The sequence below is a fragment of the Mustela nivalis genome, assembly GCF_964662115.1.
Source record: "Mustela nivalis genome assembly, chromosome: 5".
In the NCBI taxonomy this organism is placed as follows: domain Eukaryota; kingdom Metazoa; phylum Chordata; class Mammalia; order Carnivora; family Mustelidae; genus Mustela; species Mustela nivalis.
Window position 1 is genome coordinate 44812626 of NC_139024.1, and position 72089 is coordinate 44884714.

Sequence of the window (72089 nt, forward strand, 5' to 3'; positions counted from 1 at the left end):
TATACATTTTTAGGAAGACTACCACTGAGAGGATGTGTCCTACTTATGTATCAGGTGACACATGATATCAACATGAGTTATCAAATTAACCATAATTACTCAGTGAAGGTGGTATCTGACAGGTTTCTCCATGATATAGCTAGGATTTTTTCCCTTTCTAGTCTGCGTTTAAAAGTTGGTTGCTAAATCCAGTGCACACTCAGGGGCAGAGGAAAAAAGCTCTATCTTGAATTTGTGGTCATATTTTAAAACCACTACATTTATTAGTAAATTTGGAGAGAGACCCTCTGAGACTGCACACATGTACTGTTTCTACTTAGGGTTTTGGCCACTAATTTTAGTTTCGTTGATGGACAAGTCTCCTATTTCTATGAAGTTTTTGTTCTAGCAGAGGATAACAGTTAATAAGGAACAAGTAAGTATTTATATATATTTATCCACACGTATCTGATTATTTCAGAAAACAAAAGAGCTCCAAATATGTACCTCAGACATACTCGTTTAAAATGTAGGGACTGTGGGGCACCTGGGTGGTTCAGTGGGTTAAAGCCTCTGCCTTCGGCTCGGGTCATGATCCCAGGGTCTGGGATCCAGCCCACGTCGGGCTCTCTGCTCAACGGGGAGCCTGCTTCCCCTCTTTCTCTGCCTGGCTCTCTGCCTACTTGTGATCTCTGTCTGTCATAAATAAATAATAAAAATCTTTAAAAAATATAAATAAAATAAAGTGCAGGGAGTGAATAAGAGAGAAAAATTTTTTTATTAATTTATAAAGTATTATTTGCTTCATGGATACTGGTCTGTGAACCGTCAGGCTTACACAACTCACAGCACTCACCATAGACCATAGCACATACCCTCCCCAATGTCCATAAGCCAACCACCCTATCCCTCCTCCCAATCCCACCCCCAGCAACCCTCAGTTTGTTTCCTGAGATTGAGAGTCTCTTATGCTTTGTCTCCCAACTTGGTCCCATCTTGTTTCAATTTTCCCTCCCTTCCCCCCTGAACCCCCTCTTTACCTTTCAAATTCATCATTTCAGAGAGATCATATGATAATTGTCTTTCTCTGATTGACTTATTTCACTCAGCATAATACCCTGTAGTTCCGTCCACGTCATTGCAAATAGCAGGATTTTACTTTTTGATAGCTGCATAGTATTCCATTACATATATACACCATATCTTCTTAATCCATTCATCTGTTGATGGACATCTAGGTTCTTTCCATAGTTTGGCTATTGTGGACATTGCTGCTATAAACACTTGGGTGAACATGCCCCTTCAGATCACTACATTTCTATCTTTAAGGTAAATACCCAGTTGTGCCATTGCTCAGTCATAGGGTAGCTCTATTTTTCAACTTTTTGAGGAGCCTCCTCAAACAGCCTCCTGCTGTTTTCCAGAGTGGCTGCATCAGCTTGCATTCCCACCAACAGTGTAGGAATGTTCCCCTTTCTCTGCATCCTTGCCAACATCTGTCGTTTCCTGATTTGTTAATTTTAGCCATTCTGACTGGTGTGAGGTAGTATCTCACTGTAGTTTTGATTTGTAGTTCCCTGATGCCAAGAGACGTTGAGCACTTTTTCATGTGTCTGTTGGCCATCTGGATGTCTTCTTTGCAGATATGTCTGTTCATGTCTTCTGCCATTTCTTGATTGGATTATTAGTTCTTTGGGTGTTGAGTTTGATAAGTTCTTTCTAGATTTGGGGTACTAGCCCTTTATCTGACATGTTGTTTGCAAGTATCTTCTCCCATTCTGTCAGTTGTCTTTTGGTTTTGTTGACTGTTTTATTTTCTGTGAAATAGCTGTTGATCGCCATGAAGTCCCAATAGTTCATTTTTGCCCTTTATTCCCTTGCCTTTGGCGATGTTTCTAGGAAGAAGTTGCTACAGTCGAAGAGGTTCCTGCCTGTGTTCTCCTCAAGGATTTTGATGGATTCCTTTCTCACATTGAGGCCCTTCACCCATTTTGAGTCTATGTTTGTATGTGGTATAAGGAAATAATCCAGTTTCATTCTTCTGCATGTGGCTATCCAATTTTCCCAACACCATTTGTTGAAGGGACTGCCTTTTTTCCATTGGACATTCTTTCCTCTTTGTCAAAGATTAGTAGGTCGTAGAGCTGAGGGTCCATTTCTGGGTCCTCTATTCTGTTCCATTGATCTATGTATCTGTTTCTGTGTCAGTACAATGTTGTCTTGATGATTACAGCTTTGTAATAGAGGTTGCATTTGTGGAATTGGAATTTTGGAATTGTGATGCTGTCACCTTTGGTTTTCTTTTTCAACATTCCTCTGGCTATTTGGAGTCTTTCCTGGTTCCATATAAATTTTAGGATTATTTGTTCCATTTCTTTGAAAAATTTTGATTGTATTTTAATAGGGATTGTGTTAAATGTGTAGATTTAATAGGTATTTTAATAGGTATTGTGTTTAATGTGTAGATTTGCTTTTGGAAGCATAGACATTTTCACAATATTTATTCTTCCAGTCGATGAGCATGGAACATTTTCTATTTCTTTATGTCTTCCTCAATTTCTTTCATGAGTACTTTATAGTTTTCTGAGTACAGATTCATTGCCTCTTGGTTAGATTTATTCCTAGGTATCTTATGGTTTTGGGTACAATTATAAACAGGATCGGCTCCTTAATTACTCTTTCTCCTGTCTTGCTCTTCGTGTGGAGAAATGCAACTGATTTCTGTGCATGGATCTTATATCCTGACAATTTACTGAATTCCTGTATGAGTTCTAGCAGTTCTGGAGTGGAGTCTTTTGCGTTTTCCACATAAAGTATCATGTTATCTGCAAGCAGTGAGTGATTGACTTCTTTGCTGTTTCAGATGCCTTTAATTTCTTTTTGCTGTCTGATTGCTGAGGCTAGGACTCTAGTATGATGTTGAATAGCAGTGGTGATAGGGGACATCTCTGCCACATTGCTGACCTTAGGAGAAAAGCTCTAAGTTTTTCCCCATTGAGAATGATATTTGCTGTGTGTTTTTCTTAGGTGGCTTTGACGATATTGAGGTATACCCTCTATCCCTACACTGTGAAGAGTTTTGATCAAGAAAGGATGCTGTACTTTGTCAAATGCTTTTTCAGCATCTATTGGGAGTATCATATGGTTCTTATTCTTTATTTTATTAATGTATTGTATCACATTGATTGATTGCTAATGTTGAACCCACCCAGCAGCCCAGGAATAAATCCTACTTGGTTGTGATGAATAATCCTTTTAATGTACTTTTGGATCCTATCGCTTAGTATTTTGGTGAGAATTTTTGCATCCATACTCATCAAGGATATTGGTCTGTAATTCTCCTTTTTGACAGGGTCTTTGTCCGGTTTTGGGATCAAGATAATTCTGGCCTCATAAAATGAGTTTGGAAGTTTTCCTTCCACTTCTATTTTTGGGAGCAGTTTCGGGAGACTAGGTATTAATTCTTCTTAAATGTTTGGTAGAATTTCCCTAGGAAGACATCTAGCCCTGGGCTCTTGTCTTTTGGGAGATTTTAATGACTGCTTCAATCTACTTACTGGTTATGGGTCTGTTCAGGTTTTCTATTCCTTCCTGGTTCAATTTTGGTAGTTTATATGTCTCTAGAAATGCATCAATTTCTTCCAGATTGTCAAATTTGCTGGTGTATAGTTGCTTATAATATGTTCTTATAATTGTTTGAAGTTCTTTGGTGTTGGTTGTGATGTCTCCTCTTTCATTCATGACTTTATTAATTTGGGTCCTTTCTCTTTTCTTTTGGATAAATCTGGCCAGGGCTTTATCAATCTTATTAATTCTATCAAAGAACCAGCTCCTAGTTTTGTTGATATGTTCTACTCTTCTTTTGGTTTCTATTTCATTGATTTCTGCTCTGATCTTTATGATTTTTCTTCTCCTGCTGGGTTTAGGTTTTCTTTGTTGTTCTTTCTCTAGCTCCTTTAGGTGTAGAGTTAGGTTGTGTACCTGAGACCTTTCTTATTTCTCGAGAAAGGCTTGTATTGTTATATACTTTCCTCCCAGGACCTCCTGTGCTGCATCTCAAAGATTTTGAACAGTTGTGTTTTCACTTTTATTTGTTTTCATGATTTTTTTCAATTCTTCTTTAATTTCCTGGTTGACCCATTCATTCTTTAGTAGGATACACCTTAGCCTCCATGTATTGGAGTTCTTTCCAACTTTCCTCTTGTGGTTGAGTTCTAGTTTCAAAGCACCATGGTCTAAAAATATGCAGGGAATGATCCCAGTCTTTTAGTACTGGTTGAGACCTGATTTATGACCCAGGATGTGATCTATTCTGGAGAATGTTCCATTTGCACTAGAGAAGAAATTGCATTCTGCTGCTTTGGGATGGAATGTTCTAAATATATCTGTGATGTTCGTCTGGTCCAGTGTGTCACTTAAGGCCTTTATTTCCTTGTTGATCTTTTGCTTGGATGATCTGTCCATTTCAGTGAGGAGGGTGTTAATTTCCCCTGCTATTATTGTATTATAGTTGATGTGTTTTTTTTTTTTTTATTTTGTTATTAACTAGCTTGTATAATTGGCTGCTCCCATGTTGATGGCATAGATATTTAAAAGTGTTAGGTCTTGTTGGACAGACTCTTTGAGTATGATATAGTGTCCTTCCTCATCTCTTATTATAGTCTTTGGCTTAAAATCTAATTGATCTGATATAAGGATTGCCACCCCAGTTTCTCTTCATGTCCATTAGCATGTCCATTAGCATGGTAAATTGTTTTCCACACCCTCACTTTAAATCTGGAGCTGTCTTCAAGTCTAAAATGAGTTTCTTGCAGACAACATATTGATGGGTTTGGGTTTTTTTTTTTTTAATCCATTCTGATACTCTGTGTCTTTTGATTGGGGCATTTGGTCCATTTACATTCAGAGTAACTATTGAAAGATATGAATTTAGTGCCATTGTATTGCCTGAAAGGTGACTGTTACTGTATATTGTCTCTGTTCCTTTTAGTCTGTTACTTTAAGCTCTCTCTTTGCTTAAAGGACCCCTTTCAATATTTCCTGTAGGGCTGGTTTTGTGTTTGCAAATTCTTTTAGTTTTTCTTTGTCCTGGAAGCTTCTTATCTCTCCTTCTATTTCAATGACAGCCTGGCTATAGTAGTTTGTCTGCATATTTTTCTTATTTAGTGCTCTGAATATATCATGATAGTCCTTTCTGGCCTGCCTGGTCTTTGTGGATAGATCTGCTCCAAATCTTATATTTCTACCATTGTATCTTACAGACTTCTTGTCTCAAGCTGCTTTCAGGATTTTCTCTTTGTCACTGAGACTTGAAAGTTTTATCATTAGATGATGGGGTGTGGGCTTTTTAAAATTGATTTTGAGGGGTGCCTCCTGGATTTTGATACTTATTCCCTTCACCAAATAAAGGAAATTCTCTGGTATAATTTGCTCCAATATACCATCTGCCTCTCTCTCTTTCTTCTTCTTCTGGGATCCCAACTATTCTAATATTGTTTTGTCTTATGTTTTATTTCCCAAATTCTCCCCTCATGGTCCAATATTTGGTTATCTCTCTTTTGCTCAGCTTCTTTATTCTTCATTATTTGTTCTTCCATATTACTAATTCTCTCTTCTGGCTCATTTATCCTAGCAGTAAGAGCCTCCATTTTTTATTGCACCTCATTAATAGCTTTTTTATTTCAACTTGGTTATTTTATTTCTCTAGAAAGGGACTTTATTTCTCCAGAAAGGGATTTTCTGGTATCCTCCATGTTTTTTTCAACCCCAGCTAGCACCTTGATAATTGTCATTCTGAACAGTAGTTCTGAGATATTACTAATGTCCATATTGATTAGGTCCTTAGCTGTAGGTACTGCCTCTTTTTTTTTTTGTTTTGTGGTGAGTTTTTCCACCTTGGCAGTTTATCCAGATAAGAATAGATGAATGAGAGAACAAAATACTAAAAGAGTAGCAACAACCCCAGAAAAATATGCACTAATCATATCAGAAGAGACCTGATACTAAGGGTAGAAGAAAGGAGGAAAAAAAAAAAAATATATATATATATATAAATATATATACACATTACATATATAATATATATTAGATATACTAGACTATTGAATAGAACAGAGTCACACACTTGATTTTGGGTGTATTTTGGTCTGTTAGAAGAAACTGCCTCCCAAAACTTTAAAGAAAGAAAAAAAATACACACACACACACACACACACAAATATGAATAAACATGATAAAGGGATAGAATATGACTGTAAAGATGAAAATTTAAAATGAATCTAAAAGAGGAATTGATAATATAGGAAGTCTGAGGAGTTTGAAGTGGCGGGGAGGTGGGAGGTTGAGGTGCCAGGTGGTGAGTATTATAGAGGGCACGGATTGCATGGAGCACTGGGTGTGGTGAAAAAATAATTAATACTGTTTTTCTGAAAATAAATAAATTGAAAAAAAATTTTTAAAAAAGATACCTAGGAATAAACCTAATCAAAGAGGCAAAGAATCTCTACTCAGAAAACTAAAAAGTACTCTTTAAAGAAACTGAGGAAGATGCAAAGAAATGTTCCATGCTCATGGATTGGAAGAACAAATATTCTGAAAATATCTATGCTACCTAGAATAATCTACACATTGAATGCAATCCCTATCAAAATACCGTCAACTTTTTGCAAAGAAATGGGAAAAAATAATCCTAAAATTTCTATGGAACCAGAAAAGACCATAATAGCCAAAGCAATGTTGAAAAAGAAAACCAAAGTTGGCAGCATCACAATTCCAGACTTCAAGCTCTTTGCAAAGCTGTAATCACCAAGACAGTAAGGTACTAGCACAAAAACAGACACATAGATCAATGGAACAGAATAGAGAGCCCAGAAATGGACCCTCAACTCTATGGTCAACTAATCTTTGACAAAGCAGAATTCCAATGGAAAAAAGACAGTGTCTTCAACAAATGGTGTTGGGAAAATTGGAAGCCACATGCAGAAGAATGAAACTGGACCTTTCCCTTACACCACACACAAAAATAGACTCAAAATGGATGAAAGACCTAAATGTGGGACAGGAATCCATCAAAATCCTTGAGGAGAACACAGGCAGCAATCTCCCTGACCTCAGCCACAGCAACTTCTTCCTAGAACCATTGCCAAAGGCAAGGGAGGCAAGGGCAAAAATAAACTATTGGGACTTCATCACAATAAAAAATTCTTGCACAGCAAAGGAAACAGCCAACAAAACTTAAAGAGAACTCACAGAATGGGAGAAGATATTTGTAAGTGACATATCAGACAAAGGGCTAGTATCCAAAGTCTATAAAGAACTTAATCAAACTCACCACCCATGGAATACATAACCCCATCAAGAAAATGGCAGAAAACCTGAACAGGCATTTCGGCAAAGAAGACATCCAAGTGGCCAATAGACACATGAAAAAGGGCTCCACACCACTCGGCATCAGGGAAATACAAATCAAAACCACAGTGAGATACCACCTCACACTAGTCTAAAATGGCTAAAATAACAAGTCAGGAAATGACAGATATTGGCAAGGATGTGGAGAAAGGGGAGCCATCCTACACTGTTGGTGGGAATGCAAAATGGTATAGCCACTCTGGAAGACAGTATGGGGGCTTCTCAAAAAGTTGAAAATAGAGCTTTCCTACAACCCAGCAATCATACTACTGGGTATTTACCCTAAAGATACAAATGTAATGATCCAAAGGGGTACATGCACCCCAAAATTTATAGCAGAAATATCAAACTCTGGAAAGAGCCATTATCCATAGTTCATCGATAATGAAGATGTGATACACACACACACATGCACTCGTGCACACCATGGAATATTATGGAGCCATCAAAAAATGAAATCTTGCCATTCACAGCAATGTGGATGGAACTAGAAGGTATTATGCTAAACAAAATAAGTCAATCAGAGAAAGACAATTATTATATGATCTCTCTGATATGAGGAATTTGAGAGGCAGGGTGGGGGATCATAAGGGGAAGGAAGTGAAAAAAATGAAAACTAGATGGGATAGGGAGAAAGCCAAACCATAAGAGACTCTTAATAACAGGAAATAAACTCAGGGTTGCTGGGGGGTGGGGGAGAGGGATGGGGTGGCTGGGTTATAAACACTGGGGAGGGTATGTGCTATGGTGAGTGCTATGAATTGTGTAAGACTGATAATTCACAGACCTGTATCCCTGAAGCAAATAATACATTATATGTTAATAAAATTTTTTAAAAAAGAAGAAAAAAAAGAGGAAAGGATGTGATCAGGCTGGAGACTAGAACAAAGCCATGTGCTAGATTTAGGGCATATTTTGATCCATTAGAAGAAACTGATCCCAAAATTTTAAAGGAAGAGAAACCTATATGTATACAAAAAAATAAGGTCAAATACAATGAAGGGATATAATATGACTATAACAATGAAAATTTTAAGTCTTTAAAAAGGTATTGATAAGATAAAATACTTAAAAATGTTAAAATAAGAAAGAGGAAAAATTTTAAAAATAGAATAAGAAAAAAATAAAATTAAAAAAATTTAACTTTGAAAGACTAAAGAATCATGGGGAAAAAGTCATGAATTCTATGTGCTGTATTCCCATAGCTCTGAAGTTCTGAAATTCTCATTGATTGGTGAACTTGGTTTTGGACGAATGTTCTTGTTGATCTCCTTGGGAAGGGGCCTGTTGCATTGATTCTCAAATGACTTTTCCCAAGGGGGAATTGCACTGCCTTTGCCAAGGGCCAGAATAAGTAATCTGTTTGGTTTTGCTCTTGGGAGTTTTGTTCCCTGAATGCTTTCCGTACAGCTTTGGAGGATGGGAATGAAGGAGGTGGCCTCCCAATCTCTGGCCCCATAGAAGCCGAGAGTTCAGAGGTCCACTCCTCAAAGAAAAGAAGTCAACCCTCCCATTTCCCTTGTCTCTGGTTGCACTCTGAGCTCACCTAGCCTGTGACTGAGCATTTCTATCTCTGGTGCACAGCCCTGTTTGGAGTCTCCAAACTCAGCAGATTCCTGCTGCATGCTTCATGCCACTCCTCCCAGAGAAGGAAGATGAGTCTCCTGGATCTGCCACTTGTGTGGTCCCTGCTCAAGGAGCAGTGTCCCAGCTGTGCCTCGGATCATGGTTTAAGGTAATCCTGAGCTGAAAGCCCACTCTCTGGCTCCATCTCTGCAGCCAGCCTCCCCGCTCTGATTACCTGGAAGCTCTGGCACACTCAGACACTGGTCTTTTTGTGATCCCACGTATCCTGAGACCACATTGACTCTGTGAGGGCTCTACCCAACCCCCCACCCCCGACTCCCCACTTCCCCCCACCCCACCCTCCCCCGCTTAGCCTCTGGAGAGTCCCTCCCTCAGTGGAGCAGACTTCTAAAAGTTCCATTTTGTGCTCTGCTGCTCTCTCACTTGCCAGGAGCTGGGCCCTCCCCCTGTGGTCTATCTGTGTTTTGCCTCAGATTCAATTCTCTGCATTTCCTACTATTGGAAGCCATGAGATCTGGTTGAGGGTATTGCCCTACTAGGTTAAGGTCTGAACTGATGCAGGTCTAATCCTGCCAAGGGCCAGATAGCCCTGCAAATAAGCATGGTCTGATAGTCTCTTGCCTTTTTCTCTGATCTCTGTATCTCTCTCAAATAAAGAGCCCCTTGCTAATCTGCCGCAAACGTCTCTCAGGCGTGTGTGCTGGAGCAACTTCAAGGAGGTAAATTATTCTGTACCTAGGACAATGGAGAACTTCAGATGTGTACTGTGATAGACAGTTTCCTCCCTAGGTTGATGTTTGTCCAATGCTTCCACAGCTGAGCCATTGATATACACCCTGCCTCTTCAAAGGTAATGCCTTCTTGTTCCTACTTCTCTCCTATATACTTAGTTACTCCAGATAGCTTCTCATTTTCCATTAAACTATATCCTGTTTTCCTGCAGTTCCTTACTACCTAGTTCATCCCTCAATTTCTCGTTTTCCATTAACCTATATCCTGTTTTCCTGAAGACCCCAGAATAAGTTACCAAAAAGCACATATTTGTGCTACCTCCCATGGCTTTCTGAGGGACATGATTACTCAAGAAGCAAGACCCTGTCCCCCATCCCTGGTGCCAATCTGTACCCATTATAGCTTAACTAGAATAACATGTGCAGAACAAAGAGAAATTATTGGATGAGTGCTTGAGTCTTTTAATGTCCTTTGCACAAATGTAACCCCTACCCCAAGTTAACTGCCTATATAAGAAGCCCTAAAATCAGAATAAAGATGGAGATGCCTGACTACTGACCAGAACTCACTGTGTGGCTGACACCACCCCTCCTTTGGGAACACCTGGACCTGTTGAGATTGAACCCTGACATCCTACCTTCCAGAAGGTGGTTGCTTTTATATTCCTAGATTTGCGACTATTTGTCTCTTCGATCTCCTGTTGAGATACCAGGTGTTCTGTCGATGTTCAGAATGGTTTGATAACTATCTAGCTGAACTCTTGGAACCTAATGATATTTCAGTCTCCTTCTCCTCCACCTTCTTGCTCCTCCAAGAATCCAAAGTCCTGATTAAAGTAATCCTTCTGAAGAGTTCAAAAGAGCAGAGCTACTGAGAACAGAAGTTTTGCTTCTTAAAAAAGAAGGTGAAAATATGTTAGGCAGCATTATTAGTTTAAATCATCTCATAGATACTGTTAATATTGGTATCAAAGAAAAAAGAAAATGGTACGAGAATGGTACCCTGAAACTCTTTAAACCCAAGGCCTGAAATGGCTTAGCAAAACTTAAGAGTCTGTTCTGCTCATTTGGGGCCACTTTCCCCTCCCCCTCCTGTTCCCTGTCACTGAACCCCACTCATCACTTTCTAATAGTTCATCCAAGCAACGATGAGGACAAAGATGGTTCTGGCAGGATTTCCTGGCAAGTTGAGGTTGGAAAAATAATTTAGCCATTGATGTCAAGGAAGACAGGAGTTAGTAGTGACTCTGGTAGGAATTTAAGGAATTTAAGATTTTCCATCTCAGCCTCATAATTTTGGGGTAAACTTCCTCAATCCACAATGAGGTCCCATTTCTTTTTTTTTTTTTTTTTTAAAGATTTTATTTATTTATTTAATTGAAAGGTAGAGATCACAAGTAGGCAGAGAGGCAGGCAGAGGCGGGGGGGAAGCAGGCTCCCCACTGAGCAGAGAGACCGATGTGGGGCTCGATCTCAGGACCCTGAGATCATGGCCTGAGCTGAAGGCAGCGGCTTAACCCACTGAGCCACCCAGGCGCCCCGAGGTCCCATTTCTTAACAGTTATTAAAGTTCTTTCCCCTGTCAATCAGCATCACTTTGGTTAAATATCAGCCATGTGGATTTCATCAGGACCTCTATTTTAAACAGAATCTCAAGGAAACTTCTGTTTGGGTTTCAAACATAAACACTGTATGGTCTTATAAAGAGTGACCCTAAATAGAGACATCTTCTATAAGAAAGGAAATTTATTTTATGACCCCCCCCCAGCTCTTCCATCATTCAAAGGATAATGCTACAACTGCAGTGATAAACCTTATGCTTAATTAAAAGTGACTTCTGATTCTGATGTTCCTTTCACATGGCAAAGATGGACACCACAACAGCACTGTCTAGGAGAAGAGGGGTATTTTTGGTTTCCCCTTGAGGTGGCTTCATTTCTAGTGAAAAGTTAATCAATTTACTCTATTTGGTTTTGAGATTCTTTTCTTGATGGATGAAGTGCCAGGATGTCTTCCATCTGTCCTTCAGCAGCACAAAACCCCAGTGAATGTCTCCTAAGAGGGGGCACTAATTGGGCCTTCAATGAGTCCTCACATAATTCTGAGGTAACAAACACTTCCTAATGTAAAGGAATTCTTTGTCCATCTAGATAAATCAAGAGTAACCAACAGTTTGTTAACATAAACACACATTTATTTGTTTGCCCCCTATCTAGTTTCAGAACCAACTTAAGACAGTTTAAAATAATAAGAACAGAAAACATTGTGACACTGGTTTTAGTGTCCCTCTGGTGCACTATTTTTTTTTTCTCCAAAAATATATTTTTAAGTAAACTTTATGCCCAGCATTTTGGAGTCACATGTTTTACTGACTGAGCCAGCCAGGCACCCCTCTGATATACTTTTATCCAATCCATGGAACTTGATTTCATAGAATGAGCAGTTTCCTTTTTTTCTAGGTGATATTATTTTCTTCTCTCAAATTCAGTTTATTTGCTTAATTTAATAAGTGTTCATTACACTACCATCTTTCAGAAGTAAAATAAGCAATAAGAAGTCTTACAATGAGAAGTATATCTCCTACCCCATCCCATAATCACCTACTTCCAACTTCCCACTCTCAAACCATCCTAATGGGAAGCTTTCTTAGGAATTTTTATACATAGCCTTTGTGAATTTCCTTCTGGGTATTCAATATGTTTACATTGTGTATGTGTACACAAGTATATGTGTACAACATGTACACACATATATATAGATAAAATCTTTTTTAGACTGTGTGCCTAGTTTCATGCCTTGCTTTTTTGCTTTACATAAGGACCTTGGATGGCTTCCTTATGTACATATGAGTGATATCAGTCATTTTTAAGTTGAGCAATAACACATTATAAGCGTATACTCTAATATGGGTATAGTCTCTTTTAAATGGATATTAGGTCACCAGGTCAATGTCCCTAACTTCATATTTTTCATGTACTTTATGTAATTATTGCATATATAATTTTGATAACTTTCGCTGAGTTGTTTCCATAAATTTTTATCAGTTTACACCCCCACTAACAGGTGTGATCCGTGGGTTTCCCCACAGTGTCACCAAAAATGTGTCAGTTCTCTATTTGATAGCTGGTCTGGGTCTTTTCTTGATAATTTCTAGGAACTTTTAATATGATCTCTAGATCTTCCATTGCTTTTTAAAATTTTATTTGTTTATTTTAGTGGAGGGGAGGGGCCGAGGAGAGAGAGAGGGGAAGCAGGCTCCCCACTCTGACTCAGGGTTTGATCTCAGGACCCTGAGATCATGACCTGAGCCAAAACCAAAAGTAAGATGTTTAACTGACCAAGCCATCTTGGCACACTAACTCTTCCATTGTTAAAACTGAAATAGTACAACTGTGGTGATAAAAACTTTACACTTTACATAGGGAGACCAGCTTTTTATTCTGTGATAAGAATTGTGTGGGTTTTTTTTTTCACCCTATTTTGTTATTTGTCTTCTTACTTTTGCATAAGGGGTTGTTTTTCACTTGCTTGGTTTTTATTTATTCTTGCCATGCAGGGATTTTTTTAAAGTTTTGTACGTGGTCTAGTTAATTTATCAATCTTTCATTTATTGTTTCTAGATTCTAACAGAGTTACAAAGACCTTCCCTGCTCTAAGAACACAAATGAATTTTGGTACATTTTTTTTCTATTACATTTATGGTTTCAGTTGTAGACTTAAATTTCCTATCCATTTTGCAGATTATACTGATGTATATGTCTTGAGGTAGAAGTTCAACTTTACTTTTTTTCCAGATGGTAAATCACATGTCCCATCATCATTTAATGAAAAATTCATCGTTTGCCATTAATTTTCAATGCAACTTAGACTTTTTCATCTATCCCATTGTTGTGTCCTGTTCATGTGACAACAACAGAGTTTAATTATTAAAGTTTTTGTAATACATTATCTGGAGGTATAATCTCTCCTTATTGCTGTTTTAAATTTTTTCTGGCCCTTCTTTTGTTTGTTTTCGTTGGAACATTAGAAGTTTCAAGTTCAAAAAAGGATCCATTGGCATAATTTGGACAACATATTAAATATACAGGTTAATTCAGTACGTGTTGACCTCTTTGTGGTAATTGAGGTTTCCTATCTAAGAACATGGTATTCCTTTGCATTTATTTATACCTTCTTTGTATCCTTCAGAAGTATTTTAAAGTTTTCTTCATCTGTGTTTTGCATATTTATTGTCCTATTTATACCTGTGGGTTTTTTTTTCTATTTGTTGCCATAGAAAATAGAATCTTCTATAGTAGCTTCTAAATTTATTGATCACATATTATTTATCAGGTATAGTAATAAACACTGGAGTATAGCACAGAACAAAACCAATAAGATCCCTGCCTCGTGAAGCCTGTAATGGTAAAGCAATACAGTAAATAAATAATCACACCAATAACTACATGATTATGATAGTGGGAAGGCCCACGAGGGAAAAGTGCTGTGACTAAGTATAAATAGGAACATCATCTAGACTAGAAGTTCAGATAAGATTTCCCTGAAGACATGTTACTTTAAGGTCAAAGAGAGGAGGTTGAACCTGTATAATGAGTAGGTCTTGAATAACTTCTTGTGATCCATTTGTGCTCTGTTTGTGAATGCCTTTATGTATTTGAGACTGAGTTTTTGAAATAATGAGATATTTAGAGAAGAAAACTCCTGGTATGTAGTCAGTATTCTTTAGTTTTCCAGGTTCCAGAAATGAGAGTCTCAAGGCAAAGCACCTCAAACCCTACAAGAGTTGCCAGATAAAATAAATACTCCCGCAAAAACAGGTACTCCATGGCAATCATTCTCCTGAGCAGTTAGAGGTACTTATAAAGAAAATTTCACTAATAGCTAACAACTTGAAACAAAGATCCTTAAGGTTATTTGTTTGTTTGTTTATTGGTGGAAATACCAAGACTGGGGAGAAATATATCATAAGGAAAGTAAGAAGAAATTTCAGAATAAACAAATAAAAACACAACAACAAATTGATAAACCTGCTTTTAAAATGTTCTTATTAAAATCTCACTATTGGGGCGCCTGGGTGGCTCAGTGGGTTAAGCCGCTGCCTTCGGCTCAGGTCATGATCTCAGGGTCCTGGGATCGAGTCCCGCATCGGGCTCTCTGCTCAGCAGGGAGCCTGCTTCCCTCTCTCTCTCTCTCTCTGCCTGCCTCTCCATCTACTTGTGATTTCTCTCTGTCAAATAAATAAATAAAAATCTTTAAAAAAAAAAATCTCACTATTGTGTCTCGGCAAATAAGCAATAAGAAGTGCTGCCCTTGTTGGGGGCAACACTAGGGGAAAGACATAAGGATGATCTATTCCAAGCTATCTCTGTTAAGGGCCCAGTTTCTTTGTGATGCCTCTCTAAGTATTTTGTAAAAAGAAGCTGAGAGTCAGGAGTTGGAAGGAAGTCAATGTTGCATTTGTGAAAGAGACAACATGGAAGAGATGAGACAAAGATTCGGATAAGAATTGAAAATGAAGAGGTGAGCAGAAGGGACCTAGAACCAGTTGAGTCAGGAAGGGGACCAGGAATCAGGCCAGTCTACACAAGAGTCTGTGGGGTAGGAGGTTACTTATTTTCTGCTAAGCCCACAGTGGGCCCTTTAGAACTGTGCAGGGGAAAACAAATTCAGACTGCCTGGGCAAAGGCCAGACCCAGTAATGGAAGAGCATGCATTAGGGAACATATTATTTATTTATTTTTAAAGATTTTATTTATTTATTTGACAGAGAGAGAGAGATCACAAGTAGGTAGAGCAGCAGGCAGAGAGAGAGGGGGAAGCAGCCTCCCCGCTGAGCAGAGAGCCTGATGTGGGCCTCAATCCCAGGACCCTGAGACCATGAGCCAAAGGCAGAAGTTTAACCCACTGAGACACCCAGAAGCCCCTAGAAAACATTTTAAATAAAATATAATTCTTATATTCTCAAGTATATTCAATAGCATGGGTAGAAAACAATCTGTTCTCTTGGGGCACCTAGGTTGAGCATCTGATTCTTAATTTCCACTCAAGTCATGATCTCAGGGTCATGAGATTGGCCCCGCGTCAGGCTCTGTGCGCAGTGGGGGAGTCTGCTTCAGATTGTCTCTTTCCCTCTCCTTCTGCCCCTCCCCCTGCTCTGTCTCTCCCTCTCTCAAGTATATAAATAAATCTAAAAAATTTTTTAAAACTACAATTTGTTCTCTTATACAACATAATCTTATTGCCCTCCTAATTTACCTAGCATTCTTCATAGGTAGGACAGTAATTAACTGTAGTCCCTGCCTTGTCTAAATGATCAAAAGTATGTTATTGATGAAAGGCCATTACTGAGGTTTTTCTCTCTGGCATGGCTGCGTTGACCTCCCTCTTTCATTCTGGCAGGCAGCTGTAGCCTGTTTTGCTAATTCTAAACCTACTGTCCTCTTATAACTCAGGTTATTGTAAGAGGGGCACCCCAGATTATACCTAAATCCTTTACAGAATGGAGATAGCTCTCGGGTAACAAAGAATCTTAGCAGCCTGCGAGATCAGTGTTAACGAGACTGTCGTGCCAGTTGGTTCCTCGGAGATACTTGGAATTGAAATTCCTATGGCTAGAAATGACTTCCCAGATGTTATTCTTCCAGAATCCCTAAAGCCAGGTGCTTCTTTGATTCAGGGGGCTCCAGAAATAAACATTTTGGAAGTACCTTCCAGTGGGGGGGGAATCCCTGCCTATCTCCCGCCATCCAAGAGAGCTAAAGTAGGCAACTTAGCAAAGGCTGACCAGAAACACTGGGGCTAAGGGTTGGTAAAAAAGTGTTCTTTCTTAAATCAGTTCTGATTCATCACAGCGGTCTGGAGCATACCACTGGATAAAGATTCTAAAGCACACTCAAAATCTGTGGGAAGATGTGCCACTATGGATATGTCGTGTCTGCCATGGACACTGAGGGAAAGTGGCAGAATGTGGGCTAGTTATCCACCATTATACTTCACAACTGCTGCAGAGATTACCTTCTGAAAAATTCTTTCTGAGCATTGGGACCCTCCTGGTTGTCATATAAATAATCTAGTATTCACACCAAAACAGAAAATAATAAGGGGCTACAACCTATGGAGAAGTCATCTGAGAAGAGGGCTTTGCTCTTGCGGGGAAAGGCTTTGTGACTTGGCACAAACCTAGAGATGAATGTTTGAGTAAAAGGAGAAAAAATGGGTCTCTTCGCTGGCTCAGTCAGTGGAGCATGCAACTCTTGATCGCAGGGTTCTAAGTTCGAGCCCTATGTTGGGTGTAGAGATTACTTAAAAATAAAATCATTTTTGGTGAAAAGAGAAAGGAAAGAAAACAAAGAGATGCGTGATGTTTTCTAGTTGCCCAAATGAAGGAAGCTTGCAGCACACCAAAACATTTAATCCTTCCGCAGTTTATAATAATTTATGTGGAAAAATCCAGAGAGAAGAAAATAAGGAACTCCTCCCTGGTGTCATTCAGTGTCTCCTGCTCCCCTTGGCCACCATGTGAGGAACCGTACAAATGTTTACTGGTTGGGTTTTCATTTCTGTGGTGTGCCCATTTCCTTTTGGTGTCGCTCCTTCTTAAAATAACCCATATTACTTAATAAAAGAATGACTAAAAATATTGAATTTTTTTTAAAACTGGCAAACCTAAGCGAAGACTTGTATTACATCAATGAGGACACAGGTTTTATATTGGGAAGTCGGCCCAGCTTGTGAATGCTCCTGCTTAAGTATCTGACCCATCACTTTGACACCAAACTGCTGCACAGGTTCCGGCTGGTGTGGACTGCACTCCAACAGCAACACCGGCCTACCAGACACTTGGCCCAAATGTTCCCACACATGGCATCGGTAGCAAGAAGCAGCTCTCTTGGCCGTTCAGGATGTCTGACAAATCACTGGATCTTTTTCCACATATGGTGCCAAACAGCGCGCTCGTTTACTCAGAAAACATGTCTGCTTCAACACTGTGTTACGGAAGAAAAACAAAGTATTATCCAGTGTCTTTTTTCATTTTAAGTTCTCATTTGTTCTTTTGCATTCTTTTAGCATTTCAACACATTTTGGAGTGTGAGGCAGGAGAGGGAAGGAAGCAAGAGGAAGGAGGGAGAGATTTCCCCTGCAGGCTGGAATCTATTATTGCTGAGTCAGCTCCTTGATGCCAAAAGTGGGTCAAACAACACGGTATGGGACGTGCGTGCCAGGATGGAGTGTGAAGACCTGGAAAGTGGTCATTCTAGACTAACTGCAGAGCAGAAGAGCTCTCCTTTGAGATCCAGAGAGCACAATCGAGATGGGAGGAAATATTACAAGGTAAAAGAAAGGATAACCAAGAGATGCTGTCGCAAATCCTGAAACATGGGTTTGTTTTACTGGGCTCTTTCAGGTGTGTTAAGTGATTCCATGTGTTAGGGTCTTACTAATTACTTCTAAGATTTTTGCCTATATCAGGCAATTTGAAAGCTTCCAAAGTTTACAGGGAGAAAAAAATGCTTAAATACTTTATATCTTTCTGAACTCTAAGTTTCTGTAGACTTTTAAATTAAATGTCTAATAGTTTCAGGTGCTGCTTCTCTAGCAAAAAGCATGGGGAGCTGTGCTAATATCTATCACTCTCTCTGCAGCCAAACCTCTGTGCGTGTGTTTTGGTGTTTTACTCACCAACTACTGCCCAAAACTTCAAACCACATACGTAAGTAATCCTGAACTTGACCTCATAGAACAAAAAGCTTCTTGGCAGCTTCCAAGGTTTACCAAAGATTTTATTCAACCACTTGTTTCAGATTTCACTTGCAAATTTAGAGAGTATATCGCACAGCTCCCTTCTGGCATAGGAAGGTACCTATCATAGCATCTGTCCTTAAGAGATGCCAACTATGCCTGTTGTAAGATTAATTACCATAATGCTGATCATTTTTTAAAATGCTGGTATAGCTTGACCAGCCACCAATCTATCAGTTTCTTACTTTGAGACCGGAGGGCTTTTTGTTTTTATTTTACTTTATTTTATTTTAATATTTGGTTTGGTTTTTTATTTTAAACAGTCTGTCATTTTCAAAGACCAGACTCAAAAATTGCATCAGCCTACATGGCAGTCTGATATGTTCATTGCTATCCAGCCTCAGCAATCTAAATCCACATTGAATGTTGGTGGATCCCCCAGAGCCAGAGTCGGTATTTGAAAATGGCACAGCCGTGATAAGTGACCACACTGAGCCCTACCCATAGTGGCCCTCTCCCCTAACTGTAACAGAACTGTTCAGGAATGAGACACTTCCTGCAATTAAAACATGAAATACATAGAATGAGAACAGTGCTCATGACCGCATATAAGCAGAGATGTCAGCTGAATTTGGGAAGACCAAATGAGGGCCAAATAAAAATAGAGGTGGGATTATCAGGGTTCCTGAGGGTTGTCCCCTTACAGTGGAAGGAAACTGGCACATGAGCTGCCTTGCTGTGGGGAGCCCAAAGGACACAGGTGGAGGATTCCCAGGTGTAGAAGGTGGCTGACATTCTCTAAAGATGGGTGAACATGGCCACTAAAAATGTGGTCTCCACTCTACTTAGTCATACATTGGGGCTCAAGGAAACTTGCTTTGAGACTTCTAAATGAAAACATAGATGGGAGCCTGTTCTCACTTCATATTCGGCAACCTCCCAGAGCAGTCAGCAGAGACTCCTACCCTGTGATAGGTCTCCACGCGACAGAGATGATGGCTCTCCTGCCAACATGTTCTAAGCTTAACTCACAATGAAAGCAGCAAAGTCTCCTCTGAGTGACTCCAATGTGGCAATAAAGAGGGACAATTCAGACTAGTTCTGGAGGCACTTAGGGACCACTTAGGGTCACTTTGGAACCCCTTTTGGCGCTCCCAAAAATACTCTGGGGAAAACCCTTTAGGAAGGCATTACATTATTTTTCTCTAATAGGATCTTTAGATTGCAAGTGATGGAACAACAACTCAAATTGCTGTAAACAAATGATTTGTTAGCTTATATAATGAGTAATCAAAGAAAATGGTGCTGACTTCGAGCGTGGCTGGATTCAGCATTTGAACATTAGTCTCTCTGGCTCTCTGCATCTTTGTCTCTGTCTTGATCTCTCTGGGTCTCTCTTCTCAGTTTTGCTTTTTTTCAAGAAGTCTTACCAAAGCAGCAAACATCCAGAAGGTTTATATCATCTTTGTAGCCATTGTTCCTAAAAAAAAGTGCAACCTCCCAGTGTTTGCATCAGTTTTCCAAAGGACTCAACAATGTCTGGATTGTGTAACTTGCCCATCTCAGAATCAATTATTATGGCCAAGGGACTGAAGTACTGTGATTCTCCAGCCTGATTCAGGTGCCTACTCCAGGGATGCAAGTAGTTGATGCCTGTTGATTAACCATGCCTGAAATGGGAAGGGCTTATCCTCAAAAGGAAGGAGCAAAAAAGGGAGGACCAAAAAGTTATCAATAACCTCCATATTGTATAAGAAGACTGAGGCTTAGAAACAATTATGAGAGTACATTTGATATATATTTTAGTGCTGTATTTGAGCCATTTTTACTATTTCATTGTTAATGGACATCCTAGTTCAGTCCTCTAAACAGCATCTGTTTGGGTTTCTTGTTTTTGTCCCTAGATCCAAGTACCTTTTTTGCCCTAAAATTTATGGATTTACCAAAGCACACCTGTACTGAATATACATTCTTGTTTACTTTTTCTGATTATGAGTAATGAAACAATAAGCAGATCTCTTTGCTAACCCTAAACACGAAAAACAGCTTCTACCTTAGGGCCTTTGCATCAGCTACTACCTCTTCTGTGATCACTCTTCCCTCAAATATCCATATGGTTAAATCCCTCATCTTCTTCAAGTCTTTTCTCATCCTGACCATCCTGTATAAAATTATAAACTACTATCTTCACCCTCACCCACCTTCATGCTTTTGCTCTACTCTTCTGTTTTTGTATAAGTAGCTCTTATTATTTTATAAGACATTATTTAAGTAACATATTTATTATTTTTCTATTATTTTTTTATCCTTAAACAAATACAAGCTCTAAAGAACAGGGATCTCTCTTTGCTGTATCCCAAGTATCCAGAATGGTACTTGGCCCAAAGTAGATGCCCAGCAGATATCCAGTAAATGCATATATTTCCCCAAAGCACCGAAGGCATTGGCAAATTGTTAAAGTTTAGAGGATTTTAGTGCAATACAAATAAGAATGTCTGATTAAATATTACATATATGTTCTAAGAATTCATCAAGCAGTTCTTGGCTGCAAGAAATTTCTCTCCTTAGACCCCAGTTTATTGCCCTCATCATGGGCTTCCTTTTTCTAAGACTTCTTTTCTCTCTCCTTCCTCTTCTCCACTTGAGGACAACCCCTGGAAAGCTACAGATTTTCTTCTTTATTATGCAGAACAGTTTAGTTCTTGCTTTTCTCACTTACCTGAATATGATATGCTCAAGAGACCACATCTTTATCACCCAGAAGAGCCCATTGAAAAGCATGATGGTGTTTCCCAATAAAAGAATCCTCTTTTTCTGAGATGGCACTGCTCCTCCCCAAACTGTAGAATGAGTAGTGAGGTTTTTGCTCTAAATAAAGCTTTTTTCTGTGGGGCACCTGTGTGGCTCAGTTGTTAAATGTCCACCTTTGACTCGGGTCATGACCCCAGGAACCTGGGATCGAGCCCTGCATTGGGCTCTCTGCTTGGTGGGAAGCCTGCTTCTCCTTCTCCCACTCCCTCTGCTTTTGTCCTCTCTCTCCCTGTCTCTCTCTCTATCTCTCTGTCAAATAAATACATCTTTAAAAAAAATTTCTTCTGCTCCATAAGCCAGTATATTGAAAATATCAATGCCAAAATATTAACTCAATACAGAAAGACTTAACAGTGATTTTTGCTTTCTTCTTTTTGCTTATTTGCTACTTTTTCCAAAATAAATACTTAGTACTTGTGTAGTAAGGAAACCATTAAAAATTATTCTTCTCTGTAATATGAGTATGTACCTCTAGTAAGAAAGCAAGCGGCTCTCAAGACATCTTGGTCACAGATAAAGAAAGTAGAATGTATGTGTGCTAAGCATAGGCAGGAAAGGATGGAAGGAGCAAATAGTCACCCAAGATTAATGAGGCAACCATCATTTCTGGTCAAGATGAAGGAACAGAGACATCCTTCTTTAAACAATTAAAAAAACTGAACAGAACACATGAATTAATGTTTTTCAGACACTGGACGATAAGCAACACAGGTCAGTGATCCTTGGGGAAAGGAAAACAAATGTGGTGAGCCCTACACTGGGTGGGAGTAACAGGAGACTGGAAGGGAGTCTATAGAGAGAGTTTCCAGGCCACAGAACATGGTGGGAAGGTTCAGAGGGAGTCTGCTGGCTACCCTGAGTTGAAGATACAGACTTGAGAATTCAGGGAGACCATGGCAGCTAGAATTCAGAGGGTAGACACTAGAGAGGAATTAGCTTCTTGGGAAGGAATGAGTTTTGAGGAAAGGAGAGAGCTTCACAGAAGGCAAGAGCCAGAGAATTTCATAGAGTCCCCCTAGGTTTTCAGCTGAATTCTGGTCAACATATGTGACAAAACTGCCTCATACTGGGGTATGAACTGTAGGAAAGAAACAGGCAGAAAACTTGAGCTCATACAAAGTTGAAAAGACTTTGTATTCCCATCAACCATTAAAAAAAAAATCTCCATAAGACACAAGAAATCAGATACACTACTCAAAAATGTATTGCCTCAGTGGTAGGTTAAAATTGGCTCTAGGAAAAAAAATGTTTTTCTTTTCCTGCCTAACAAAGCATAAAAACATGTTTTAAGAGATCAAACTATTTCCAAGTGCTTAATTGGATGCTAGAACAAAGCCCAGAAATATTTAAAGAAATAGAAAAATATCTAACACCCAACAAGGTAACACTACAATATCTGACATGCAATTAAACAATTACCCAACATGCAAAAAAGCAAAAGAATGTAACTCATAACACAAAAAACAGTCTACAGAAATAGACTCATATTACATAGACTCATGTTCCATAGATAATAGGATTAGTTGGCAAAGAAATTAAAGTAGTTATTAAAACATATTCCATATGTTAAAGAAGATAGAGATAAACCTAAGTATGATAGGGAGAGACACGGAAGATTTAAAAAAAAACAAAAAACAAAATTGAAATTCCAGAGCTGAAAATGACTGGATAAAATTAACAGCAGATTAGATAGTATAGAAAAAAAGGTTAGTAAACTTGAAGACAGAGCAATAGACTCTATCCAGAATGAAACCCACAGAGAGGAGAGAAAAAATGAATAGAGCATCAAGAAACTGCGGGACAACAACTTCAAGCAGCCTAATATCCATGTAATTGCAGGCCCCAAAGGAAAGAGACAGGAAGTGACAGAAATATTTGTAATAATAATGCCTGAAATATTTCCAAATTTGGCAAAATCTACAAATCCACAGATCCAAAAAACCCAATGAGCCCCAAGCATAAGAACAGTGAAGAAAGTTATACCATTATTTAAGTAGTAATAAAGGGAAGAGAAGCACAAGAGGAAGAGACATGTTATGTACAGAGGAACAAGGATGACAGCTAATTTCTCAACAGAAGCAATGCAAACCAAAAACAATGAATCAATATCTTTCAAGTACTAAAAAAAAAAAAAAAAAAAAAAACAAAAAAAAAAAAAAACAAGAATTCTTTATTATTTTTTAATATATTTTTTAAGATTTTATTTATTTATCATGAAAGACAGAGAGAGAGGCAGAGGGAGAAGTGGTCTCCCTGCAGAGCAGAGAGCCCAACATGGGACTTAATCCCAGGACCCCAGGATCACAGCCTAAGCTGAAGGCAGACACTTAACTGACTGAGCCACCCAGGCACTCTTAGGACTATTTTATTTTATTTTATTTTATTTTATTGAGAGAAAGCACAAGCAGGAGAGGAGGGGCAGAGGGAGAAGGAGAAGCAAACTCCCCATTGAGCAGGGAGCCCAGTGTAGGACTTGATGCCAGGACCCAAAGATCACGACCTGAGCCAAAGGCAGACATTCAACTAAATGAGCCACCTAGGCACCACTCTGCTTAGAATTCTATATACAGCAAATATCTTTAAAAAATAAAGTTAAAATAAAGATTTTTTTCAGACATTTAAGAGCTTATAGAATTTATCATAAGACCTTAAATACACACACACACATATACATACACACAAATGGAAGATGAAACAGACCTTGTGGACCCTTGGGTCTATACAGAAGAATGAAGAACATCGGTAGCAGTAAACACAACAACAACAACAACAAAAATGAGTTAGCAAATATTTATGACAGTTTAAAATCCTTTCATCAGCCATTGATGACCTCATTCTGCCAGAGACACAAAGATAAAAGCTGTGACTGCCCAGCAATTATCAATGAGCTTCACCTTCCAGCCTTGCATGCTTTCTCCTGCATCTTTGTGATAGAACAAGTGTACATCGGTTCCAGGCACCTCTGTCACTGAGCCCAGCCCCTTGCTCCCTCTTTGCTCTGGTGCTTGTAACCAGTCAGTAAGGAAGGCTGATGTGGCAAAAAGACGGGATTCTGGTAACGAGATTCTTCTACCCTCCCTGGATCCTATCCTAAGTGTGTTAGCCCACTCCATCTTTCTCCTTTGTCTCTTGCTATAGGTTTTAAGTTGACTCAAGATACCATGTGATTCACACATCTTAATTTAGTTGGTGAGTCTCTCTGTGTCTGGTCAGCAAGCTTCCAATATATCACAGTATTTCCCACTGTGACATGCTAAGAGGTTTATTTGAAGGGGAACATGGCAAAAGCCGAGTTTTCCCTCTGAACTAATTCATTTTGCCTGTGGCCCACAGAGCATTAAAATCTTTTTTTTTTTTTTTTTTTTTTTTTTTTGGTCAAGATAATCAGTTTTTTCCCAAAGATATTCTACATGCTTTTTTAGATGAACTCCTCCCTAGGAAAACATTTTCTGTGATGAACTAGCCTTAAAAACATAGATCATTGGCCTTAAAAACAGAATTCTGGGTTCACATCTCACCCTGTTCTCTTGCTTTGATTATGAGAGTTCTCCAAAACTCATTACCTGGACCTCTATTAATCTAGATTTCTCAGATATAGACATTTATGGAACGGGAAGTTAAATTCCCTTTCACGTCAAGTTGTTGTAATGATGAAATGACTTAATGTTTTTCCAGTGTCTGGTATGAAACTTAACACAACATAAGTAACCAACAAGTGTTAACTCTGTTTTTCCTCTTTCTCTTTCTCATCTTTCTCTTCCCCCTTCCTTGCAGCATTTCTGGCCAGAAGTCATCTCCACCCTTTCATTTCAGCTCCAGAAACGGGGTGCAGCAATCCGGGCCTGCGTGCCATCTGCATCACCTTCTGTCTCCAGTTAGCTCCCTCCTCCACTCGGAGATGCTTCCATGGGCGGGCTCCATTCTTGTTTACCAAGAGCTCTGAGAAATGCCAAAGCCCACACTCTGTTCTTCCTGGCTTCATTCTCATTCTCTTCTCCCTCTACTACTGACCATTTACATCTTCCCTAAGGTAGGAATCAAAGGTCAGCCACAGGCCCAGGCTAGAGGAGCAACTGTACGAAAAGATATAATAGTTCAGGACCCCATATTTGGTTATTTTACCATCATTGTGAGATGATTTTCTCATAGACTCTCTACCCCTTCAGGTGCCTTGGCCAGTCCCATTCAACTTCCATGCTGAGAAACTTCCTGCCTTTTTCTACTGAAGTGAAGACTGTAGGAGATGGTGTAATCTTATCCAGAGAGGAGAATGGGCTTAGAGAAGGTAAGGGCCATCTTGTGATCTGGTGAATCCAAACTCAAATTCAAAGTTTCCCCGTTTTCCCTAATTGGGTTTGTCACCACTAGTATGTCCTTTTCTCTTCTCAAAGAGCAATCCCATTCTTGCTCCACTAGATAGAAAACTACCTCTCATTTCTGAAACCGTTTCCCTGGTTCGGTGAAGGAATATTTTATGTTGAAGTCCTTCATTGATGTCATTGCATGCACATGCTCACTGTTTGTGTTTTATGGAATATTCATCCTTCCTGAGGCAAGCGGGTTTACAGTATGTGACTGTCAAAATGCAAGATAAATAAACTGGAGAAGGAGGATAATAAATAGGAAATACAAATAAAGGGGAACAATTTCCTTCGGGAATAAGAAAAGCATACTATCAAGTTCTTAGGGTATTCTTGTAAATTCCCAGGCTCCCTTTGGAAACATAAGCCCTCAAAGGCAGTAATCACACACACAACTAGAAGGCCAGGCTTTAGTTTCATTCATTGAATGGACTAGTCACCTGAGCTTCTCAACTCAAAGCAAAAGGTACCCAATCTTCCAGACATGGCCCCTCCATGTTTGTATATTAGAATATTTCTTGAACACACACACATACATACACGCATGCACATGCACACACATTTTTCTACATGGAAAGTGGCAGATTCTCCAAACTCTGGTTTCTGATAAAAATTTTGAATAAAACTGGGAGCATAAATACTGACATAGCCTCAATTCTCTAAATGCCTTTCTGACCATGTTGATTTATACTGAAGCTGGAAAAATAGAAGGATCAAGTACAAAAGAAGTCTGCAAAACCTGGGCTTCCTGTCTGTAACTTGTAGGGAATGAAAGGGCCTTGCTTAATTTAACCAGAGTCTGTCCTTCCACAGTAACTGCACAATAACTTTGTTTAATTCATTCTCAGATCAGGAAACCTATAAACCAAATTTTTCACTTTTCTTGTCTTTTTCATTCTTTTCAAAGTTTTTCTTTTCTGTTCAAAAACTGTATTTATAAGCCACATTTCAGGATGGACTAAGTTGCCTCTAGAGTAGGAGTTAGATGAAAGAGGAAAGTACTCAGATCTAATAAGGTCAACAGAAAATCTTCAACTTTGTATTCTGATGATAGAGTAATGTGGGTGATGCTCGGGGGCCTTAATAGAAAGGAAGTTATGCCCCCCATAGTTCTCAAACACATACCCTGCTCTCTCTTTCCTTCTTGTCCTTCCTTTCCTGTGTGGAGAGGACGCAGGACCTAGGTCCCCTTTGTTTTCATAATATGAAAAAAAAAGATGAGGCAAAGCAGAGGACCTCTCACAATCGTCTTTACCCACTGTAATGGCAACGTGGGATCTTGGGATTTGAACACCGTACTGCACAAATTGGCTATGGAATCAGTTCATTGTTTTGGCTACTAGATTTTGGCTCCTAAATTACTTGAATTCCCACCACCCATTTAAGAGAACCAACACCAGACCATTCTGGCAAGAGTGACAGTGTTATCAATCAAATCCCATTGGAATTGGTATCTTTATGTATTTTATTTTATTTTTTGGTAGGCAGCTTGAGTAGAAGTTTTCAAACCATTAAAAAGTGGTACTCATGACATTTTTAGCTGACGACACAACATTGTGGGAAAGGTGGGATCAGAAAGTCAAACTGGTTTTGTGACATGCTTTGTTTGATAGCCATGCTAGAAGCATCTAGTTGCTTTTTATTTCTTTTCCCTGGGGCAAGCATAGGGAAAGAATAAAGGTCAGTAAAGGTATGCTTGAGAATCACAAGAATTCATTGTTCTAGTCTGTATTATAAGAAGAAAAAAAAATATCAAGAGTGAGAGAACATACTGCACTTGTAAAGCTAAAACAAGACTAAAAGTCTTCCTTAATCTCCAAATAGACCCTGTTTTCCCATTTTCTGCATCGAGGGAAGCTTTCTCTCATCTTCCAGCAACTGGAGGAAGTAGAAAGAGAGGAGGATGGCTCTATCAGCTATGACAAAGGACAACAAAGTTTTAAGAGAAATCGGTTATAAGACAAGTGAAAAACTGCAATAAGCCTGCAAAACAGTAATCGTTTAAATCAGATAATTCAAATGTTGAAACGTGTGGCTCAGGGATTTCTTTTTTTCCCAAAGAAAATTCATTTTTAAAAATTCCTTTGATATTGGAATAGAATTCTTAAAGTTAAAACAGCCTTAGTGGCAGAACCTGGAAAATCATGTGAAACAAGAGAATTCTGGATGCTTGGAGTTATTTAATGGAAAGATGAACGATATAAGCCTTTTTTCAAAGTATTGATTTTTTATTCAGTATGGTTCTATATTCCTTTTTAATACAAATGAAAATACTATTACTCTTTTTCTTTCTTTGAGGTAACTGACAATTTTTAACACTTTCAGTATGTGCACAGGCATATTTTATTTTAGACCTTAATTTATAGGAGAGTTTTAGAGATTTTTAAATGTTACGCTTTTTTAAAGGGGTTCATTCTTACAAACAGTATGGAGGAAAAAAGTAATTTTCCTAAAATACAGTTAATTTCAGACTTCTCTTGAGGGCTTGGAAGAAAAGCAAGGCTTGACAAATTTTATTATTTCTAGCCACATTTTGGACTTACACAGCTGGTAGCTTCCATTCTTGCTAAGCTGTTCCATCTCATTTCAAGAATTTTGATTTGGAATCAAAGACCCATTTCCTGAGGAAAGGGTATCCTCTTGAGTGACTTTTCCTCACTATACCAAACATCTCTACCCAAGACTTTCATCCCACACTTTCCTGGGCAACTTCTTTCTATGGAGAACCACATCCTGGTAATTCTGGTTACTCAAAGAGTGTCTTAAATGGCCTCTTTAAGAAAATGTAAGCTTCAGGACACCTGGGTGGCTCAGTCCTTAAGCATCTACCTTCGGCTCCGGTTCTGATCCCAGGGTTCAGGTCCTGATCCCAGGGTCCTGGGATTGAGCCCTGCGTCAGGCTCCCTGCTGAGCGGAGAGCCTGCTTCTCCTTCTCCCAGTCCCCTTGTTTGTATTCCCTCTTTGCTGTTTCTCTTTCTGTCAAATAAATAAATAAAATCTTCAGGGGAAAAAAAAAGAAAATGTAAGCTTCTTCAAATTGAAAAGAAAGCCAAATTCAAGGTTTCAAATTCTATTGTGATATTTTATTTTAAAAGATAAAACATGTTTTTCTTTTCTTTTAATGAGAAAAAGAAGTTCTTGACAAATCACATAACTAGAAGCAAGACAATTACAACCAATGAAAAAAAATAAACTATACATCTATAACCAACAGAAGTATCAGCTGCACTGATACTGGGGGTAGATTTTCATTTTTTGCCTAAGTTCTGATTTCCAAATTGTTTTTAACATGCTTGTATTATTTTTATAATAAAAAACACCCATAAAGCTTTCAAATAAACATTAACTGAATGAGTTTACTGTTAAGCTTCCTCAATATTTTGCTATAATCTTTTCTTTGTAATTCAGATGCAGTAAAAGATACCAATTTGCATTAACAAGTGTGACATTCCTTAAAAGTCTTTCAGGTATTTTATTCTTCAACTTAGCTAAGATTTTTTTTTTTTTTAGTGAGGGCAGGGGCAGGCAGAGAGAATCTTAAGCAGGCTCCACATCCAGCACAGAGCCAGAGGCCGTGCTCCATGTCACCACCCTGAGATCATGACCTGAGCTGAAACCAAAGTCGGACACTTAACCAATTGAGTCTTCCAGGCACCCCTGACTTAGCCAAGACGTTTAAGGGTAAAAACTTCATTTTACATAAATAGGATTAGCTTCTTGATGTCATCAAGGGAGATGTGTGCTAGGAAGAAAATACCCATTGACACCTGAAGAAGCAGCAGATCTGGATACTAGAATTGACCCTAACTTCCACAGGAAGCTTGTTGTCCCAAGAACACAGGCTGGATGGGTTGCTCCAAGTCACCCTTGCTGCACCTCATCTTCTATTATTGTTGAAAATATCACAAGCAGCCCAAGCATTTTTTCTGTTTCCATCACTGATCTCCTCAAAGGGGAGGAATGCAATCCGTTATCCACGGAGATGAAAGATCCATGGCTGCTGCTTTTCTAATCACCAGAAGAGGGACTGGCATTGCTACATATTCTACAAATATGTGTTCAATGAATGCAACATTGAAGAAACACCTAGTATTTCATTTAGGGTTTGTTTGTTTGTGGCCTCTCATGTTTGTATGTTTGGGTTTTTATCTCTTTGTGCCCATTACAGAGTAAACTCTCTCAGGGACAAGAACACCATCTTTTTGGTATCTAGTAGAGTACTGGCACCTAAGTCATTGTAAGGAACACCCAGAGTTTTACAGGATAACACTGTGGAAATAGGCAGTCTAGTGTAGCGGCTAAAGGTTTAGACATAAGGTCCCAACCTGCCTGGCTTCAAATCCCAGCCCAACCTTACAAGCTGTGTGACCTCGGGGCAGGTAACTTAAGTTCTCTTTTTAAAGTAGAGATAGTTAACAGCACCTGCCTCACACGGTATTTGCAAGAATTAAATAAGATAAAACACCAAAAATTCTTATAAGAAATCAAGCACATAGTAAGTATGACATAAGAACTTCTGTATTATTATTAATTTTAACATTTACCCTACATTTGAAGCCTTCTAACTAACACTAGCTTTAGGTGTTTTTAGTTAGTTTACTCAGAAAAACACAACTTCCTGTTTCTAAGGAGAGAAAAAGTCTTTTAAAAAATTATAAAAAGACTCAAAGCCTTCTTGGACATCAAATAGCTCTTACAAAACAACATTTTGATGAGTTAAGTGTAAAGGAATCAAAAACATACGGATTAAATTTCCTTTATAATACACATGGGCTTACAATGAAGAGAAAAGTGCTTAGCAAAACACACTTTGGGGTTGCCAAACCCAAAACACTGAAAAACACTTCAAGACATTCTGCAGATCCACAACAGAACCAGGTCTTCCCCCCCCACACACAATGAAAATCTGCACTCATCTGGAGCCTGGGCTTCAAACTGGTCCACAGCCTGTCATCTTTTGATCCTTCTCCTCAAAGGATAACCTTCCCCGGATTTATGAGGAAGTGTATCGCACCTCGAAGCTGTACATAAGTAGTTTATAAATTAAAAGGCACAAGTAGATTATCATCTGCATATGATTTTCATTTTAACATTCTACTGAAGATCCACAACTACACATGTGAATATAATAATATGTGTTGCATAGTTTAAAACTAAGATGTAAACAAACATAAGCTGGTCACATATTGTCATATATTTTTCTGTTTGCAACACAGCCATGAGTAAGAGGCAACTTGGACATTTGGACGTATTACTTAGGACTGAAAAATATTCTAAAAATTGTTTTCTGGATAAAAACATGTTTTTCTAAGATGATCTTCAGTCTTGATGCCCTTCTGTCTGCATGTTATCAAGGTTGGAAAACATGTAATTGCCTGACACGGAAACTCCTTCCCCCATGTATCAAGTCTATGAAATATTCTATAGCTGTAACTTAAGAAAACAAAAAAAGCCTCAGGTTTTAGATTTTATATGAAATAAATAATTTTTGACACTAATCCCTTTGCAGGCTTTCCTAGGGGAGCAAGGAAAAGTAGCCTGCAAAACTAAATGATACCACAGCAAAGCAGACAGGAACCAAATACCAATGTTAATGTTAATGACCAGGCCACATCTAAAAAAACAGTTTTTTAATAACACAGGCAAATAAAATGACATATTATCTTTTTTCCTGCTAAGCACGGCTACATTTGAGTATTTCCTATAGCAACCTGGATCCAATATCATGGGACTTAATGCATCAGTTAGTAAGTTTATAAATAAAATATTAGGATAAAATACAAAAGAATTTAATGTTTCTGAATATACCTTAAATTGATATTGGAGGGCAGCAAAACTAACTTAGAATGCTTTTCTCTATTTGGAAATGTATTAGTTTTAAATTCTTTCTTCTTCTTCTTCTTTTTTTTTTTTTTTTTTAATGACTTAACTAAAAAGATACCAGCCTTAAAAGTATTTTTCCCTGTTTAAGAGCAATGTGGGTGGCCCCTTCTTTTCAGGACTGTCAGATTCTCTTTGAATAGGAAGTTTGCCACTAAAAGAATAATAATAAGAACAAAATGTTGATATATGTGCACATATATTATCTCATTTTGGAACAGATTAAAAATTTGATGAATATAGACAGTAGCTTGTATTTCATTGGTTTTGCAGAAATGTCATGGAAGAATTCAGTACAAGACCTGTTATAATCCCCACCAATCCCCTTCCCTCTGCTTCAATTTGCCTGGGAACCTTCTTTTTGAGGAATTCATGGTCAGATTTTCTGCAGACTGGTTATCTTAGCTCACAAGAGACTGGGAGGCCCTTGATCAGTTATGGAAAGTGTTTCAGTCACAAAATAAAAACAAGCACTCTGAAAGTAAAATTTTATAATGACCCATTGCACTTTAGTTACATTTTGATGTAGCATTTGATGATTTTGGTCTTATGATCAAAGGGAAAACCTATCTCTGACTTTTTGCTGTAGTAAAGTTTATCAAGATTTTCAAACATTTCAGTCTTCATATAGGAAGACCAGTCAAAATTAGTGAAAACATTACATTATAGATTTTTTTCAAGAAAATGCATTTGAATGAATTTATATGTTTTAAAGTGATTCAAAATAAACTTATGAAGTTGCCTATACTTCAGCAATTGGTTTGTCTGTGTTTATTAGTACTCATTTGTAAATGAGAATGTCTGGAATAAAGAAAAACAAATAATACATACTAAATAATTAATAATGCAACTGTTCTTTAATAGTATCAACATTTCCCAGAAATCTTGATTATGACATTAATCACTTAAGAAAGACTTAATTAAGGAAAAAATTCAGCCCAGCCACTATGTAAACCATCAAAAGCATCAAATAACTGAAAATCAAATGGATGTAATTTTAATACAATTAACATATATTATACAAAGGAAGTGACCACAGGTGCTCATGTCTTGACCTATTTCATATTTCCTGCAACAAGTCCACTTTTAAAATCAACAGCTGTAAGAGTATCTATAGTCTCTGACTACTTATTGTCACTCAGGTAGGTAAATATAATAGCTATTTGATTATGTCGGGATATTCAAAAAGCATAATAGCACCCATCAAAATAAAATCTAAAGGTTTACCATGTCTTTTGACAAAGATTCTAATTAACCTCTTTTTTCTTGTAGAAGCTGAGGAAAAGGACTCTAGGTTTCCTTATTCATCAAACATATACTAAAGATCCCATAGGTGCTAGCTATTAAGAGAAATAAGATGTCACAGTTTAATCACAGGCATTTTTAAAATTTATGTATGTATTTTAAAATTCAGACTTAAAGCCTGAAAAATTACAGAGTCAAAGACCTGAGAGATTAACCCAATATTCTTGTTTTAAGTTCCAGAACAATCAAAAGATTTGCACAAGTTCAGTGCCGTTTGGTATGTTTAAAAGTTAGAACAGAATGATACATGATTTATGTTCTTTTGACACATATGTAAAGTCTAGTGCATTAATTTATGTAGCCAACATTTATAATTTTATTGCCTCATAATTGTCTATGCCATTCTTTGGCTCAAAATAGGTTTGTTTGCTCTTCCCTTTAGGCAAAAATCTCTAAACATCCCGTTTGGAATTGTGCTAATTAAATCAAGGCTATGTGCTAATTCTTGTTTGAACCAGTTAATTTGGTTATGTGCCATAGTCGTAAGTCTGACCAAGCATCTCATAAATACATTTGAGGTAATTTAGGCAAGCCATTACAACTAAATCAAACAAAATCCATTAACTTTGCTAGTTAAAACTGCTCAGCCTAAATATCGTACTGAAAATAAATCTGCAGGCAAAGTGAGCCTTGCTGATAGCTAGGTGAAATCACCCACTGGCCATTCAAGAATCATTTCATTTTTTCTCTTGCTTTAATTCTCTGCTCATGTTCAGCTGAGTGTAACTGTTTTGAAAACAACAGTAGTCATCATGACTAAAAGACCCTGTTACTTGACCTCTCTGTTCTTCCATAGAACCCCAGTTTTACTCAGATATTCATTGCTCAGGGAGGATGATTCTATAAGCAACTGAAAGACAAACCTGTGTTGGTTTAGGCCAATCATGGCTTTTCCATTTCCCTGACCAGTGATTAGTGTGCCTGTGGTTGTCTAAAAGGAAGCTCACACTGAGGAATGGTTTCTGCAGCTAGATGGTTAATTGACCCCAAAAGTTAAATTTCTCCTTCCATTGTGTGTTTCTGGGAAACAGTTGCCCATCCAGGTATTTAATTTCTTCTTTTTTTTTTTTTTTTTGAAGATTTTACTTATTTATTTGACAGAGATCATAAGTAGGCAGAGAGGCAGATAGAGAAAGAGAGAGAGAAAGAGGGAAGCAGGCCCCCTGCTGAGCAGAGAGCCTGATACAGGACTCTATCCCAAGACGCTGGGATCATGACATGAGCCAAAGGCATAGGCTTAACCCACTGAGCCCCCCGGACACCCCAGGTATTTAATTTCTTAATCTCCTTTTCATACAACCGATCATACGGTCAGCCCTAGCCAATGGAACACGATCAGAAGGTCAACATAATCAACATATGCCATGTGCCTTGTCACTCTCCCTTCCTTATTCTGCTCCAAACTTGGATGTCATGTACGAAGATGGAAGATCATATAAGTCCATTGTGAGGAGAGTTATCCAGAAATATTTGCACTGGATTTTGCATGAGCGAGAAATTTTATTGTGTGAAGATATTTCTCTAAACCTACTTATTAAAGGGCCAGAGAAAAGGTATAGCATGGAAGAAAGAATGAAGGTATCTAGTCTTAAATCCAGACAGCCAAGCACTGCCAATATTTTATTCTGGGTACTTTTTCACCCTAGGCTTTGGTTTCTTCATCAGTAAAATAACAGGGCTAGGACCAATGGCTTACTGCTACAATAATAGACAAGAACATAAACCTAGAACCAAGAGTTCTGAAAAGGACAAGGCAAAATGAGGGTGTGTCTTTGGGGGTGAGGGCTCATTGTATGTTAATTGCAAGCTGTGACACGGGGAGTCTGAGCCCATGTTTAAGCTGGTAAAAAGGTTCCATTGGCTTACATAAACCGGAAAGAACCCCTGGGCATCTGGGTGCCTCAGTTGGTTGGGCGACTGCCGTCAGCTCAGGTCATGATCCTGGGGTCCCAGGATGCAGTCCTACATTGGGTTCCCACCTCCAAGGGGTGTCTGCTTCTCCCTCTGAAATTCTCCCCTATCATGCTCTCTCTCACTCTCTCTCTCTCAAATAAATAAAGAAAATCTTAAAAAAAGAAAAAAAGCAAACTAAAGAACCCCTGCAGGGTGAATAGCTTTGGCAAACAGGACCTTGCAAATGGCTTCTTAGTTATACTGGTTTCACCAACCGTATCATCTATCCACTGTTGAAAACTAAACAATACCACAGAAAAGCTAGGCCTGTAGCAGGGTTGCCCTGACCTAGGAGTTGTGGGACACTGGCTTTGAAGGCAGTGCCTACCCTCTATGTAAGAAGCCCGTGAGGAAGATGAGTGCTTGGTGGATCAGTGTAAATAATCTTGGGTTTCTAAAGACTATCTCAACTGGAGAAGCCCACAAAAAAGACTGGATTCCCTGCTAGTCTGGGTAGATGAGTTGTTAAAATTTCCACCTATAAATAAATATAACCTTATTTTATAAGCCAAGTTGGTAAAATAAAACATGCCAGTATAATTATTATGATCATTTTTTGAAATTTATAATACTGGGCATTTTTCCCTAGAACAAAAAGTTATTTGGGTACAAAATATCTTCTTTTTAAATCAGGTGTGATTACAAAGATTAAATAAAATCAGATGCACGATATTCCTATTATAAAAAGACTTGGTTAGTGATAAAGAATAAATTAAACAGGACACTGCTAAATAATAACCATCTATAGTAAGACAAAACACTTTTAGAATTTAATGACTATCTTAAAAAACTAAATGTCCCTAGGTGGTTTCAGATAAAATTAAATTAAAGTGTGTCTAGTTTATCTAAGGTTATTGTTCTGTCAGCTCTATAACTGACATATAATATTCTTTCTTTTATTTATACACTTACAAATACTGGTCAACTTTCAAGACATTTAATTTTAGGGGCATCTGGGTGGCTCAGTCAGTTAAGTGTCTGCCTTTGGCTTAGGTCATGACCCTGGAGTCCTGGAATTGAGTTCCTGCTCAGTGGGGAGTCTGCTTCTCCCTCTCCCTTTGCCTCCCCCGCCCCCCACCTGCATGCTCTCTAGCTCTCTAGCTCTCTCTCAAATAAATAACTAAAATCTTAAGAAAAAAATTGTTTTTAATTTTAAATCACCTCAACTAGCTTTTACTAACCATATCCTGGAACATAAAGATTAATAGTGATCTAGGCAAGAGTAGTATCATGGAATGGAGTAGAAACCTGGTTGGTGTATGTTGAAGAATAAATGAAAGATGCAAGAATGAGGGGGGCACCTGGGTCGTTCAGTCAGTTAAGCATTTGCCTTCGGCCCAGGTCATGATCCCAGGGGCTAAAGGCTTCAGTTAACGAACATATGAGAATGCTTCAAAATACAATTAGGGTAGTAAGATCAACTACTAAAGGCTTACATAAAATTAGTTTTATTACCTGAGATCCACTCATGATTACTTTAAATAATTTCCTCTAAAATTTGTGATACATTCATTAATTTAGAAGACTTTGATTTCAGATATTTTAAACCTCTGCCCAACCTTTGTAAACCCCTCTTGAGACACTTTCAAAATCCTCGTGATCCTACCTTTTACTCCATCTACTGCCACCCCAGCTGGTTCCACACAGGTTTTGACCAGTTTCATAAGATGCTGTAATTGGGAAACACGTTGCATTGTCAACGAGAGATCTCTCTTCCTGCCCAAGGTTTCTCTTGAGCCTGGCTTATGACGTCCAGGAATCCACTCTGCATTGACACACGAACAACTCAAAAATAGGGGGACTTGCACTGGAGAACCACCCTGCTCAATAGTGGATGGGGCAGATATATAAATACTTTGTTCCTACATCATCCAGAGAGAGGGTCCTGAGATGTATTTCATAAATCTCTGTGAAAGGGTTCAGCCTCAGTCAGTTGCCTCTAATCCTGTAATGTAGCCATCTCCATACACACTCCTGCATTGGCTCTCCCTCTTGCACTTGACTGCCCCAGTCCTGCCCCCCTTACTCCCAGGGATCATTTTCAAATAAACCACCTGCAGAGTCAGACTTGCTGAAGTCTTCTCCTTCAGAATGCACTATTTTTTTTAAAGAGTTTATTTATTTATTTGACAGACAGAGATCACTAGTAGGCAGAGAGGGAGAGGGGGAAGCAGGTTCCCTGCCAAGCAGGGAGCCCAATGCGGGGCTCGATCCCAGGATCCTGAGGTCATGACCTGAGCTGAAGGCGGAGACCTAACCCACTGAGCCACCCAGCACCCCAGAACACACTACTTTTATTAGCTGGAATATAGTTTGATTTCTTTTATTTTTTAATTTTACTTCATTTGCAGCTGTAGTAATAACCAACTCATCATGGAATGGAGGAGGTTGCTGGGAAATTGGTACTAGTGTTGGCGACAGACTTTTGGGATCTTCTCAAACAACCAGATCAAAATAGAGAAAGCAATTAGAGAGAAAAACCAAAATCTCATGAATGACATTCCCAAAGAATCCCAGACAAGGTATCTCCACAAACCCTGAGATACGTGTATCTGGAGACGAACCACCAAGAGACACAAAATATGAGTGGCATCACCATTTTTGTGGGAGAGACCAGAGGGATAAAACAGAGCAGTTTGCAAACCTGAGAAAATAAGCAACGGGTATTTCCTGGGAAGTAAAGCAGGCGGGGTTGAGCAGAGAGGCTGCATGTGGACAGGATTTTGCCCACTCTGTTAGTATTGAGTGCAACCTACTCCCCAACCTTGTGAACTCTGAACAGGCAGAGCAGGCTTCACAGTGAGCAGAAAGTGGAACAAAAATTGAGCACGAGAGGGATAATGGAGACAAAGGAAAGAAAAGATTTAGATATAGTGGTGAGAGAACAAAAGAGCCAAGAACCTCAGGAAGTAAGTTACTGTATCTTTTCATACTACATGAAAACAGGAAGAGAAGGTGCCTTTTAAAGTTAAAAAAATCAATCTGAACTAAGCCTCCTTCCGAAGTTTTAGAAAACTGAATTCACATTAAAAAAAAAAAAAAAAAGGAACAGAAAACTATAAATGTCAAATCCCATAGTAAGTTACTATTAGAAAAAAGAATAAGAAGGAGAATCACAGTCCCATACATAATTATAGCACTCCATAAACAAGCTGAAAAAAACAGATCCCTATTCCAATGTAGCATTTCCAAATGACCAAAAAGATATTAGGAAAATGATGATCCAGGACATGAAAAACCAACATAAATCAGATTAAGAAAAATTCAGAAACGAGGTTTTCAGATTTAAAGAAAAAAATTAAAAATAAAAGAAAATTATCATTTTAGAAATGAAGACTAAAGCAGGAGGATCACAAAAATAAATAAACAGAACCAAGAAGTGCCTTAAGTGATGTAAGTGAAAAGGTTGAAAATTTTGAAAACCGAAGTAAATGAAGAGGCTGGCGGGGAAGAACAGCTAGAGAGTCTCAGTTTGAGAAGATGCAAACATTCTAGAGGTGGATGGTGGTGATGGTTACACAACACTGTGAATGCATTTAAAGCCACAGAATTGTACACCTAAAAGTGGCTTGACAGTATATTTTATGTTACATATATTTTACCTCAATTTAAAAAAGTAAATGAGGAAAGAGATTAAGAGGTGAAAAGGAAAAAGAAAAACTGACAAACACTGTTAGTAGTCACAAGGTTTCTGCAAAAGAAACAAAAATAAACAGTATAATTCAGGAAAACTTTCCTGAAATTAAAACAAAGTGAAACAACATGTGACAACACATGTACTTGAGAATGTTGATGCAGAACAACCAATATCTACACATAATTTAGTAAAACTAATGGACTTCTGAAAACAGGAAAAATATATTTTGCATCTATGCAAAATACTACACGACTTATATGAAATAAATTGTTATCATCAGGTCATCTTGTATATTTCTTGCCTCTCACCTGGAATCTGCCATTTCTCCAAGAAGCCTCAGTGTCTTCTAATAGGAAATTATATATAAAGACTAAAGTCTTGGCTTTTGGATAACTCATTTGGTTTATCATTGTTTCTAGGTTTTTTAAGAGAAATCATTCTCATATTTACAATTCAAATACAGGGTTACAAGGTATAAACTTTACCTTTTTTGTATTACATCTATATTTTCTTCTGTCTACACTGAAAATCTTGGTTCTTAAAAATTTAGGAGATGATAGAATGTCCCAGAATTACTTTCTTGATGCCATGTTACACAAGGGACAGTCTCAGAAAAACAAGATTGATATTAAGATCACCATTTAAAATAAAATAATTTGTCATCTCCTGAGAATAACAGATAACTGCTTCATTATTTTAAAAATTGGGTAAATAGTAGAAAATAATTGAACATTTATACTGCCACACCTTTACGAATTATACCATTGGATAACCAAATAATAGATGAGGGAAGCATTCCTTATAAAAGTACACCAACCAATAAATGAAAGAGCAATAGTGGAATTAAATATCACCTTTTCTGCAACCCCAATAAATTAATATATCTAAGTTTTGAATATCAACTGCTATAAAGTTTTTAAAAGAGCCAATATCAGACATTATATGCCTCCTGATGAAAACTATAATATTGCCAAAGAAATTGAACCTGAGTTTCATTGAGCATTTAGATCCAGCTGCCAGTCTTCAAGAATACAAAAGGACAGAGAAACATATTGAAAAGTATCATAATGATGTGTTCAGCAAAATTCAGATTGTTGACTCTGGACATGTCAAAGGCTCTGGGTTCTTCACAGATGTATCCTTAGAAATGGAAAAGAATAGCTGAGAAACCTATAGATTGAAGGAGGCGTGGAATATGTATCAAGATGGGCAAGACTGTACCATAGTGTCTAAAGATGCTCATTTGGGTGATAAAGCTGAAAGAAAATGATGGGAAGTCTTTACCACAAACATCAGGTTTGTTGTTACTTTTGGAGACAGGGAGGTTACAGGATAGGTCCACAAAAGTCATTGTGGAGAGTCTGCTGTATTAGTCAGGGTTCTCTAGAGAAACAGAACCAGTAGGATCTATGGATTATGGATATACATAAAGGTGATACACGCTCACATGACCATGGAGGCTGGGTAGTCTCACCATGTGCCACTTGCAAGCTGGAGTACCCAGGAAAAGCTGGTGGTATAAGTCAGTCCAGAGGAGCCAATGGGGTAAATCCATCTGTGGATTGGTAAAGATGAGATGTCTCAGCTCAGTCAGTGAGGTAGGAGAAAAGGACAAATACCTCCTTCCTCCCTTTTTGTTTTATCAAGACCTTCAGTGGATTGGTTGATGCCCACCCACATTACAGAGGGCAATCTACTTTACTGAGTCACACAGATTCAGATGTAACTCATCTGGAAACATCCCCACAGACAGCACCTGGAAACAATGTTTAATCTGGGCACCCTGTGACTGGTCAAGTTAACACATAAAATTAACCATCACAGCTGGTAATAGTTTATTTCCTAAAATGATTGGAGATTTCAAGGTGTTTGTCCTATAATAATTTTCTGCACATTTTTCTCTGTGTACTTTTCTGTACCTGTGTTTTATTTTACAGTAAGAGGTAATAAAATAAATAAAATACAAGCTTATCCCCTATCAATTATAATTTATATATCTACATGAAATGTACATTTTGTAGGCAGGAATATTTTTAAATTAATCATGCTTAATGTTCCAACCTACTGCACAGATCCCAACCTTCTCTTTTTTTAATTTTTTATTTTTTATAAACATATATTTTTATCCCAAGGGGTACAGGTCTGTGAATCGCCAGGTTTACACACTTCACAGCACTCACCAAAGCACATTACCTCCCCAATGTCCATAACCCCCCCAAACCCCCCCCCCCAGCAACCCTCAGTTTGTTTTGTGAGATTAAGAGTCACTTATGATTTGTCTCCCTCCCAATCCCATCTTGTTTTATTGATTCTACTACTACCCACTTAAGCCCCCAAGTTGCATCACCACTTCCTCATATCAGGGAGATCATATGATAGTTGTCTTTCTCCGCTTGACTTATTTCGCTAAGCATGATACGCTCTAGTTCCATCCATGTTGTTGCAAATGGCAAGATTTCATTTCTTTTGATGGCTGCATAGTATTCCATTGTGTATATATACCACATCTTCTTGATCCATTCATCTGTTGATGGACATCTAGGTTCTTTCCATAGTTTGGCTATTGTGGACATTGCTGCTATAAACATTCGGGTGCACGTGCCCCTTTGGATCACTACGTTAGTATCTTTAGGGTAAATACCCAGTAGTGCAATTGCTGGGTCATAGGGCAGTTCTATTTTCAACATTTTGAGGAACCTCCATGCTGTTTTCCAGAATGGTTGCACCAGCTTGCATTCCCACCAACAGTGTAGAAGGGTTCCCCTTTCTCCGCATCCTCGCCAGCATCTGTCATTTCTTGACTTGTTGATTTTAGCCACTCTGACTCGGCATCAGGGAAATACAAATCAAAATCACAATGAGATATCACCTCACACCAGTCAGATCCCAGCCTTCTTAATGGAGAAAATATTATTAATATTATAACCTCCTTAAAAGCATAGGCAGTATCTTAAACATCTTTATGTTATCCCATGGAACAAGCAATGGTGAGAATAGCTACCATTTTCTGAGAGTTCACCATATGGTAGGCACTATACCAATTGCTTTACAAGAATTATCTCATTTATTCCTCCTGCCACCTTAAACATAGGGACTTTAATTATCTTAAAGAATATTCTAGATAAGGAGATTGAAGCTTACAGAGGTTAAGTCCCATGCCTGAGGTACCCCAACTCTACATGAAACAGTTGGCATTTGAACCCTAGTAGTCTGACTATAGAGCAAGTTCTACCATTAAAGCAGATGTTCAACAAATAGTTACGCCATTGAAAAATTTTTTATTGAAGTATAATTAACACACACTGTTATATTAGTTTCAGTTGTACGAGAGACTGATTCAATAATTCTATAAATTACTCAGTGTTAATCACAATAAGCATACTCTTTTTTAAGGATTTTATTTATTTATTTATTTATTTATTCTAAAAGAGAGAGAGAGACAGTGCGCACACACATGCACGTGAGTAGGAGGGGCAGAGGGAGAGAATCTCAAGCGGACTACTACACACTGAGCATTGAACCGCATGCGGGGCTTGATCTCACAACCCTGAGACCATGACCTGAGCTGAAATCAAGAATCAGATACTTAGCTGACTGAGCCACCCATGTGTCCCAAGATAAGACTACCCTTGATCCAATTTATCTATTTTACCCTTCCCTTTACTCCCACCCCGCTAGCAAATAACAATTTGTTTATTCCATTTTTTTGAGTTCCATGTATGAGCAAAGTCATATAATAATTGTCTTTCTCTAATTGACTTATGTCACTTAACATTATGCCCTCAAGTTCCATCCATGTTATTTGCAAATTGCAAGATCTCATTTTTTTAATGGCCGAGTAGTATTCCATTTATATATGTATACCACATCTTTGTTTTCTGAAACTGGACCACTTTCTTACACCATACACAAAAATAAACTCAAAATGAATTAAAAACCTTAATGTAAGACCTGAAATTATAAAACTCCTAGAAGAAAACACAGGCAGTAATTTCTTTGACATCAGCTGCAGGAACATTTTTCTAGATACGTCTCCTCAGGCAAGAAAAACAAAAGCAAAATTCAACGATTGGGACTATACCAAGATAAAAAGCTTTTACACAGCAAAGGAAACCAGCAATAAAACAAAAGGACAATTTACTGAATGGGAGAAGATAGTCACAAGTGACATATCAGGTAAAGGGTTAATATCCAAAATATTGAAGAAATTACACAGCTCAACATCAAAAAGAAAAAAATCTGATTAACTGTAAATATTTTTTAAAAAATGAAATGCACTTTGCTTTCCTGCTTTCTGTTTATTGCATCATTATGACTATTTTTATTTTTTTTTAATTTAAATCTTTATTTATTTATTTGTTTGTTTGTTTGAGAGAGAGAGAGACAGTGAGAGAGAGCATGAGCGAGGAGAAGGTCAGAGAGCGAAGCAGACTCCCCATGGAGCTGGAAGCCTGATGTGGGACTCGATCCCGGGACTCCGGGATCATGACCTGAGCCGAAGGCAGTCGTCCAACCAACTGAGCCACCCAGGCGTCCCTCATTATGACTATTTTTAAAAGTCAATTGTATCTGTGTTCGAAATGAACATATTATGCCAAATAATATATAATGTAAATAATACATTATATCAAATTAATGAAAAACAATCTCAAGAACATTTGATAATTTTCACAAGTATATAATCCCATGTAAAGTGAGCTTTTGGACCTGGTAGTTTAAAAACAAAAAGAAGGGTCGCCTAGGTGGCACAGTGGGTTAAAGGCTCAGGTCATGATCAGCTCAGGTCATGATCCCAGGGTCATAGGATAGAGCCCCGCATCGGGCTCTCTGCTCAGCAAGTAGCCTGCTTCCCTTCCTCTCTCTCTACCTGCCTCTTTGTCTACTTGTGATCTCTGTCTGTCAAATAAATAAATAAAATCTTTAAAAAAATAAAAATAAAATAAATAAAAACAAAAAGAAGAAAGTAAACCCATCCTCAGCGTTATATTCCTTAGGAAAATCACTTAATTTCCCAGAGTCTGCTTCCTCATTAGCTTCCTTCAATATCCCAATGATTTTTTAATCATTACTAAATAAACAAAATGGAATGGGCCCAAAGAGTCCTTAAAAGAATCAGTGATTATGTTGGTCATATTTTCCACTTTTTAAAGTGCTTAAAGTATGAAAAATAAAATATTGTTCTGTTTTGGCTGCATTGTATATATTGCTTTAGTGTTATGGATCTTTGATACAAGTGATTTTTGTAGTTTTAACTGTCAAACTAGACAAATATTGGGAGACAATATAATATAGGGAAAAAATGCAATTATTTGTATCAGTTAATGAACATATAAACTTAGAGTGGGAGCACCTTAAAAAGTTGTTCTACTCAAAACAGTATTTACATCCCCTGGTTTAATCTTAGGTGTTCTAGGAACAAGACATACAGGCTAGATAATTGGATAACGAACTATCCAGAAGAATAATGACTCTCAAAATACCCTTGTTTGCAGTTGATTGAAGACAAGAAAAATTAATAGTATTCCTGGAAAAGGTAACCCAAGGAACCATGAATGGGAACACCAGAACTAAGCTCCTCAACTAAAAATAAAATAGCTGTTATGTTATTGAGAGGGAGAGGCAGAAGGCAGTGGTAAAAAAAAAAAAAAATCCAATCAAGTAAGAGTCACAATTGAAAATATGAGCTGATGGTGCAATCTCTGAATTTCAGTAGGATATATGATTTTAATAAAATTGTACATGAAAACTCTGCATTCCAGAACCTCACTATTTTATGAATACTTTTACATTACACAATTAAACTTTGGAATCTACATAAGTATCAAGTGGTCTTCGCTTTGCAATGAGGTGGTTCTGGTTATGTTATAGGTTTGCTATAGCAAATACTATTACTAACCTTATTAGAAACAAATTGCTTTCGGTGACTGTCATTTGTTATTGGGGTATACCCATCAATGTTCTGTGTGAATTTTTTACCATTATTTCCAGATTCTGGATCGTTTCAACATTCACCTACCCAATAACACGAATTTACCACTGTGTGACACCCTCTTCTTTGCTCTTCCTTTGCTTCTACTTGCCCTCCTTTCCTTCTGTCTTCCATTGAACAAGTAGTTATTGCCTGTCTCCAGTAGATCAAACCCTACGCTAGACAAATACGGTGTGATTCTGCCTTCACGTTGCTTAAGGGACAAGGCGATAAAAACAAGTGGGTAAATAACACCGGATGTGATATTTGCAAAATAGCGATAAACTCTGGATGGTTTGGGGGCATAAAGACGAAGCCTTGAGCTCTTTGGTAGGGGAGGGAGGTGAAGAGTGACACACTTCTTTGAGCATCCCCACTGTCAACAATGAAGGGAACTGTTCCAAAGCCAGGAGATAGAATCACAATTTTCCCCATAGGATTGTCTGCAACCAGAACCATTTCCTTCCATAGCTCCAACTCATTGCTCTCCTGAGCTGGTCTCCCCTATTTAAAGCACCACTTAAAATATGTTGCCCATAAAGGACTAAGATCAGGAAACTGACAGCTCACAAAGCAGTCTGCTGGCACCAGGGCTCAAAAAGAACAGCCCCTAAAAGCAGAGGCTCCACTCGTTAGCCCAAACACAAGTTGTTATAATCCCTTTCTGCCTTCTGTGCTTATATAATACAGGCCTTCTTCGATTACAAGACACTTTGAAGATCTCACCTTCTCCCATTACTTGTCTTCTACATAAAATGCCCACAGATGTGAGTCTGTTAGATTGTGTGAGAACTGCAGTTGATAATTTATAAACCAATACTTCCTAAGGTTGGAAATTCGTTAGGATTCAGGGGCATTGAAAGAGGGCATGTTGCTGCAAGAGCACCCCCTACCGACCACAGGGAGAGATGTTGTAAAGCTGGAGGTGGAAACCAAGAGGCCTGGGAATAACATTCAACCCTTCCCATTGAAACACAATGATTTATTGAGTAGTATTCTGTGATGCAAAAGGACTGAGATTATACATGGAAGTGGCCAAAACAAGAACTTTATTTTTAGAAAAAAAATTAAAAACGAATACATTTAATCATTTGACCTCTTCTAGAACACAATCATAGATCACAAATCTGTGAAAAACAGATCACATGGGATCTATCTGATTTCAGGCATTGTGGAGACATTTTATTCTTTTGTTTCTCTCTTAAATGTATTCAGGTCAGACTACCCACCGATTGACCAAGAATAGAAAAACACAAACGAACACCTAAGTAGACCATGTTCTTACGTGGGGAGATTCAATAGTACGAAATTGCCAAATGGTCCAGATGCATCTATAAATTCAACATAATCTTAACCGGAACCTAAATGGGCTTCCTTAATAGATATGATAAGTTGATTTTAAAGTTCATCTCTGAAAGAACAGACAAGATGGTTTTTTTATTCAATAGGCAAAATATCAGAACACAATAGAAAGTTACAGTAAATAAAACACTATGATACTGGCAAAGTCAATGCTCCAGAAACAGATCCAAGTATTTGGGAGAATTAGAATTTGATAAAAGGATCTTGCAAATGAACTAGGAGAGGATTCAATGAGTGATGTTGAGACAACTGGATGTAATGCCTATTTTTAGACATGTATAAGAATATATTACAGGGCACCTGAGTGGCTCAGTTGGTTAAGAGACTGCCTTCAGCTCAGGTCATGAACCTGGAGTCCCAGGATCGAGTCCCACATCAGGCTCCCTGCTCAGCAGGGAGTCTGCTTCTCTCTCTGACCCTCTCCCCTCTCATGCTCACTTTCTCTCTCATGTAAATAAATAAAATTAAAAAAAAAAAAGAATATATTACAGCTGGGTTAACAATGAAAGCAATGAAAGGTTGACATTTTTATAATACTAAGAGAATATAGGCTTTCCTAAATCAAACATAAAATGATCTAGTTTCTAGCTCCAAGAAACATGCATTATTTTGCACCTTACACAATATTTAACGTCTACTTAGTTTATTTCCTCCCTGGCTCAGTTCTGATCTTTCTATCCTTACTCTTAACACATATTTTGTAATTGTTATTGGTTGGGAGTTTTAGGGGTTTTTTGGGGTTTTTTTTTTTTTTGAGATGAGAAAAATGAGGCACGTGGAAATGAATTTGATTGGCTAATAAGTGTGGATCCATGATAGTCTTAGGAATTCAGAGGCATTACTTACCCTTTCAAACACTTGGACTTCCTCAAGCTACTTCAAAAACTCACAGATGGTGGGGTAGGGGGGATGACATGCCTGCGTGGCTCAGTGGGTTAAGCCTCTGCTTTTGGCTCAGGTCATGATCTCAGGGTCCTGGGATTATGTCCCTTGTTGGGCTCTCTGCTCAGCAGGGAGCTGCTTTCCCCTCTCTGCCTGCTGCTCTGCCTACTTGTGATCTCTCTCTCTCTCTCTCTGTCAAATAAATAAATAAAAATCTTAAAAAAAAAAAAAAAAACTCACAGATGGCAGCTGGAGTATTTAGGTATCTAGACCTTGTTTTGAATACTATATTTTCCCCAAACACTTATACCTCAGTCCAGAAAAACAACCCCCAAAAAGCAAGGAGTAGAGACTACACCCTCTACATTTCTAGAGAAAGAACAGGTGAGAGGTAAAGAGATTCAGCTGCGAGAAAACTCACTTTTAAAGCTAATGTGAAAAGGCACATTAATGACCACACTAATCTGTGGAAGAAGGCCACTTAAAACGCCACTGTCTGAACTGGGTAAGGAATCCGCTGAAGAAGCCACTACCCACAATTTAACATTCCAGTAATCGTTTGGTAAAAAGACCCTTGAGCCCCTGTGCAAAGGAAATGGTCTAGACAGCCAAGCACCAGGAATGTGCCATTGTGTGTGTGGCAGATTGAGTTTACACTCTATTCCTGATTCACAAAGGGGGTGAGTGTGCCAGTGGGCCGTGGGCCAGGACGTGGGCGGTTAAATAAGTGTTCTTGGAGGAAGCAATGTTCTTTTGGGATCTGCATCAGCACACCAGCTGATCAACAAATGTAAAAGTTTTTAATGAAGTTGGACAAAAAGAGAAATTGGACATTCTCTTTCCAATGTGTAAAGGGCAGACATCCACCAAATTTCAAAATTGGTACGGACGGTCAAATTTCCAGGTAATTCTGAGTCAGTATCAGTGTTTCTCTGCAAGATTCAGATACAGAGGACTTGTCTCTGCCAATTATGTGTGCGAGTTCTGTGACTATACCTACACGACTATGTTTTTGAAACTAGCTACATGATTTGATGGCACTTATATAACTATGACTACATTCTACTTACATTCAGATGAACGAATACAAAATGGAGACAGGAAAAAGTCCAGATATTTCTAGCGGATTTGCAGTACACTAGAGAAAAAGAGCTTCCTGCCAAAACCAATTTTTTCCTTAATTCATGACAAAAGACTCTTAAATCCCACCTCTTTCATGAAGAATTTCATTGCTTAATGAAAGAGTAATTTCTCCCAGACCCAAAGTTGTTCGAATTCATTTCTCATATCTATTTACTTAACTTTTAAAGGGATATATTATTTGCCTGTGATTAATATAAATGCTTTTATACTCAAGGTGTTTAATCTTCTAATATCCATTATATTTTTCACGTTGCATTGTGGGTCCTAAAGGAGAAAATAACAGGGAAAAAGAGATTTACATCAACATTTCCCCACAATTTCCCTTTTCCCAGCTTGGACAGAAATCATATTACTATCATGCAATTCGCCTATGCAAAGCTCTTTTCTCCCTCAGAACAAACACAGGCTTTTTAAGATTTTATTTACTTATTTGACAGACAGAGATCATAAGTAGGCAGAGAGAGAGGAAGAAGCAGGCTTCCTGCCGAGCAGAGAGCCCGATGCGGGGCTCGATCCCAGGACCCCGGGATCATGACCTAAGCCGAAGGCAGAGAGGCCTTAACCCACTGAGCCACACAGGTGCCCCCAAACACAGGCTTTTTAAAAAGACCTTTATTCCGGTGAGGTGCACTGTCAGAACATCTAACCTACAGAGCTACAAGATAAGAAAATAGGGGTGCCTGGGTGGTTCAGTGGGTTAAGCCTCTGCCTTCGGCTCAGGTCATGATCTCAGAGTCCTGGGATCGAGCCCCGCATCAGGGTCTCTGCTCAGCAGGGAGCCTGCTTCCCTCTCTCTCTCTGCCTGCCTCTCTACCTACCTGTGATCTCTCTCTGTCAAAAAAAAAAATCTTAAAAAAAAAAAGAAAATATTTTAAGCTACTGTGCTCATGGAGATGTGTTAGAGCCCATAATAAATGAATGCAAGGAACCCGTGAAATCCCTGAGTCCCAGAGCTAAACACACAGGCCCGGCCTGGGAGTCCGAGAAGGAAGAAGATGCAGGGGGAAGAAGACAGCTGAAGCCCCAGCTCTTGTTCAGCGTCCAGGTGAGTCAGCAGATTCAACAATCCTGTGTGTTGCTACAGAAAGACTCCCCCTTCCGTTCCCGGTCCCCATCTCTCAATAACCCCTGGGGCCTGTGTCATACAAGGAAGACGATCCAGAGCCATTTAGTTCAGCTTAGTCAAGCTGACATTTTAATTAAAAGACATTTTATACATTTTCCACACCACAGACTTCACCTCTGATTTTTTTGTCTCCTTCCTTCCATTGAGCAAATTAATATCAGAACTGATTTTGAGATTTTTTTAGAATGTTTTCTTTAGAAATAGTGAAGGAGCAAACTAAAATATTCCCCATGAGTGTTTGCATAAATGTGGTGTTTTACATACACACTTATGTGTTTCATGACTTACAAGAGGTGAGCTTTGCCTAAATTAGGTTCCTAATCCAGATCCATGCAGTTTTATAATCAGGATTTTGTGAAAATGCTTGCAAATTGTCACTACCTTAAAAAAATTGTATTTCAATTATGTATTATGATGTGGGGAAATGAGTAAAGTCATAACAGGCAGAAGATCTATTTATGTTCTAGCCCTCTCTCCACTCTGAGTTGGGGGGACTTATAAAAAAATCACCGATTTCAGGTGCCTGGGTGGTTCAGTCGTTAGGCTTCTGCCTTCGGGTCAGGTCTTTATCCCAGGGTCCTGGGATCGAGCCCCACATCAGCCTCCCTGCTCAATGGGAAGCCTGCCTCTCCCTCTCCCACTCCCCCTGGTTGTATTTCCTCTCTTACTCTCTCTGTCAAATAAAAACAGAACAAAACAAACCTATCTCTCTGTAATTTAATTAATTCATCTGTAAAAACAGGAATACTCTTTAGCTAACTTCAATTCCAGGAAAATTCTAACTGTGAATTATCTGGTTTTCTGAAGTCCAAAGAAATATAATGGGAAGAATGGTCACCACGAGGTAGCTGTTCTGAACAGATTTCTTAACTGCTTCCTATAATCAGACTCCATCTGTGAACACTCGGAGTGGGACTGGATGGACAGCTGCCATTAAGACCAGTTTTTTGTTTGTTTGTTTGTTTTGTTTTGTTTTTAAGAACTTAACTTAGGGAGTGTCTGGGTGGCTCAGTCAGTTAAGCATCTGCCTTCAGCTCACGTCATGATCCCAGGGTCCTGGGATTGAGCCCTGTGTTGGGCTCCCCGACTTGTGCTTACTCTTGCTATCACTGCCCCATCCCTGTTTCTCCCTCAAATAAATAAATAAATAAAATCTTAAAAAAAAAAAAAAAAAGGAAGGAACTTAACTGAGAAGAACAGTAAAATGCCTGGACATTCTGAGGTTGTTGTCTCTTTAGGGTAATTCTAAGCCTTTGAAACACGTGGAAAGAAAACCGATCTTACCTGAGAAATACCTCACCCTGAAAAACAGAGTGGCTGTGTGGCAAGAACCACAAGATCAAGATCTGTAGCAGATCACGAGGGTGAACGCTTTGAATCGCTCCTGTTTCACAGTGAGCCTTCTTGACCTCAATCAGGATTGTGCTTTTCTGATCCACAACTCTAAAAAAGCAAATTTTGACTGCAAAATGTATTAAGAATTTAACTTATTTGCCATATGTGTTATCTGAAAGAGAAAGAACAAAAAAAAAAAAAAAAAACCCTGCTGTGAAAACATTAAAAAAAAAGTTTGACCACATTAAAAGAATAAGGCACAAAAGGACGAAAGGATAATGATTTTTTTTTCCTCCCTCAACTCCTGGCCTCAACATAAGTCCTCCAAAAGTCCCCTTACCAGATGGCTAACCCAGCAAGGGAAGACTGCCAACTTGATTTCAAATGTGAGAGTGATTTTTTATTTAAATGAAAGATAGAAACTGTCTCAATTTTATTATATCTAAGAGGGGAGCTCAAGTGTTCGGCATGTGGGTCTGGTTTGAGTAAAAGTTTGTCTTTTTTGAATAGAAATCATATGTAATCCCAGGCAATGGCCCGAACCATTTGCTAATACTAATTGTTGTTGGTTGAAAGTGGAGTAGGAGATTGTTAAAGTCTTCCCTGGCAGAAACCTGATCTGTGGAAATGTACTTCACAGGAACTGTGATGAGGTTTGCAGCTGGCGAGAGAATAGGACAGTGTGGCCCCGTGCGTCTCCATCTTTCCTTTGGCAACTGAACCGACTCCCTTGAACCAACTCAGGGAGTTAGCCAATGGCCCAAAATGCAGATCTGGCCTTCTTTTCCTCCCCAGTCCCTTCTCAGCCCATGAGGTCACGACAAAACCTGCAGCGTTTTGTGGATGTGCCATTTCAAAGAACGTATATTTTCAAAAAATTATTACTTAATGATGTGGCTATTTTGAACTATGATTAATATAAGTACATTTAAGATGTAACACTGGCAAGTTAGAAAACCACCAAATAAGGCCAGATGTATAAACTGACTTGATGTTTAAATTTAAAACACCAGCACCAAACTGAAAGGTCTGCTAGTGGATGAGTCAAGTCACAGAGAATTTATACACAAATCATGCTTTACCTGTTATTCCCAGAACTTAGACATCACTGCCTTTTAAAGTTATTGTTAACTCACCTATTCGTCATCAAGATCAGTGGATTTTGTGAAAACATTGATTTATAAAGTGAACTTTGATTTTATGGTAGTCATGACAATATTTGAGAATCCAGTTGTGTTCTAGAAACTATAATACAAATTATCTTCTGTTTTAAATTGTTGTGAAAATGTAAAATTGTTGCTAAGTTACTGTAGCGATCTTTCCTGATTTAGCATTTGTTCACTAATACTTAGAAACCCTCTCCCCATCAGTGCCATAGGAACACTGTAGAACTCTGTCATTTCAGTTTTATTGGACATTACTACAGCCCCTTCCAGGTCATGGAGAAAGAACTGAGCAAAGCTCATGAAGGGGAACCAACACAGAATATCAAGTAGATTTCCTAAATGTTCTTCAGAGAAAACAGAGGGACATATGTCCCCACTACTCATGCAGTTATTAGCATTTATTTAATGAGTATAAATACCTGAGTATGGTCTTTTCCCATTTATTAGAGTTCATAATACTCTAGCTTTTCAACCAAACATTCACTATCACCCTTTTACAAACAAGGAAACAGGGACCCTGAGCAAAGCTGGAGCTCAATAGGCCCTTTCCAGACATTTACTCATCTAATAACAAGAAAAGAAAGTGCAATGACAGATCCTACTTTGGGAGAGGTGCAGAGTAATCCACGCCACAAAATAAATGTAAAATGAAAAAAATAATAATCAGTATGGTTTATCATTTATTGGATATTAATCAATGGTGTCTTAACATCTTTGTAATATTACAGAATACAACACTATGAGAATGCTGTCATTGCCTATGAAACAAAATCTTGTCCGGCTGCCTCACAAGCGCCCTCTAGTTCTAAACATTTAAGAGAAAAATATGGGGTTTTTTTGCAAGTTAGTGTTCTTTTTTTTTTTCTTTAAGATTTTATTTATTTATTTATTTATTTATTTGAGAGAGATAGAGAGAGAACGAGACAGCATGAGTGGGAGGTGGGGCGAGGGAGAGGCAGACTCCCTGCTGAGCAGGAATCCTGACGTGGTGCTCGATTTCAGGTCCGGAGGATCATGACATGACCCGAAGGCAGATGCTTAACTGACTGAGCCACCCAGACACCCATCAAGTTAGTATTCTTTTTTAATAGTATAATTTAAACAAATTATATTACATAAATTTTATCTAGAAATACACTGTTCTTTTTAAGCAATATTATGAAAAAGTTTCCTTGATTTTGTCTTTTGGGTTTTGTTTTGTTTTTAAATCCTTAGGAGAAGCTTGAGTAGATAGGCAAAAGTAATGGCATGCTATCCACAAGAATGGAAGCCAGTTTCTTAGCTTCTAATCTCCTTCTAAGATAAGACTGTCCTCTAGTGAGTCCTTCTAAATTTCAGTTTCTCCAGTTATAAAACATGACTATTATCAAATACTTACTATGACCTTCCCTTCCTCCTTCCTTGCTCCACATTTGAACCAATGTTCCACACCCAGTTTATGGGTTTCACCACCCACCACCCTCCAGCCCTGCCAGGCCTGGCCTCTCTCCCGGAGCCTTGACACACTTGAAGGTGAGACCCATGTCTTCGCCCTCAGGACCAAGCACAGTGTCTGACATGTGCTTTCAATAAACTGAGTTGATTAACTGGAATTTGCTGTTTTCATATAACAAGTAATCATACCTAATAGACCAGTGCTTCCCAAACTGTACTGTGAACTGGAATCACTCGGGGAGCTTTAGAAAATGCTGCTGCCTGGCTCCCACTTCCTGAGATTAATTGGTCTGGGGTGTGACTTGAGCATCAGGATGTTTTAAAGTTCCCCAGACGGTTCTAATGAGAAGCCAAGAGTGAGAATCTCTCTAATAGCCAGATGCTTCACCAATTGAGAAATGCTCCAAGTGATCCCATGTTTACAGGGTAACTTCAATGTCTTAGGTCATACCATACAAATAGCTATTTTCCTTCCTTCTATGGCCCCATTCCCTGTTCTTTGGGAATAAGCAAAATGTCTGCTCTTTCGTTATTGGCTTCTAAACTTGTGTTTAAATCAGATCCAAAAAGGAATGCCCCCAAACTTTTAGTGTGATGCATTTGGGTTTTGAGTAACCTTTCTTCTAGAAAAAAATACCAATTTATGAGCCCAGAAAAAAAGACCAAAAAGAACACAATTCGCGACTTACTGCCTCTGATATATAGAGGCTTTCCATGCCAATAATCTGAAAAATGTTTGAATGCTCTGAAACACACACACACACACACACAGATTGTGCTAACATTATTTAATAGAATAAGACCACACAGAATTTGGGACATTATTTTTACCAGTAAATTGGTCATGATTTCTGAATCAATGGGCATTTCTCTGAGCTCACTGGGCATGTGTACCCAAGTGGAATTAGCTTCTAGTCACCTCTCAGATGACAGCTGTGCCCTTTGGCATGATTCAGTAGGTCCTCTGGGTTCTGTTCCCTGCTATGCCTTCTTTCTTGACCAACCCCTTTTTCACCCCTTTTCCACTCACTTTCTGCTCTCAGCGCTTCTTACTCCATGAGTAAGCTGGACACACTATGATTTATATATAATGATCCCCTGTGACTTATCTATATTGTCTCCATCATGAGACTATAAGCATCCCATGGGTGACCTGGTGTCTGAGGTATCTTTATCTCTAACACCTGGAACACAATAGCAGCCTGGAAAACCTTTGACCTGTTAAAGTAATTAGACTCCAAATCTTTGCTCTTCCTAGGACCTTTTTTAAGACGGACCGGAGAAGGTTTGGAGGTAGATAACTGTCTTAACTGACCATAGCTAATGGATGTGACTTGAATGTCCAGATCTTGAGTCATTATGTTAAAAAACTCAGAGAAAGAATATGAAAAGTAACTCTTTGTGTCTTCACATAGGGTCAATATTATTAAAATATTTGACCTTAATTTATATTATTAAGTTTGGCATTATTTTAAATGCTTCTTGGTAGATGAATTTTAGACAATTATTATCCTTACAATTTAACTTACTTTGAAAACAATTTAATATTGCTCTGTTTCATCTCTTTTATTATTGCCAAAGAAGGAAAACCAACATGCATGTCAAGGTTTACCCCCACAATGCTCAGGCTATTGTCTTACTGCCAGTCCTCTAGTATTCATTCAGCTTGACTCATTTGTTTATCTTGAATTGCCTCCCTGTGGTTTTTGTTTGTTTGTTTTACTCATAATTAGTCACTTGTAAACAGTTTATGCCAACAAGTAGCTACTTAGCACCCTGACCCCCATCTGAGGCAGAGACTGCTAGCTGATCACTAAAGCGATTTCCCTCCCTGCCCCCAACCGGCAAGCAGCAAGCGACATTTCCTAATCCTTTGCTGGTCACATGATGCTCGCCAAGGGTATATGAGTGGAAGTGATGGGAGCCCCTTCCAGGCCTGACCCATAAAAATCTCCAATGCACATCCTCTGGGGACACTTTCGTTTCCCTCTTCCACCATCTCTAAACTTATACAGTGTTAAACAACTGCGATTTGGGGGTACATCAACGACAAGGATACTACACAGCTCAGAGCCAGTCCCCCCTTCTAAAAGAGCTCTGCAGGATACTGATGCAGAAATGGATACTGCAGCTGTCCCTGGTGCCTGGGACAATCAGCATCCTTGAGTCCTCGCTGCTCCCTTTTCAGGAACTGGTTACTCACCAGGGTAGCACCCCACCAGACCCTCTTCTTGGTTCCTAACCCTTGCCTTGCTCATCGCTGCAGGAGCTCCTTTTTACCCACGATGCTGCAGTTTAGGGGTGGCGGCTGGGTGGGGAAGGGCACAAGAGAACATTTTTGAGCATCCGCTGTGTATCAGGAACTGTGCTAGGTACTCCTTCCCACATTGTCACATTTTAATCATCATAAAATCCTATGAGGTAGGCATCACTATCTCCACTCTCCCTAGGGGGAAACTAAACATTCACACAAGGTTTCGAGCTGGTGAGGGGCAGATTCTACAAACGAGGCTCTTCCGATTAGAAAGGCGGTGATGGCGATGCTTATCCCAGGGCCATCTTGTACTGGCAAGCACCCGTCCTACTTCCCTGTCTTAGGATCTCCCTTGTAGGGGGCGCTTCTGGGAAGGGCAGTGTGGGAGCCTGTCTGTGGAAGACAAGTCATTTCAGAGACTGGAGTGGGCGGAGGATGTGTTCCTGGCCTCCTCATTAAAAACCTGGAACACATTTTTCCACGGAAAAAATATCATGCAGAGAGAATCCATCTTTGTGATGTATGCGAAAGCACTTTGCGAGCCATTAAGAACTATGTGATATGCCTAAAAGAAGTCACTATTCTGCAGTACATTTGCGCTATAATTCTGACACTTTGTGGATTAAATAGCCTTTTGTGAAGTAGAATTTAAACACTAACTGCTATACTGATTGTCTCAAAGGAAAAATACATTCCAATGGCCAAACAACTGACTTACAACAGACATTTGGAAACCAAACCATTCATAAATGGAGAAGTCTCTGGATTAACATGAAGAGGACACATCATCACCATCTTCATCAAGTATTATTTATTAAGAGCAGTGCATGGGGTGAATGCTTCAGTGTAAAGGAAAAAAAAGAAGGGAAGTGTTAATCTAATTTTTTTTAATGGCTGCAAGTCCACATCCCAGTTGTGAATGAGCTCAAGCTGTTCCAAAACATCCCTCTCATCTTTCTTTTTACTTCCATCCCTTCGGGTTGGCACTTACCTTTTACTCTCCTTTCTTTTTATTTTCCCTCAGGCCATTCCATTCTTTTTTCTTTCTTTTTTTAAAAGATTTATTTATTTATTTATTTGAGAGAAAGAGAGAGAGTGAGAGAGAGTCTATGCATGGGGGGAGGGGCAGAAGGGGAGGGTGAATCAGGCTCCCAGCTCAGCTGGGAGCCTGAAGGCAGACACTTAACCTACTGAGCCACCCAAGTATCCCCCAATAAACTTTTTTCAAGGGCTAACTGTATTCTCCGACTGTATGATAGAGTCTAGAAATCCCAAGATGAGCAAAGTGTAGTTCTCAGCAAGCTCCCCGTCCAGTCAGGGAGGAGAGCCTGTGAAGGAATCAAACTCTGTCCTGAGAAATACAAAAAGACAAAGAGGGAGTAGAGAGTGTGTTGTCTGGGCAGGAGTCAAAGGAGCAATTGCAGTTCTTTTTTTATTCCTCTAAAACCTGCATGCCCTCTGCCTCCCTTTCTCCATCCACACCGGTGTAAACCTTCATACTTCTCTCTGAACTACTCTACGGTTGTCCTAACCAGTCTTCTGGACTCTTTCCCTCCCCAACACTGTAATCCAATTAATATATTTCTACCAGATTTATGTTCCTTTGGGACAGCTCCAGTATAGTGCTTCCTAATTATCTCATTGATAATTCTTGCTTTCAGAATTTTATGATAATTCCTTGTATTGCATTGGAAGGCCTTCCAAGGCCTCGTCCCTACACAGAGTTCCCTTATAAGTCAAATCAAGCTGCATGTTATTCCCCAAAATGCTTCCTCTTTATGCTATTCCGTCTTCCTTCCTCTGCAGCGCTCCTCAAACTGTTGGACTGAAATTCTACACACCCTTCAATACTCTGCTCAAAGGCCATTTGCAGAGCTTTCCTTACACCCCTCAGCTATGGAACTTTCACATATCGGGCCCAGGGCCGGACAGTTTTCATGTACCATCCTACTTAGTGTTCATAACATCTCCATGAAGCCTGTTGGTTTCTCCACTTTCAGATAAGGAAACACAGGCTCTGCGATGTACAGTGTGCTCTAGGTGAGTAAGTGGCAGAGTCAGAATTTGAACCCGTATACGTATGAACTTTGAAGCCCATTGTCTATCTTTTTCCCTCAAGCCTCATTGTCTCTGTTGTCATCTCTCTTAAAACAACAGACTTGAAAAGTGGTATGAGTATTCCTCAATACCCCTATAATATTGTGGATACTTTTCATTCAGACACTTGGTCTTAAACACCAGAGTGTACCAGAGTGTCTGCTATCATGACTGGAATAGTGGAATAGTAGAAACTTGAATAATGTGGCATTGATAGGAGAGTGGTACCCTGGCATGACATTGAGGAGATTCAATCAACAAGCCACATGCAACTCGACTCACCGGCAGGCAGCCATAAAATCCTATGTCCACAGACACATTATTACTAAGAATCAGATACGGGGTTCTCACCAGTGTAATTCTCTAAAGAGATGCTGAACAGAACAAAAACTAGAGATGTTGGCCCTTGGCGTTTACATCTGGCAAAGTTTGAGGATAGGATAGTGAGTGTCAGCAAATACTGAAAATGCTTTGTTTATTTGCCTAGATATTCAAAGGGAACCATTTGCCAAGTCTGTGGACACAAGGACAAGACTGAGACACAAACAAGTGTTTCTTCTCAGCCAATAATAGCTTTTAATACCATCTGGAAACCTACACCAGTTAAGAAAGAAACAAATATGCCTTTTTTGCTTTCTTTGTAAGACCTCAAAGCTTGTAAATCTTGGATGTGTTGGGGAGGGAAACAAAGAGTTCCAAAATAGGGGCCTCCAGAAAACTCAAGCCCCCTGGCAACCAAGACCTCAGATTTGTCCAGGCAATCAGAGAGCATGGTTATGCCAATCTCAGTGGCTCAGGACCAAAACAGAGGTCGCTGCTATCTCTGTTCACCCTGAAAGAGCTTCACAGTGACCTAATTTAGAGTTCAGTCCAACCCTGTAAATTACTACGATATTTTTATTGATACCATGAAAATGTACCCTCATCTCTCGATTGTCACAAAAACATGTTGTTGAAACACTTAAAATATCTTGGCACACTTTGAAAGTGCTTTTTACAAAATAGACATGAAATTAATGGTGCATTTCAGTCAACACGTTCTTCACAGTGCTTTCTTTCTCTTCCTCAAAGCCACGAATAAAACAAAGTGGGTCCAAACAAGACCTCTGAGCATTTCTTCTGATGGGAATAACATCTGCGGAGTCCGGGATGGCAATCAATGTTGCAATCTCCTCTTGTACCCTAACGTACACATGAATGGCATTAGCTAGTTTTATCATCAGATTTCACTTGTCGGTGAAGTTTTAATTACCAACCTTAACAACGTCCTTTCTGGGAGGGAGTCTTGTAGTTCACCTCCCATTTTCTTGCTTTTCAAATCTTTCTCTTGGCAGGCTCCAGCCCACCCTGTTTCCTGCACCTCCCCCTTTAGAAATCTTCAGATCCAATGTGATTGCTCACCACTCCATCAGCATCATTTTTTTTTGAACCCTATATTATTCTAAGCACAACACAGTTTCCAGCCATCAGACACATAATCTTAGTTGCACATTAACCTGGAAATGGGCTTTTCCCCCCATTGGTTATCTTTATCCATAACATGTGCAACTATTACCTCATTCATGCTTGTGCTGGTTCCAGAGATTAACCGCCCCCCCAAACTGTCATGATAAATGCACAATTTAAAAAATAGTCAGTTTCCTCAAACTTTTTGTCAGTCCTATTTTAAATTTCATCCCCTGTTGTGACATGGCTACTAGAACTTGCCATCTTTTCTATTGTCTCATTTCCAAACATTGGAGCCAAGTATGATGTCATAGGGTCTAGTAGCATAGCACTTATCTGAAGGAAAAAGCATATCCAGAGCTTTCTCCAATGTTTTTATTTGTTATAATAACACACATAGCCCAAGTTAAAAAACATATTTTTAAAGGAAACCAATGAGACAAGTTTTTGACCTCTAACTATGAAAATGATGCCTGACAATTTCAAAGGAAAGATAAATGCTATCCCTTAGATAGACTAGCCTTTGACCGGCAGAGGGTTTTTCATCAGCATTAGATATGAGCAAGATAGTTCCATTAGTTCAGCTGCAATTTTTTTGTCATAAGCATTGTGTAGGTATCATGGGAAACATTAAGAAGTGAGAGATGGTGTTCAAGTCCAAAGGAACTTAATACCCAATATTTTTAAGAGGTAAAATAACACAACAACCAAGATTCTCCCATTTTCCAATTAGCCTCCGTGGCATCACACCAAAAGAGCTTAAATGGAAGATGGTGTCATGGGAAGCAGAAGGCCAGGGCGTGGGTCTAGGAACATGAGATGAGGCAAGTCTCTTACTTCTCCCCATTCATTAGAGATAATCTGTTCTATCTCCAAGTGCTTGAGGCAGATCAAACAAGTAATTCATGCAAAGCACTTTGAAACTATAGAATATTATACAAATATATAGTGTCATTTCTGTCAATTTTTCAGTCCCCACTTTTCATTTTTAAGACTATCAGAATTGGCCCCCGTATGCCATTTGCACTTTGCACACCCTTTTCTCCCAGCATTGACCACACTGTAGTAGGATCCTATCTATCTATGTGATTGTTCCTCTTATGAGCCTGCAAACTCCCTCAATTCATCTTTACAGCTCCAGTGCAAAGGGCAACCTTGGTACATGTTTGCTGAATGATTTACTTGATAAGTGAATTATACTGTCTACACAGAACGCGTTCATTTTTGTTCTGCCTCCCCAAACTGCCGCTACTGTTACTTTTCGGTGGAAGCAGAGAAGGGAGTATAACCTAAAAACCTGGGAATAAGGAACAAACATCTCCTAGAAGGGAAACTCCAAAAGAGGAATCCAAAGTTGCAGAGACAGATGCTTAATTTAGAGAGAAGGGAACAACTCTGGGAGGCAGCTTCGCTGTAGTTGATTATGGGTATTGATATGGCCAAAGAAAGGATATTTTAGTAAGAAGAGGTTATCAGCATGGATAGGAACCAGAAAGATCAATATCAATGAAATGACTACAGCACTGTTGGAGGGAGGGGAATGCTATCTTCCAGTTACCCTTCAATGGAGGAGGCAGCATCACCCTTGGGGAAGGCAGTGGGAAGCCCAAGAGTTTTAGATCCAAAACTACCTCAGGTACTAATGATGTATTGTATGGTGACTAATGTAACACAATAAAAATTAGAAAGAAAAAAAACTACCTCAGGCTAAATCTCTACTCAGTCACTTACCAGCTGTGTGAATTTAGATAAGTCACTTAACTGCTCCAATCTTTGTATTTTCAAATGTAAAATAGTTTTATCACATGCAAACCTAAATTTATGTAAATTAACATAATGCCTGGCATCCAGTAAGAGCTCAGTATTAGTGGCTATTTACTACTATTGTTGTTGTTGTTGTTATTACATATTATTACAGATCTTTCTTGACTAAGGACAGAGTTACATCCCAATAAACCAAATATAACTTGAAAATATTTTAAGGCAGCCAAAATAGCATCTAACCTACTGGACATCACAGCTTTACCTCCTCTCCCCCTTAAGCATGCACAGAACCTTACAGCAGTCTACAGTTGGGCAAAATAATCTAACACAAATCACAACTCTGTTTTATAATAAATTGTTTTATAATACAGTGTTGAATACCTCATGTAATTTACTGAACACTGTACTGAAAGCGAAAAACAGTGTTTGGATGGAGGCAGGATGTTGGTAAGTGTGTGGGTTGTTCGTCCTTGTGATGGTGTGGGTTGATGGGAAACGCAGCTCACCGCCACTGCTAAACATCACAACAGAGGAGTGTGCCACATATCGCCAGCTCAGGAAGAGAGCCAAGTAAAAAGTGCGACGTATGGTTTCTACTTCCACACCATCATAAAGTCAAAACACTGTAAGCCAAACCACTGCAAATTGGAGACAGTCTGTACTTGCTATTGTAGGTTGATGACACAGTTACTGAAATCATTCAATTAACACTCCTTCCTTTGCTTTTATGCTTACCAAGCCACTTTCTAATTATGATTTTGCTTCCCCTTGAGTCCCCTAAAGACTCATCTAATGGGAAAGAACGTGATGATTAGTGAACTGAAGTGGCTGATATACTATTTTTTGTCATAAATTAAAAAGTTGGAATTCTTGTGTTTATACATCAGTCTTTAGGGAGTGTGATTACTGAACTCTCAGTATAAAATTACCTATACTAATTTTAACATCACATGTTTTTGCTTTAGACTGCTACTGAGAACCAACTCCTGGAGTATAGAACCCTACCAGGGACCTCTTACAATACCATTTGGCGTGTCCTGGGTAATGACCCTTCTCTTTTTAATTGTTTACTTCTCTGAACTACAATGAAGGGGTTGAAAGAAAAAACATATTTTTCTTTTATTCTTTTGTTTTATCAGTTAGATCCTCAGATGCCTCACTAATAAGATGAGAACACCAAATAAAAGTTTGGGGTGGATTGGTTAAAACAATAAGTATGAAAGCACTTTGCAAATTGCAAAGTAGAAATAGGTGTTATTTATTAAATGTATTTAAAATATTTATTAAGTGCCTACTACATGTCAGCCACTGTTCTGGGCATTGAGTGGTAACTGAAACAGAGCCTTTGTCCTCACTCTGATGGGAAGAGACAAATAAACAAATAAGCAGATCATTGTAGTGTGATGATGAAAGTCCTGTGAAGAAGAGTGAAGATAGTTAAGAGAAATATAAGTGATGGAGTAGAAAGGCTGACAAATGAGATCATTTGATCAGAGACCTGGAAGGAGTGACAGCAGGACCCAAGCAAATAAAGCAGGTAGATAAAGGAGCATAAAGGGAAAGACAATGCGAAGGTCCTGGGGCAGGTGGAGGCTGGAGGTGGGGAAGCATGCTTATTAACTTTGAAGCAGATTCGTTAACATTCAAGAGGAAAACTATATCATCCTGATATAGGATTATTTATGGCAGTGGGGCCCTCTAGAAGAGAGTAGGAAAAGTACGATTATGTTAGTAAGAGGATCTAGGCACTGGGGACAAGACTGATGGTACCATGCACTGAATCTAGAGAAGCAGCCACAGTTGGAGAAAAGATGCACACAGTGCAAATCAATCAAAGATTTTACTTTAATCTCCCTTTCCCTTTCCTCACATCAATGTCTCTTCTGTCCCAGAGACCATTGGACACTCATCTCACTGAGGGTAAAATTTAAATATCACCAGTTTTGCAAGTGGTCTCAAGTAGCAAGGAAGGAGGGGGAAAGAGCACAAGGGAAAGGAAATGCCAACTCATTGCCACAGAGAGAAAAGAGAAGTTTTGGCTAATGGGATGCAGGATAGCTACTCCTGAGTGGATGTTCATCTTTAATGTGTGTGTTACACACTGCCTGAATGATGATTTTTGAGAGATTTTTTTTCCTACACTTATTTTGAGGAGAGGGGAATTTCTTACAAATGAATCTTTAACTCTATCTTGGCATTTTTTTTTTAATCTCTATCCTGAAGGGTACAAACAAAATTATCTTATTTCAATACGGGAAATCACTCATAGCCTTTGATTTCATTTTGTGATCTTCAGTAGCTATTTATAAATGATTTAGAAATCATTCAAAATATATTTTCTAGAAATGTCCATGAATGTGTGTCATTCCCAATTAAGAAACAGCTGAAAGGTTCTATGAATGTGATATACTTATCTTACACACTATTTGCAAAATTTTATGTTAAACTTTGCACATCAAAAAGTAGACATCTCCGTATGGAAACACAAAACCCTCAACATGCAAAAAGAAGAATGACAGTATCCATGAGGAAACGTTTTTAAAAAGGAAATTGTATATCTGTGTATTTCTTTTCAAGAGATATTTATGTATTTATTCAGAGAGAGAGAGAAATAGAGAGAGCAAGCAAGGAGAGGGGGCAGAGGGAGAGAGAGAATCTCAAGCAGGCTCTGTGATGAGTGAGGAGCCCAACTCAGGCCTCGATCCTCGACCCTGAAATCATGACCTGAGTAGAAACCAAGGGTCGGCCACTTAACTGACTGCACCATGCAGGCACCCTTATGTATATTTCTTATTGTTGTGTTGTTGATTTTGTCACCTTTGATTCTGATTGAAAGAAGTAATGCTAGTAAGGATTTTCATGTATCTGTCTTCCCTTAGTGGGTCATAGACTCTGGTGGATCCCATGGTTTTTTCTCCCACAATTAACAGAAAAAATTTTGTTTTTAGTTTCATCCGTTAGTGGACCTACTAAGTTTATGTATGTCCTACACACCCAGGGTTAAGAACTTGCGCTCTGAAAGATTTCAGAATCTGGCCATGGTGGGCTCATGATCTCCATCACAGTGGAGCCAGAGTCACATGACTTAGCTCGTTTGTATTTGCCAGATTTAATTTATAGATGACATTACACTAATCTCTACCTTGTAAAAGAGGGGAAGGCTGGGGACTCAGTCCATGAGAAAGACAGTTGGGAGCACAAACCTTGCAATGCCCACAAACTCAGAAAATTATGCAAACTAGTGGGAGCCATATTGACAATGTACACATCTGTATTCAAAATGGAACACAAAGATGGCTCTAATGTGTATTTTATTGTATTCAGTTACTTCAATCCCCCAAATTGATAGGAAGCCCCATAATATAAAAATAGTACTTCTACACAGGCAATTATTGAAATTTTATTTCTGTATGACTTAACGTGAAAAGCCTGGGCTAGGCTGCCTTTTCTCTTCAACGTACTGCTACAGGAACAGTGTGATGCCTTCTGCCCTGGTCCTTACTTATAGTCTCGTCTCTTATAAATGGATCTAAAGAGATACAGACAGAACCAGAAAAGAAGACTATTTCTGAGAGTATAGGTTTTTACTTCCTGCCAAGCATTCTATTCTCATACACCCTTGTGACCCTATGAAATGGGAACCATAAAAATATTTTCTGGCTTGGAGGTTAATCTATAGTTCACTTTCTCCAATGTGTTCCACCAAAGACCAGATGGGATACTAAAATGAACTAGGTTCTAACTACAAAGCACCCTTGTAGCCTGAGGCAGGGGAAGGCATTACAAATATGTATGTTATGTGGAATTCCCAGCGGGATTTCCACAGAGAGTCTGTCTGAAGGTGCATGTCCACTCTGGGAAGCAAACCACTCTGAAATTCCCAATTCATTCTGAGCACTGACCTTGCAGCATGGTGACAGGGGCCAATTGGAACCATGTGTACAGACTATAGATCTGGGACAATTGCAGTGCCCTTGCCACACTGCCTTATGATTGTGGCCTCAAAACCCTCTCAGTTCCACACTTGTAGACGAGCTAGCCAAAGACATTGACTTAGCCTTTCAGAAAAATCACACCTCTTGTCATGGAGAAACACAAGCTTTGGCATCACTCAGTCCTGGGTGGAATCCTGGCTCTAGCACTTTAAAGCCATGTGATCTGGGGCAAGTGACTGAACTGATGAGCTTCCTGCACCCTGACGTGTCTGCAAAAAGAACAATCATGCCAATCTGGCCGGCTGTTACAGAGATTGAGTAAGAGAATCTAGAAGTCTAGAGAAGCAAGCTAGACACTGCTAAGAGCTCTACATTCTGGCAATTCACTCTCCTCAGCTGCAAAGTGAGATAACAAAATATGCACCTAACAGGGCTCCTGGTGAGTTTTCAGTGAGTTAATGGACCAAAGAGCTTTGGCCCAAGTTTGACACATATCAAATACTCCATAAATGCTCATATTATTGGAGAATATACATATAATACTTAGAAGAATGCTATGGTTAAGTAGCAACTCAAAAATGGCAATGTCTTCCTCCTTTTATCTTTATCCCTAAACACAGTGTGAAGGGAAACTAATGTTTATTTCTCTTGTCCTATAGATAAATTCAGTATGTTCAGTGCCCTCAAAGCCATCTCTTTAAAATTCTCTAAAGCTTCATTTGCCATCTCTAGATGGTCTCTACCAAACCCGGTCTGTGTAAACTCCCCAAATTTTCTGAGATAATTAAGCATAGGCTAAGTTAAATGGATTCAGTGAAAGCTGAAGAAAAATGCACATGGAGAAAAATGTTAGTCCAGGATTAAAGATGTGTGACAGAAGAATCTGGTAATCTCTACCAAAACTACTCTGGTACTTCCTGTAAATCTCAGCCAAAACAAAACAAAACAAAACAAAAAAAACAACAACTTTTTTGAGTGGTCAAATGAAACCTATGCATAGTACTTACTCAAAACAGCAATTTTCATTCTTCAGCCAGGAGATTTTAAAAAGGAGAAAGACCAATTATATGCACTGCCATGAAAATTATTCTAGGTGCAATGAGTGCTCAAGATTTATATAACTCAATTATTAATTTATTTCTTTTAATCCACACAATATTTCCCAGCTTCTCCATTGTCAGTCACACTTTTCCTTATAAAGACCATGGTGGCACCAAACTTCAAAGTTAGATGCTGTGATTGTGTTTCCTGAGTGCCCAATATAAAAAGTAGTTTTTGATTTTAATAATCATTTCTCCCATGATATTTCCAGAAAAGGTCTGTGTTTTATGCTAAACCTTGGTCTTCTGCATAGGACCAGTCAATATGCATATAGTTTACTAGAAAGCCAGATTTGTCAAACTCTGATGTTAATTTCAGTTCCCATGTTTTGGATCACAGTAAGGAGCAGCACTAGAATTGATAGCTATCTCATGGGTGTGATGTATAGAACATGGGAAGAAAGTAGTTAATTAAAATTGGTATCCATTGCAATATCAATATAGAAGCTCTCTTTGAAAAAAAATTAAAGTCTAGACATATTATCCAATCAGCAATGTGCTCTTATTGTGTAATAAGGCCACAAGGTTAAAGGAAGGAAGGGAAGCTATATAAGTAAGAATTGTAAGAAGGAAAAACAATATAAACCCACGTAGATTATCACAAAAGTTCTATAATATAGCAAGTTTCAGCAAAAAAAATTTCAAACTCGGTTATTAAGAATCAACTGCTTATAGAAATAAACTTTTATCTATCAGAAGTTCTGTTTTTGCACTTGCCTGCTTACACTTCTTTACATGCAAGAACAATTTTTTTGCGGCCAGTGAAGTAGAGATGACTATGCAATCAGATAGAAAAATTTCTAGTACATTTGTTTTAAAACATACCCATAAAAAATATGTAAAATTGAAAGTTCAACCAGAATGACACTTTGCTCTAAAGGGTCTGAGTAAGAATGCATTAAGTTGGAAAGGTCATTTGTGAAAGTTTTATATGAAAAACAAAGACATAAATTCCTTCTTTTTATATTAGGCATTAATTTATAGTATCCTCCCTTAAAATAGCAAAATCTGTTCTATACCATCTGTTACCATTGAATATTCCAGAAGAAGCCATTGCTACCTTCTTTGTGGTATTTTAGAGACCTTGGAAATGTAAGCAGCAGTCGTTTCTCATTGTGTGACTTGTGGTGATCATTTATTTTTTAAGACAGAACATCCAAATGAGCAACTTTTCACACGCTGGGTATGTGGTGTTCATGTCAACATCAGGCAGAAGAAACACAGCTTACGCGCAGAGGTTAAATGATAGATAAATCATTTCATGAGTAACCAATGTAAAACTCTCGACTCTTCCTGTGTAGTAGGGCTTTGGTGCTGTCTTTATCTTCACCAGAGGCTACATTCTTCTTTTTCTCTTTAATATGATTCCCAGCATTTTGATGTCATATGTTTTGTCTTATTCAACCATTTGGAGTACAGGTGTGCCACTGTGTTTTTGATGGAGTGTTGCTATTCCAGAAAGCTCCATCCAAAACACAACCCCACACATGTAATCCAAACCCGAAGATGAGTCAACCATTGAGCTCTGGTACTCGAGAGGACTCCTCACTTAGTTGGCCAGAATATAGAATCAGTAACACACAGGAATAATCCTGAGTTTTAAAAGACCTCAATCTTCCCCTATGAATTTTCAAGGAAAAAAAATTGTTTTTAAGTCCTGTGTGCCTTCTACTAGAATTACAGTCTAATGTCTTTAGATTGCCTAAGTCGTTCCTTCGTGGGCAAATCCCCATATGCACGCCTTACACAGCCTCAAAAACAGAAACATTCCACAACCCTGGTTAAATGATTTTCTGAATCAGAACAAGAAGCTTGAGAGAATTTTAGGCGGTGAAATTATTCCCTGAAAGTGCTGGCTTAGCCTGCGACTCTATTGATCCTGACCAAATTCTGATTTCTTTGAAAATGTTTCAGCTTCTTATCACATTAAGGAAATGAACATTTTCAAAAAGCTTGCAACAACAAAGAGAACAGCCCAGTCTTTAGGCTTAATCTGGGTATTATTTTCAAGACACATTCTGGAGAGAGTCTTTGAGCGCCCTGCTGGAGGTTTGTTCCTGCCAGTGTTTATTTCTTGTACTGACGCAGTTCAGAGGTGATTAGCTAGAAAGATGCTGAAAGAAAGGGAATCAACGAGAGGACAGGTGTCATATTCTTTGTGCTCTCTTTCAGGGCTTTGCACAGACAACTCCATGGTCGCAAATTTGGCACTATGTGGGTGGCTGCCTGACTTCAAATACTCAGCTGCTCTGACTCCCAGGGCACTGACAGACTGTCTCCTCCACTTCGGAACCCCCAGATGATGAGTCTCTGACCCTTTAAACAAAAAGCCTGAGCACCATATGGTGATTTTTAAAAAGTGCTATCTAAAGATACAAAGACTTTATGAAGAGCATTCCTACGTCACTCCACTCACTGTGTGGAGTCAGTCTCTTCTACTGTTTCCGTTGTTGGAAACCGCCTTCCAGTCTGTGTCCCATCATAGAAGTATAGTCACAGACTCATAGAAGTTTAGAGCTGGGGGAACTTATAATCTATCTAGCCTAAACTTCTAGTGCATTAAAAAGAGAGAGAGAGAGAGAAAACACATGTGGGAAAACACTTTGCAAACTGAAAAATTCTCCCCAAATGTATTTTATTTTGCAGATGGGAACACCAAGGGCTAGACAGTAATGAATTATCTACTGCATAATTGATTTTAACACTGTCATGCAAACTTTTAATTACAAAGTTTATCTAAAGCTTAAAATTAGGTCATGGGCCCTATGACTTCTTTTTTGAATGTATATTCTAAATGAGGAATTCAGGATTTTTAGTGTAAATTGTCTATCTCCCCAGCGACACATGCAACTTCAAACAGAGGAGCTGTCAACCACAGCCAGAGCTCTTCTGTACAGGTGAGCCCACAACCTGGTCTCATGAAAATACAAACCAGGAACTGATATCATATATTTCATAGGACAGATAGACACACTAGGTCAAGGTGTTTTCTTAGGGTAAAAATGAGTATATAATATAAAAAAGTGTATAATATTTTAATTCCAGAAGTCTCCTAATACCTTAGTATAGGAGTGTCTGCAATGGAAAAAGCAGAAAGGATAGGATAGTGTCTAGAGAGGAGTCATCAGATTTCCAAGTCTGACCCCAAGGATCTCTACACTAAAAAAGCCATGGTATGACTGAGAAACAAGTTTCAGTTTCCATCCCCATGGTACTGCACAGTGGGGACACAAGAAAGAGAGAGAGCTAGCTGAGACCAAAGAGTGTATCTTAGGCCAGGTGCTCAATGCCACAGGGCCAGGAAGCCAAGAACGTCTTCACCTCTATGCCTAGGGACTATTAGTGGTGCTCTCAGATTTGAAGGAAAAGGGATGAGATAATGGTTCATTTACTTCTAATGTCCCATAGTATCCACAACCATCATGGAATCAGGGACCAGACACCAAAGACCTGTGCATCCATAGGGAACAGCTTCACAGAGCTCTGGCTTAAGAGGTGGAAACTGGCAGAGTCATGGTTCCTGCTGGGTTCTCAGCTGAGCCTACCATCCCTGTTTCCTCATGGTCTTCTAAACCTGAGTGCCTCCCAGCTCTCTGCACTGGTTGTAGGATTCCCTGGCCCAGCTGTGCTCCACTTCATTCACTAAAACCCTCTCCCACATCTGCCACGGTTCCTCTCAGCTGCTCACAACCATGTTAAAGAAGAATCAGGGTATTGCTGAAGAGAGACGTTGAAAATTTCAGAATGAAACACGGAGGAAGTATAGCAAGGTTGACTTTACTCATAGCTAAGAAGTAAATTAAACGCCTTATTATTAACTTGACCTTTTTTTTTTTTTTAGCTTCTCCGGTTTTAACATGGACATCAGCAATGTAGAGGGAAATGGGCAAGACTCGGGAATGATTTTCAAGTTATCAAATGAATGTATATGGAAGACCATCCCTCCATCTTGAACAGTGAGATCTGAGAACAGAGCACTTCAGTGACTTCCCAAGCCTTGAAAGATGCCAGATGTCCACTCTCTTATATTTCAGTACCCAGCACCCTTTTATTTGTTTTCTTTTACAAAGTGGTGATGCTGGGGATGGGCACACACAACGTTGCTTATTCAGTAGCCCTGTCAAAGCTACTGATGACAACTGTCAGCACATCGACCACCCCCACCTCGCTGGTTAGACTCTGCCTCCTGTTCACCAGGCTAAAATTGGGCAGACTCAGGAATCCAGGGGTGGAACTGGAATAGACTCGACATTATTTCTCAACTCCACCTCTAGGGAGAGTTTCTATCCGGCACTATACTCCCGTGATCCACTTCCATTTTAATAATGGAGAAAAAGCACTGCATTAAATCAATTTGGATATCAAATTAGAAATTTAGAAACAAATAACTACTTTCATAACTTAAATTGTGCCTGATTTACCTTCCAAGCTAATAAGAGGAATAAAAACTGGTTCACATCAAGCACAAACACTAGCAGAGAACGAACTTCTCTCTCAGTGTGGTGCTTAGGATAAACATACATTCACATACTGTTTATTATACTTCAAAAATTAAAAAAAAAGTTTGGTGCAGGGAAAATTTTTCTAGCTGTATTTAGAGAGTGACCTGAGATGTGGGAAAGTTGTCTAGTGCTTATGTTATTTTTTTCACCCACTTTTGAATTCTTTGAGGCTACATTTCCCCTGAGTTGAGCAGAGATTGCCACCCACCTTGGCTCTTCCTGCCTCTGCCCCAACAGAACCTCTTTGTTGTTTTATCTAATCAGATTCAGAGGCCCTGCTATGGTTGGCTCGTTTGGATTTTTCAAGGAGGTTATATTTCTTATTTCCCAGGCTTCAGAAGGACTAAAAATAACTGGGTGAAAATCTGAAAGGCAAAGCTGCTCTGTCTGCCAGCATTGTAAAGAGATAGAATCAGCCTGAACCAAGAGAGAGCGTCTCTATCCTGTGTTGATTAAAGCAGACTTGCATCTCGTACCAGTTTGGAAGCTAGAGCCTTATTTTTTCTTATTTGTCCATTAAAACATCCATATGAACACCTCTGTTTCCATGACCATCTTAAATATCAAACTGCCTTGCCTTCATCTTTGCGCATCTAATATTTAAAAACAAAAGAAAAACAAAACGCAACTGGCCGAGTAAATTTAAAATGGCTCCAATAGAGAAGGCGTTCTATCCAAAATGGCCACTACCACCACAGGTAGACATAGAGCCATTTTTTACATTTCAGTCTCATGCTAATTTTTTACCACTCAATGTAGGATCTCCAGAAAACTGAAGAGTATAGGGCCCTAAGACTCATTACAAAGGATTTGCTCATCAGATGGCTAGTCCTCTTTTCATGAGGCTTTGCTGGCAGCAACATCCATATCCGTGTTTTCAAAAGCCAGATTATGCCCATGAAACATGGGTGAGGGAACATCTGTCATACATGAAAGATAAAATATATCTGGCTTTGCCTTTTCATGTTTTATTTTTTAGAGCCATAAAAAATTAAGAGACCAAGTCAGGCAAAGAGTTCAAAAAAGGAGTTTGTACCATTAACTCTGCTAGGGCGTCAGAGGAGATATAGGATTTCAGTTCTGAACTTACAAATATGTGAAACTGGAGATTATGAAAATAAATATTTAGCCGTTTTCCTAGTTGTCTTTTTGTAAAGGTTAACAGTTTCATACTGAATTAAAAGCAAACAAACAGTGGTGAATTAAGAACTTTGTTGAAACTGCTTTCTTTGTCATGTTTGGAGTGATAACCCCTCCTTATAAAGCTGAGCAATAAAAAAGGGTAGACCTTCTAAGATAACACTCAAAAATGACATTATTATTGGAAAGCATTTATGTGCAACATGGAAATTTTAATGAGTAATTCATCTTAAATATAACATATGAATATATATAACATAAATAGCTGAGCTCAATCATCAGGTTTACCAGACAAATTGTTTCATATATTTGAGCCAAGTCCCATTTAATAAGTCAGAATAATAAAACTGATTTAAGTGTAAGACCATCAGCATGTGGGAACAGGAAGGGTATCATTCCAACGTCTTTTGACTTTTTCATACAGAATCCAGAAACGGTTGGCAGAGATTCTGGGTTCCCTGGTGGTTTTTGCAAAAACTTTTAAGATTCTGACCATTGTAAAGCCCTGGCAGGGGCAAGGACCAAACTTCCTTAGTCACAGCTCTTCCCCAGAGCTATCAGGCACTGGTGCTCACAAAATATTTGTTGAATAAATGAAGGGGGAAAAAATGAATGTACAAAAAACCTGGATAGAAATGGTCTTATATCCAGTGATAGATTTTAAATGAGAAATATACAAAACATGCACAACTTTTTGTTAGCATAGATGATAACTTTGTGCTATCCTTCTCTAAGACGTTCCAGTATAAACTTTGCAAACAATGAAATAGAAAATTTAAGCCATTACCTAAAAAACTAAAGCCTTCTGTTACTAAACAGTTATTCCATGCAAGGCTTTGTGGAAAAGGAAGAAAGGATAAATGGATTAGCAATGGGCAGGAACTCTCTTCAAGGAACTTTCTGTGTCTGATATAAAGAGGGACAAAGAGAAGTGCATGTGGTATGAAAAGGCCACCAGCAACTGACAAAATACTATTTTACAAAAATCAAAATGGTCAACATCTGCATGATTTCACCTGGCTGATAGCCCTGATGCTAATTTTCA